This window comes from Aphelocoma coerulescens, chromosome 4A, assembly GCF_041296385.1.
Source record: "Aphelocoma coerulescens isolate FSJ_1873_10779 chromosome 4A, UR_Acoe_1.0, whole genome shotgun sequence".
Taxonomy (NCBI): domain Eukaryota; kingdom Metazoa; phylum Chordata; class Aves; order Passeriformes; family Corvidae; genus Aphelocoma; species Aphelocoma coerulescens.
Window position 1 is genome coordinate 3,945,823 of NC_091018.1, and position 72,089 is coordinate 4,017,911.

At 39.5% G+C, this 72,089-nt stretch overlaps 1 protein-coding gene across 1 annotated transcript; it reads right to left on the bottom strand.

Annotated features, from left to right (window-relative positions):
* Positions 1-4,033: 4,033 nt before the first annotated feature.
* Positions 4,034-41,776, bottom strand: KLHL4 (kelch like family member 4). Its single transcript, XM_069015044.1, has 11 exons — positions 41,355-41,776; positions 21,601-21,771; positions 21,026-21,162; positions 19,902-20,098; positions 16,831-17,043; positions 15,596-15,782; positions 12,396-12,620; positions 10,367-10,529; positions 7,504-7,716; positions 6,308-6,479; positions 4,034-5,633 (listed from the first exon to the last, which is right to left on the bottom strand). The coding sequence occupies exons 1-11, from the start codon at positions 41,774-41,776 to the stop codon at positions 5,574-5,576; spliced, it is 2,160 nt and encodes a 719-aa protein (XP_068871145.1). The 3' UTR covers positions 4,034-5,573.
* Positions 41,777-72,089: the final 30,313 nt, after the last annotated feature.

Genomic DNA, 72,089 nt, shown 5'->3' on the forward strand with positions numbered 1-72,089 from the left:
TTTGTTTTTAAGGAGGCTGTGAGAACAGAAGGTAGGTAAGGCATAGAGGAGTCTCTAGGGAAATGATGTTTCCAAGCTTTTTGGAAGAAAGCTCCTGTTTAGTGAGGAGAGAGAGGCAGGGAAAGAGCCACTGAGACTTGTTATGTAAACAGTTGCATCCAAATATTAGCTCTGACTTTTTAAAGGGACCAGCTGGACACTGAGGAGGTTGGAAAGCTGAGGCAATGAATCCATTTGGGGTTTTGTCTCTCTTTTCATCTCTGCTGCTTGTACCACAGAAATAAAGAGGTTTTCTCTTGGGGTTTCTTTTTGCCCCACAGTTGTAATTATTGAGGAAGTGCCTTTGGTGAGGGGGTAGGTGTCCTGAAAAAACAAAAGCAAACTTTGCCATGTAATAATGGTGGCTCATAACAGATTATTAACATACTTGTGGCATTTTAACTTCTCTACAGAGCATAGTCAAAAGTCTCTGAGCTCAGACTTTCCTTGAGCAGACAGAAGTCAGTGAAGAAAAACCCCTTTGATTAAAGTATAGCAGAGGAAAGGTTCAGTGTCAAGTGCTCTAACACTTCACTGTCCCCAACGTTTTTTAAATTATTGTTTTTATTTAGAGCTGTCTTATAAATAGCATAAAGCTCCTTGTAAATTGGTCTCTATTTTCTGCAAGAAATAATTCATAATCTGTATTTTTTTTCTTCAGTGTTGTTCTTAAGAACCTCTTTCTGAATTCTGGAAGTAGTGTCATTGAATTGTTTATTAATTTGAGGTGACAGGGAGAAATACATGTAAAAGCAAGTTGCAGCTCAGTGTTTACAGAGAGGTGAGACTGCTGAACCCTGGAAAAGTTGCATCCAATATCTGGGAGCAGTCCCTGTTCACTGCTGCAGAGGAAGGGTGATGCCCTGCTTTATCCCCTATAGCGAGAAATGTTAGGACTGCATAGAAGGAAAGAAGTTTCCTTATCTTTCATGTAAAGCACATTGTATTCACCTCTGGCTCTGTTTCATGACTATCCCAGTATGGAAAATGGGCAAGCAGAGCAAAAACCATTTTATATTTTATTTATTTATTCAACAGCTTTGGACATGTCGTGTGCATTTTCCAGAAGGCAGAGCTGTACAGTTTTACCCCACATCAGGAACTGCAGCTTGGATTTGTCTGCATGAAGTCAGGGGAGGGTGCTGTGGGCTTCCTGGCTGCTTGATGGGCACAGGCTTCTCTTCATCCATCTGCCCACGTCATTGGCTTTTCACCACAAGCCTTTGCAGCCAAAAAATGGGTTCCATGATTCATGCTCAGAGAAATCAAACACGACCAACTTCTGATTTCCATGTGCCAAAACCCAAGATAAGCACAGGGGCAGTGCTACCAGCTGTTACTTTGGGAATATTTACAAAAGGCACTTTGCTGTAACTCAGTAGCTTTGATTCCAAAATTGCCTTAGGAGCTCAGCAGGGTCTGTGTTTTTGTGTGTGGGGAGCATTTCCCTAAGGCAGTTCCACTAACAAATGGAGGAGGCTCTTGAGAGTATTAAAGAGTGCATTTATATTTCAAGGGTAAATATTACTGCGAGGTAGCCTCGTGTTCTCTTAGAGCCAGGATTCTCCAAAAATTGTCCCATAGCACCATCTTCTGAGCAGAGTCTGAATGGCTAACCGAGCCTGAGCTGAGCTCTAGTCTCACTCAAACGCCTAGTGCTCAAAGCCTGACTTTTCAAGGACTAGGGGTTGAGAAAACTTCCATCCAATTTTCTGAGGAAGACGACTCATTATTAATAAATGCGTCTGTGTTCAAGAGTCTTGTGTCTGCCCTGAGTGAAAAATTCATGGGCAAACCTCAAGCAACTGTAAGGAAATTCACACTGAGGTATCCTATGTGGAAAATATAGGATGGGTGACCCCGTCAGGGAAAAAAACCTCATGTTACTGCCTGGATTGAATAAATCCTTACCAAGTTCTTATAAGCTTTGAATGCAGGCTGTTCACTCCTTGGTTTGTACAATTTGAAGACACCCAGCACTGATCAGCTGAGACTGGGGGTCGGTGTTTAACTGTGTTATGCAAGAAATTAAAAACTATACTCTCTCAGGAAAATCATTTATTTTTGTTGTGACAGCTGTAAATAGCTCCAATACTGCTTTCCTGCAAGTGTCACTGCTAAGGTTATAGGAGGGACTTTCTGGGCTTGTGCTCTCGGCCTAAATATCTCCTACAAGATAGAGACATGATAGTGGTTAAGCTGCATCTTCAGCCTTTCCCAGAACTGATGTTGTGGGTAAGTGGTATCCCTGATTCCCATACATTATATTTACATAAAATATCATTGCTTGTGCAGTTCATGTAGAGATTATCACCCAAATCTTCAAATTCTCCCCAGTTTTCTTTCCTTCCACCTTCCTGTTAAGAGCCCAATTTCCTTTTGTGGAGTGCTGGTTTCCTTTCACATGGTTTCTTGCTGCTGTACAAATAATATGGAAAAAACAAAACCCTTAAAGTTCAGCACTAAAACCACCACACCCTTCCCATCCTTTCCCTTTTCCCCATACCTGTATTTATCTTGGTGTTGTTTCTATAACAAGGTGCAGCCTTAACCTTAAAATGTAAAAAGTGCACTTGTCACTGCAGCCTTGCCACAGAAGTTAGAGCATCTCCTCTCATAACACACACACACAAATATTCACATACTCTGCCTTAGAGGTTGTAGTGGTTTCTAGGAAGAGCTACTGAATTTATTAAACTGATAAATGGAGCTGCTTTCTGCAAGCTAAAAGCATGATATATTTTTTCTGCCTCATGTTATTTTTTGCATAAGCAAACCTCATGACACGATTCCTTTAGAGAGCTGTAAAGAAGTACAGGAAGTCTTCTAATACTCCTTCTGAGCCTTTATTAAATTACAGAAATGGCAGTGTGTATTTCAAGAGCTATTTAAGGGGATTGTTTATATCTAAGTGTTTTCCCTAAGTGTTTCATGTCTCCTTTACTGATAGAGCATTTAATAAAATTTGCAAGCTGAGGAGGGGACAAAGGCAGGGGAATTCTGTGTTATCTCTGCAGTGAGAAGATTTGGAAGCCATGAGGCTGTCAAAGGCTGGTCCTGTGTGTTTGGATTAAGGTAGAATAGAATAGGTTTTTAGAGATGGGTTTATATTTATAAACCTCTCTGTTGGCTCAGGAGCCATGGCTGCTTTCTCTCCCTTGAGGCTGTCTGCCTTCTTTTTCCCAAGAAAATTTCAAATTCCCTGCAAAGGCTCTGTGGGTCAGGCCCATTAGCACTCTCAGCCTGTCCTGGTGTGCCTCTTGTACATGATGGCATCAGCTGTACATTGTCTATGACATTTTTATTTTGGAATTTTAAAAATGGGAATTCAATATCAGTGTTTCCAAACAGGAGCAAAACCTAAGAGGTTGTGCTGGTTACTGGGAGCAGTGGTGTGCTGTTTTAGGAGAAAAGCATGATTTGGAGCCTGAGTGAAAAGCAGCAGTGACCCTCTCCCTGCATCCACATAAATCCCTACTTCTGTAAGAGTGCACATGGCTGTTGCAGGACCAAAGCAGGATGGCAAAGAATAGGGGGGAAATGTTAGAACTTTTATTATTAGTGTTTAAAAGTTGGTATTTGCTGCAAGAAGATGTTCTGGGTAGCTGGTCAGACAGCTTCCCTATGGGACAGGGGAGAGAGAAACCTCCACCTCCCACTCCCCTGTGTGTCACTGGGCAGATTCTCTGGGCTTGGCCCCTTGTGTTTGCTTCAGGTTCTTGATCTGCTGGGAAGTTAAAATAGCTCCTTCTTCTGATGTGAATTCTGGAACCCACGAGCTGGTTTAGGGTTCATCCCCCATTTGTTTGGCTCTTCGTGTTGGCTCAGATTTTAGGGGTTTTTTGTGCATCTTTTGTTCTTTTAGAGTACAAAAATGAGATTGATGCTTCTGTATCTTCTAGTTTTGAAAGGATGCAAAATAAAAACCACAAAGTTGTTAAAATATAGTCTAAATTTTCTTAGCAGAGAAAGTAAAGTTTATTTGAATGTAGCATGCCATATATAAACATAATTGATTTTTAAAGTTAAAAATGTCCTTTTTTTTATAAATATGCTTATGAGATTTTTTTTCCTTAGAGGCATTCAATAGGCTTAATACTATAAATTTTTTTAAAATAACATATTGCTAAAATCTGAAACCACAGTATTCTATCAGGGAAGTTGGCCTACACATTCAGAGATTTTTGTCTCTGTCCTGAATTTTCTGATACTGACAAAACAACAACATAACAAACACTGAGGTGGATACTGACCAAATATTGTGCTTTACAGCATAGAATATTTTACATACATTCTTTTTTCTAGAATACACTTTCAGCATTTGAAATTATAAAAACAAAATTAAAGCAAAATGGTAGAAATTGGCACGCAAAAAGAAAATATCATGCATGTGGAACACTATGTGCTGTTTTCAGGTGATTATTTTCTTGTTTGTTCTTGATTCTTAGCATTCCCCTAATTCCAGATAGAACATAAATGTTCACACAATGGTATCTAATGTTACACAGTGGATGTGGTTTATTCCTTATCATATTTCTACTGTACATGAGAGAAAGCTGGTAATCTTCAGCTGAGGTCAAAGATTGTCATATCAATATGATATAAAAATTTCATTTTGTAAGTTATATTCGAGGAATGTAATTATATGATTGTTTTAAAATTTAATGTGTGGTTATCATCCCAAGAAGAGTCGGATTAGTTTAACTCATACTGACAGATGGTTAGTGGGCAAAGAGAAATCCATGAATAACCTGACACACAGAGCAGCGTTAAAATATCACATATCTATGCACTGAAAATGATTGCAAATTATATTTGCATTATGTTTTGACAAAAGAGATTTCTTTCTGCTGGCACACAATGGCACAAAGTTACCTTAGCCCTACTATGACTTAACTTGCATTACTCAATTCAATATACTGCTAAAAATGGATATTCTGACACACTTCTAGCAGTGCTGGATGGAAAATAACAGCCAAATTATCTGCTTCTCTGAGTTGATTTTAAAGTTAATTTAGGAGTTTAATTTCTGAATATGGGAATTAAATCACTTCTGCAGAGAATATTCTGCTGTCAGTAATATCTAAGAGCTAATATTTTTTTTTGTTCAGTTCTCTTTTGGAGGTGCTTCATAGTCATTTTCATTTACTTAAAATGTAAAAGCTTGTGTTACAAACTTTAACATTCCTGACAACATAGAAAGAAAAAGAAGTTTTTGAAACCTTATACCATCTCTCATTGTTGCATTTTATAAATAATAGATACACTTTTGTAGCAAACCTGAACCATTTAAACATTTAACCTGTTTTACTGGATTTTATGAATTAGGCATAACAAAGGAATTCACTTCTCCAAAGTTTTCTGATTTTTGTGATGCAGGAAGACGCTTTTGTGCTCTAATAGTGTGAGGGTTCAGAGATAAATATTGTCTGTAAGGGAGGGCTGCTGAGGTGAGTGCAGTCTGTCCTGCTCCTGGAAATGTTTGTTGTCTGCTGAGACTCCACTCAGTTCAGTTTCACAATAATTTACAGTCCTCAAGGCAACTTTACGACAACAACACACGCTCCAGCCCGTCCAATGTTGACAGGGACTTCCTAGAAAGTAAAAGAAAAAAGGGAAAGAAAAAGGAGGAAACATATTTAGTAGCCTCCTATGATAGGACTAGAGGAAATTACTTTCAGATGAATAGGAAAGCAATTTGTTTATTCAAACTGATGTAATGCTAAAACAATTAGGTTTAACTAAGGTATGAAAACAGAGTTTGGGCTGTTTGGCAAAATTCAGCAGCCCCTGAGTTACAAGGGTGCAGCCTGGGGTTGTTCCCTTAACACACTCTGAAGGCCTTCACATCCTGTGTTCCAAAACCAGGGACTGTGTGGCTGCAAAGGATCTTGGCAGCTCAGGTGTTTCCTCTTGGTCTCAGCCGTGAGGGCCATAAATGCAAAAGTCTGAAGGCGCCTCCAGAAGAAGGCATTGCTGACAAACACACCAGATTACAACGGTGAAATTAAGCACTTAAGGCCCAAAATTAATTGTGCAACCTGGTTTGCTTGCCCATGCATTGCCTCCACCCCTCAGCCTGAGAGGCTTCACGTGGTTATTTTACAGGAGACACAACGAATATTTTATCCAAGCCCACCTACAGTATTGCTGCACCCTGATGTGCCGTTTTTCACCAAACCAGCGGTAATGTTTCAGTTATTTGGACAGAATTATTCCTAGCTGCAGGAAGAGCCCCTATCATTTATGAGGCAGCTGATGCCATTACCTCTGTCCACTCGTTGTTCTGGGCATCGTAGGACTCCACGGTGTCCAGGTAGGTGTGGCCATCGTAGCCCCCCACGGCGTAGAGCCTGTCCCCCAGGGGACAGATCCCAACCGCGTCCCGAGGCACGCTCAGAGGGGCCACCGTTGTCCAAGCATCTGTTTTGGGGTCGTACCTAGGAAGTGTGATGGTCAAACTCAGAAAAATGACTTGTGGAGGCACATTTCAAATTTAAGTTGCTGATATTCGCTTGTTTTCTCCTGCGTTGCTGTTTGGTTTACACCAGGAACGAGAATTGTGATGTGATTCAGTTTTTGATTTAGCCACTAGAGGGGCCTTCAAGCCCACAGAAAAGGCCCCTGTTTTCACTTTTTGATTACAGTCTCTCCATTTCAATTACATTAAGCCATCAATACATTTTAAACACAAGTGGAACCTGAGGGAATGATAGCATGGCCACCAGTTGACTCAGCAAAGTTAATTTCAATACATTCTTATTTTCTTTCTTCATAAAGCTTTTGGTTTTATCTTTCTCGTCAAAGTTTTCAGAAAATTTCACTGTAAAAGAAGTTAAATATCTTGTGTAGTAACTCTAAGTTTATCTCATGAAAGGCCTGGCACCATCTTACATTGATATTGATTTTACTTCTGATCTACTCCAATATAAATTGCAGTAAATTCCAGGGTAGTTCCTGCTTTACCCCATCTAACTGAGAACAGAATTGGTCCATTGTTGTTCACAGCAGGGGTTGAACACCCTCTCAGTTTTCCTTTCTTGTCCCCAAATGACAAGACTTTGTGATATTTCTTCTATTTTCACAACTTTTATCAGTATCAGTCAAATTATTCGCCGAACAACTGAAAAGTATTTAATTCCTACAATATATGGCACAAGCAGCCTGAACCTGAGTTTTGGCAGTTAAGAAGTAGAAAGGCCACAGGTTGAATTTGTCTCACTTCAGTTGCTTTTACCTGGTTCTTGGGTACCTCAAGCAGAGGGGAGGAATTTGCTGCTGAGGTTTAATTCTTTAGTCATCACAAAAGTATTGGGAATCAGTTATTCCTGCTCAAAACATTATTTTTAAAAGGCGGAATACGTTTTACAAACATAACGTTCCAACTGTGAAGAGAATTTATTCTATAATTCCTTCTTGGAATGTAAACAACAACAACAACAACAAAGCAAAATAAGTCCTTACCTCTCCACGCAGTCGGAAAGGCGGGAGCAGTGGTTGGAAGCAGGAGCATCGTGGCCTCCCACAGCGTACAGAAACCCATTGTAGGTCGCCACCCCGACGCCACCTCTCCTCTTGGACATGGAAGCACACAAGCTCCACTTGTTTGTGTGCGGGTCAAAACACTCCATGGATTTCAGGCAGGAGCTCCCGTCTCGCCCACCAACTGCATACAGCCTGGGATAACAACCCAGAAGCAGGCAAACAATTTCAGTCTTTATTCTCCCACTAATAAGAATTTTATTTGGCTAACCTCCTCCAAACCACCTTAAAATTGTCATTATGCCCATTATTTGCTGCGCTCTGGAACTTTCTTTGCTCAAAGGCTTTCCTGTGTTATATGAGGTCATGTTCTTCACTTGCAGTGTAAATGTCCAAGCAGCCACATATGAAAATTAAGCTGAAAAATTCATGCCAGGTTCTCTAAATATGAGCAATAGAAAGAATTGAATTGAAGGATGCTGCATATGTTTGAAATATATGGTAGCATTCCCTGGGATAGGGTTATAGAATATTGACATCACATTAAGAGATTTTCTGTGCTGATAAAGGACTCTAATAACATGAATAGACATCAAAAACATACTTAAAACATATAGTAAATATATTTTCCTCCAGCCTGCTTTTAAGAAAATCTGCTGGACAGAAGGTACCATCTTGTGTCATCTTGTCTGTTTACCCCAAAGCACCTAGCAAACAACTAAAGATTTAAACAGCTGATGTTAGGACAACTAGTAGGAATAAATTGTGTAATCCATGTTAAAAAACATTAGGGCAACTTTTAGGAATAAATTGTGGTAATGCATGTTTAAAAACATTGGGGGTTCTGGCTTTTTGTCAATGAGTTTTACAAAGCCTGAATTTCTTTCTGGTCTCAAGCAAACTTGGATGCTGCTGAACTATGATGGAATGTAATAGAAGATGGGATCAGATGTTGTATGCTGTTCTTTCTACTTCCTTTCAAACCCTGGTTGTTATTTTCTGCCATGAAATTGAATTTACTTAGTGCACCTAATTAGAGACCTAGGGAACACGTGGACTTGCCCAGAGTAAATCACCTGAACCAGATCAGCTGAATTTTCTTTTAGAAGTCTCTGTTTATTCCAGTGACTTAAAAAAGCTTTCAGAGAGCTCTGATACATATTTTAACTGGAAGATTCTTAACCATTGTTAGAATAATAAAAAATCCCCAGCTCTCTCTCTCCTAATGTTTGTTCCCTCGATAAAATTGAGTTTGCTTGTGCAGTTTGTTGTCTGATCCATACAAAACTCGAGGCTTTGATTTATTTTCTTTTTACAACATGCCACTGGACACAGACTGCTTGTTTACCCAGCTTTCACAGGGAAAGGAAATCTCTGTATATACAAAGTGATTGGTTGGGATCCTTTGTTTGCCATAACATATCTACAAACACAGTGGTGTTTCCCATCCTCTAAGGAAAAGACCAAATATAGCATTATTGACTGATGTTTTCAATGGACCATTTATTGGTCTGAAAGTGTTGCTCCACAGATATGTAAAGTCTTTTCTCGTGGGGTTGAACAGGAAAAAATATGGTGTGATTTAGGGAAACAGGAAAAGGAGAAGCATTCTGCTTGGTTGGACTGCAGCAGTAGCACTGAGTGATGGACATTTGATCTCCTGGTATGCCAGAAATTACATCACCAGACGTGATTTAAGCCCTGCTGGAGACAGCTTATATCAGCAATGATTGAGAACAGAGTCAGGATCGGGCTGATTTCCTCTTTGACAAAGTGGTTTCCTGCATGTCGTTGCTGTAGAAGGCACCAACAGGAGTTTCTGGTGGAGTTTTTGCTGAGAACATTTCCTCTGAGGTACAGCAGGGACCTTGAGAGGCATTTCTGCCTCTCTTGAACTTCTGAGCTATGATTTGAATCCTGCCCTTGTACGAATGCAAAACCCCAACCTGCATTTACAAATATCCCTTTGCTGACATCTTTGTTGCTTTTTTGTCCTTCTCTTTCTCTGGAGTTTACAGATTGATCAGGGAAGCCAGTGGCAAAGGTTCCAGGTAAATGCAATTGTCTGCCTGTAACTGAGTGTTCCCAGTCCCCATAAACTGGCTCTGCTAAGAGCTTCCCACAGCTTTAAATAAGAAGGAAGGTTGGTTCAAGCCATATTTTCCATAAACTGAGGCCTTTTGCAAGGCTGTTGTAAGATCCACATGGGTGTCTGCTCCCATGTAAAAGGGCTTGAGTGGCTTTAGCATCCTAGCAAAATGTTTAAGTACATTAACACTTGATTTTGGTGTATTCAAGAAATAAATGGAGGGCAGAACAAATCTGGAAAGGATACGATTTACAGGAGGCTATTTATTCCATTCCTAATTAATAAACTTTTCTTCTTTCCATTAAACACATCATACACCTTCGACATTTTAAAAATTGGCTGTGAATTTGTATGACAGAGGAAAGACTTTGTTTTCATACATGTTCTTTTAAGTCTGTTCAGACACAATGATTTTAAAGTGTGAGCACAGACTTGGAATATTTTCTTAAGTAGCTGATTTTATATCCCCATATATTATATTCCAGGTAAAATTCTGATGTGCACGTAATAACATTTTCACATTGCTATAGCTTAAAAGGGCTGAAATGTGTTTAAAACCTGACTGCAAGTTTGAAATCAATTTACCACGCAGCAGAGGAAAAGCTTTCCTTTCCTATGTCTGCGCATTATATTTTCTCTTTGTTTCCTTGAGGCCATTAATTACCATAAGCCTGAAAAGAAAATTTAAGAAGCTGTATTTCCAAGGAAGGAAGGAAGCAAATGCAAACCCAAAGAGAGGTTTTCCTGTTGCCATACTTGCTGTTGAGTGCCGCCACCCCGACGGTGCTGCGGGGGGTGGACATGCTGGCCACGTAATTCCACTGCCGCGCCTGCGGGTCCCAGCGCTCCACGGTGTTGAGGTAACTCCACCCATCGTGGCCACCAACTGCATACATTGGTCCTTCAAGCATTGCTACTCCTTGAGAGATGGAATTAGGGACAAATTATCCCTTGGTTTCAGTGACCAGCAGCGTATTCATTTCATACGTTAATTCCCTGTATGCAGATAAGCAACTTCAGCTGGTATTAAACGATCTGAAAGCTGCCTTTTCATTTGGCAGAATAAATAAAGATAAACAAGCACTTCACATACAGTGTTCTTCTAAATAACCATTATCTTTTGCCAAAAGATTAGAGGAAATCTGCTTTAGCTCTAATGTTCTCTTCTTGGACTTTTATCTCGCTTCTGGTGACCTTGCTCTGAAACAAATTTGTGCCCCAAAAGGGGAAACGATGTTATTCTCCTACAGAAAGGCAAAACTTGAGTCAGGCAACAAAAAATGTGCCCAAGCCAACAACTTCTCTTAATTCTGAGCCAGCTGAAGCTCTGTAGTGCTGCCAGCACAAAGCCTGGGTGGGTGGGTAGCTGGCTGTCCTTAGCAGCTAAAGCACCACAACATTTTAATGCCTTTTGGATAAGAGCTGGCTCCTATCTGCTGTCCTTGAGGCATGGGAGAGCCAACTTGGCTGTCACTGCAAAGCTCTGTGTGGACAAATCCTGTGCCATTGTGCTTCTCCAGAGAAGGGCTTTGGTGCCTCCCCTTTGAGAGCTGCTGCTGCTCTTTGCTCACTTTTTTAGGTGAGGCAAAATGTTTCAATCCAGCTGCTTAAAAGTCTTCTAAATCTGTCTTTCAGGCCTAAATATACATGGCCTGATTTCTTCAAAAGGCCAGCTCTCCACAGAATCTCCCTGAAGGTAATAGGGGCTGGAAGTGTGAGGCAGCTTTGCAAACCAGGCACAGATTGAAGCCAAACTTCGGGCACCCAAATCTATGGCTGTGACCTATTTGCTGGGGAGAATTATGCCCCTGTAGTCAGGAGTTATAAAGACTTCAATGAAAATTATTTCATCTGTTTGGTCTTCTTCCCCTTTGCTACCTACTAGTATTTGGTTTCATAAATGTTGTGCTCTAGCTGGTAGAACCCTACACTACCCTTTCTCCACCAAGCAGTGGAGAACATGACATAGGCCACAATGGTTTGTCAAATAATTCTGGATCAATCTTCCTCTTTTATCCATAAAAATAAAAATATTCCATGTTGTTTGAACTTGCCAATGATTTCAAGCAATACCTGTTTCTGTAACTCAAGAGAAGCCAGCTTTTTCATAAGACCTTTTTCATAAGACAATTTTCATAAATTGTTCAGAAATCATCATATTCCTTCTGTTACAGTCTACTCAGCTGCAAACTTAGCCTTATTTTTTATAGTTCCAGAAATAAACTCTAGAGTTCATATTCATATTATTCCTTCAGTGTGAATAATATTAAGGATTACTTTGCAGTAAAAAACCCATAGACACTAAGCCATGGCAGAGCTCTGTAAAACTTCTTGTAATTACAACATCAGAACTGGTGAAGTTGCACTTATTTCCATACACCCTTTTCTTCAGTGTGGGTAATGTCCTGATCTGAATTACAGAGGTGATTGATACCTCTGGGCTTAATTCATAATTTATTAAAAAAAAATAAAGTAAGGTTGTTCTTGTATTGTAAATGTATCTCTTGACCATTAAATCCTGTGAAACATTGATTATTTTCACTGTACCTTATATTTTGGAATTTCCTACAAGCAGAATTAACTCTGGAAGACCAGCGCTAATTAGATGAATACAAATAAAATCATAAAATTACGGAAACAGGCAAATCTGTCTTTGAAAAACATCTTCTACAAGTATTGCTGCGTGTTACTAAACGCTGTTAAAGGTTTTCTCAGCAGCATTTGTGTCAATCAAAGCCCGTCTGTGTGTGCTGTGAGGCGTTTGCAGAGGCAGAGCCCCTCTTACCCAGGCCATGCCTGTGTGTTGACATCGGGGGCATCACAGTCCAAGCCTTGGTGATGGGGTTGAAGCACTCGACAATGTTGGAAGTTTTGAGCCCATCCCTTCCACCCACAATGTAGAGCTTGTTGTCAATCACTGCAACTCCAAACTGCAGCCGCCGCCCGTTCATGGTCCCAATTTGGATCCAGCTGTTGGTTCTGAGGTCGTACTTCTCAATGGTAGTGGTGCCTGTGGAAAAGAGAGACAGCCATGGAGGGAGCAGTACCCAGCAGTCAGTAATCAGGTCAAAACACGATTAAATTATGAAATGCTGAAATTCTCTGTGTGAGATTTTGCTGTGAACTTCAGTTCTCATGTGAACGTAGTGAGAAAGCTGTGCTAATTGCATACATGATTGGCAAATCTATGAGAATATACTGGGAACAAGAAATGGAGAATTAAATTGAGGTAATATTTGTGTGCAAATATTGGAGAGAAGTTAAATCTATTACTTAAATACCATGAGGGTAGGGGTTTTGTGGGTTTGTTTTGGGGTTTCTTTATATTCCCTATGAATACGGTGCCTCACAACAATCTACTCTTTAACCATGTTTGTGCCCAAAGCATTAATGATATCAAAACCAGATTCCATGTATCTGTCTGAGGAACTGGACGAGCATCTCCAGCAATCCTGTGGATATTTTCCATTTTAGGATGGAGTCAGGCAGAAGACTGGGCTGTGTGTGAATGCACATCTGGTTCCCACAGGTGTCTTCCCCAACGCTCACCAGTGCAGCAGCCCTGCAGTAGCTGCTTGGCTGCTGTAACATATAAAGCCACATTTTCCATTATTTTCAGGTCACTGGACCTCCAGTAACATTTTTACTGAAACTCTTCAGAAGGCACGAGCTCTCTGCCATTCAGCACTGACACTTTTCCACGCACTGGCTCCCATCATCACTCAGGAGCCATAATTGCTCCTCTGAGAGCTGCTAAGCACAGCAAGGGCATGGCTCAGTAAGATCCAAGGCAGAATTGCCAGTTCCAGCTCCAGTGCACCCTGGAGCTCAAATTCTGCTCAGTCAAAGGCAACCAGATGAGGAAAACAGAGCCGATTTCTTGTTCCTTGACTGGGATTTGAGAGCAGACAAGTAGTGTTTTGAAGATAACAACAAGCAGTTTGTGGCTAAGAAATTCTTTTTACAACAGGAAAACAACCATGCAATAAAGCAGAAAAGAAAGGTAGGATTTGGTTTAGAGAACTGTTAGAGATCACATGCTGTACTCCAGAAATTCAGTGAAATAAGAGTTTATCTCATGCTATCTTTTCTCTTATCTATCTGTTTTTCCACATTCATAGGCTGGGAAAGGAACTACCAGCTCCACCTGCGATAAAACAGAGAAATTCTGCTTTCTGCCCTGTATTCAGAGCAGCTGGGTTTCTTTGCCTGTTCTTTCCATCTTGTTAGTCTGTTTGCTCCTCTTCACTTTGATTCTTTCTCATTTACTCTGTGCTAATACGTGAGTGCCCCAAAGTTCCCCACTTCAAAGGAAATCTCTCACACTAACTGAAACACAGGGAAAATGCAGTCAGGTTTCAGTGTGTTCAGATGTACCCTGTGGGCTGTAATTCTTACAGAGGCTGGAAGATTTGAAAGTCGTAAAATTAACGGGGTTTAGGCACATTCACATTTTTCAAAATTCTGGCCCAAAAGTACCTCTTTGATCTTCTTTTGATCATTGGAATTTGAGATTTGACTTCCTATTCCACCTGAGATAAGCACAAAGCCAAACCTGGCGTTGCCTGAGACACCAAACCTGGTGTCTGCCTTTATCACAGGCAGTGTGTTATTGCCAGCGGTGGGAGTTACTCCCTTCTCAGAGCTGTTCCTCCAGTGCATCCTGGTCTCTTACTGCTGTTTCCTTTATCTCACAATCCAGCCCAGGCTCCAAGGTTGAGTCAGAGCCGTGGAGGACAGCAGGGAGGAGCGGAAGTGCTGTTCTTCTTACCCATCAAAAGGCAAAAGTTCAAACAATTGGCTTCATTCCAAGGGAAGAAGCAGGAGAGGCACCACCAGGAAGTGCAGATGTTGACTGAAACAGCCCTTTCTTTGCATAACCTTTACTAGGCAAAATATATTGGAAAACTGTATTCTTATTTTAGGGGAAGAGAGTTTAAAAATTACCTTGAATACGTGGTTGTCTGATACAATTCATAAATACTCAGTATCGCTAATGAATCTACTTAATTGCAACAGTTTAACTCCAATTTGCTAAATTGTCCTACGAATGAGTGTTTTCATGTTGTGCTGGCAATGAATGTGTATTCTGCACTTGATTTGATTGCACAGAGATAGGGAGGTAGCTCTGCAAGGTGTCTCATATGGGCAAAAATCAGTTGTCAGCAGCTTTTTGTAAACCATGAAATGGATTATCTTCTTTGTGATTCTATTAAAAGTGAACTCACACGGCTAAAAGTAATTCTGTGCAGCAAGTCGCTAGACTTTAAACTAATTAGAGTTCTCTGGCTCCAAGCTGTGGGTTTGAAGTTGAGATTCCTGGAGAAAATGATTTAATATTCTGCCTCCTAAATAGAATAGTGCAATGTTTAAAGCTGTAACCTGATTGCAGTTGTGAAAATCAAATAATAGAAACAGAAAATTTAAAATAATTAATTTTCGACTACAAATCTGAAAAAAAACCTGTGTATGGAGTCCTGAAAAGAAGTTGCATTCATGAAAAATATGAATCTTTCCACCTGAAATTTTATAATAACGATTTATGAGCTCTCTGGAGTTCGATGATGCATTTTGGGTTTTTTTCTCTTCTTCAAAAGTTTTTTTAACTTTCTTGCTTTGTCAGAGTATAGACCATAAGGTACAATATTAAACAAATCTTGAAACATTTCAAACAGGTACATTTTCTTCTGATTTGTAAATTCAACTATTTTTTGCAAAAATTCATACTAAGTTTAATTTTAAAATCACCATCTCCATCAGACTTCTTTAGTCTGCACTTGAATATAAGTGTATTGTTTACAAATATGATCCTTGCAAGAAGAAAGAACTTCTGACACATAGGATTCTGTTCTTTTATTTGCTTTTCCTTCTTTTTCACCCCTAAACTGATATTTTCCTACAGGAAATATTTAAATAATTGTCATATATTCCCTGGGTGTCTGCAATACAATTAATTAATACACTCATATTAACTTGTGGGCTTACCTTTAGTGGCATCCATACCTCCCACAGCATAAAGGGCACCCACTGTGGATTTTCTGGGTTTAGTTCGAGGGCTCTGCATCATGGAGCGTCTCTCTGGCAGGAGGTGGTACTTCATGGCCTCCATGAGAAGTTTCTGACACTCCAGGTCATCTGCAAACATTGGGCTGTTTTCTAGATCAGCCAGGAGCTAAGAAATGGAAAAAAAAAAAAAAAAAAGAGGATCTTGATATATCATCTAAATCATTAAAATTGCATGTACTTTAATAATTAAAGTATTTGTAGCTACACCCATTTTAAGCTCACCACTCAATTGAGCTTTGCTGGGAACTCTGCTTTAATGCAAGCAAAACTGTATAAAGGTAGGGGGGAAAATTCTGTGAGTTTGAGGGCTTTGCCTAATTTTTTCTTACCTCTTTCTTTAAACTTTTAAAAAAGGTTAAAAACAAAAATGTAGTACTTCACCCTCTGAATGCAAAACTCATTCTGATGTAAATAAATCTAATATAGAGTACCAGACATCTCTGTGAGTATTAGAAGATATTAAATGTATTTAAAATTGTGTGTATAGTACTTTTATACTTTATCCAAGGTAGAATATTTGCAGCATTGATCACTTAGATCCATAAAGTGTCCTCACTGACAGTTTCAATATTCTGTATGCATTTCTGATGGGATATAAAGATTCTTCTATGACACAGGCACAGCAGTGTCACCTTTCCATGAAACAGAATGTCCAGCTCTGGAACTTGGTGGATGAATTGTCTCTTTCATAATTAAGGGACACGTAATGTCAGCGCTCAGAATTGGTAGCAATAATTTAGGCCCTTTTGTGTCTGTTTATTTTTTATGGCAATAAAGAAAGAAACTTTGTGGGTTAACTGTCCTGCAGTTTGGCAAATCCAAATACCTTTGCATGTGATCTAAAGTGCTGTGCTATTAGGGGAGCACTCTTACAACCCAACAAAGAAACACTTGGCTTTTGGAATACACTGACATTTTATAGAGGTAATTCTGAGCCTAGTAATTACACTGGCACTGGGGGATTTCTTTTTATCTGTTTAAAAACAGTGAAGAGGTATACTATATAGGTAAAAATATTAAAAAGTATAAAAATATACAAAAAAATCCCCAGTCCAAATCAGAACCTTTCCACGGAACTCTTCTCTCTGCCTACAGAATGCTCGAGACAAGCATTTCAGCTGGCAGAGCTCCCTGTTAGCCCTTCCCATTGATACCTGGGGTGGCAGCAGGGGCAGTCTGATGTAGGAGAGAAGCATTCCCAGGTCCCGCTGGCGGTTTTGCAGATCGTGCCTCACCCACATCATCAGGGCCTGGAAAATGGCTTCTTCATCTGGCACGTTGATGTCATCGCTAGACAAGAGCTTGGCAATTTCATTAGCTGGGAGCAAAAGAAATTCCTGGTTTTTTATTACTTCTATGAAGTGTTCCTAAAAATAGAAGAAGATTTCAATGCACTGATGATTTTCACACGTAGGAACAGCTTTTTCTTAGATAATGTAGGCTATGTGTATATTTCATTCTCGTTCTGTTCCACAATATAGGGAAATGCTGTGGGTATTCTAAAGATCACTGAACGTCCTTCTACCATTTAAGCAAGATTTTGGTTGCATTTTGCTGCCTCACTCTTGCAGAACTGAGGAATAATTCTCATTTTCACACCACCATACCACAGTTGTCTTTGCCAGGCTTCTTGTCAGCCTGCCCTGGCTTAGGGATTTGCCACTGGCACTTTTGTTCATCAGTGTGATCTTAGCACTGGGGCTTGATAGAAATACTGTTTGAAGATATAACATGCATTTTGAAAATGCCAGGTGAGCATTCAAATAAACTGTGTCACTTCTGCTGCAGATTCAAAGGCTTTGAGCCAATTGCACTGAAACCTCCAAATCCTTTTGCAACAAGCTATGCCAGCTGTTGGCTGTAGAACTCTGCTCTTAGGGCAAGAAAATACAGCAAAGGAAATTCAGCTCACTTTTCTAACAACACTATTTGGGCAATACAAAGTTGGAGAAGTCCCAGCAAAGGGATCTCAGTCTTTTAGCTACTGCTGTGATAAAACTCCCCAACTCCAGAAGTGACCACATGTACTAAATCCCTAGAGTCTTTCATAGAATCATTCTTCATTAAGAAAATATATTGTACAGTTGGGTTACAACAATATCGGAGCTGATATCAATATACATGAAAGCAATATACATGTAGTCTGTTTCTTTATCAAATTCCAAAGGGCAAAAGAAATTTGGTGAAGAGAGAGAGGGGGTTATGTTACTTGCAAAGAGATGTGTGTAGGAATTCACATCTGCATTTGAAACAGAATTTCTATTTCTGTACCTAGAATTAATATATCTTCTTTAGGAACCAGATTGAAATAGGGCAGGTGAAGAAATTCTAGTAACTGATATTTTATTGTTTGTTTTCAGCAGTTTCTTCACTTTCTGTTACTCATTTCAAATGTAGCCAGGATGCAAATACAAAAGTATCAGTGATTAAAGGAGATGTCAGCTTTGGTCTGTTATGCATATCCTGCTTTAATATTTGTGACATTCAGAGAACAGGGACAGGAAGGCCAGTCCACTTCTAGTTACAAATATAGCACAAGTTGTTTATCAGAACGAGTTCTATCTGCACAAAAAGATACCAGGCAGGAAACTGTTAATACTCTGCCTCAGTGACCAAAATATTGAAGGGGAAGGTTTCTATTGTGTCTGGTTTTATTGAATGGATCTGGTGTTTACAGTACATCTTCTGCAAATGTAATGGTCTCTATATTTACAGGACAACTTTCTGGTCTTTCCCCTAAGCTACACATTTTCACCAACATGAAACAAACCTGAATGTTTTACTTATTCCCTCCCACAATTTTTATGTGTTTGTGCATTTTTATGATCTCCTATTCTCCAAAGGTTTTTTCAATATCACTTCAAGGGTTTGAAACAAAATTTTCTGTAAATTTATTTCAGAGGTGCAGGTTTCCTCTTCTCTCTCTAAGCTGTCAGTAGACACGTGGTGGGTGAGTTTATGGCGTGCCAGCTCCTCTTTCATGGCAGCATTCTCAGTCTGTTCCATGCAAGAACAGGAGGTGAGAGGTGGTAGAAGTTGTTTGCAAATAAAATAGTGTAAAACTTATGCCCAGTGCTGCTGAGTGTCACAGAGTCCTCATGATCCTTCATATTAGACAGTTCTGAATGACTCAATTCTCAATTCTGTGACACATGGTTTCAAAAATTAATAAAGGTTTAACTCCTGGGAAAAACTGGAGGATTCAAATGGTTAAAAAAACTATAAAGAAAAAAGAGCTCTCTTACTGTCATAAAATCATAAATCCAACTGTATGATTTTATTTCAGTTTCGAAGAAATCTAAACCATAATTTTAAATGCCTGAAGCTGCCCCCATATTCTCAGGCTGGCAGGAGGGAAGAGGCAACAGTAGAGGGGGATTTCCTGATTTTGAATGAGTATAAAAAGGTGTGGAGCAGCAAGGACAACACTATTTTATGCAGGAGAGAACCTTTATCTTAAATGCCCCATTCCAAACTTTGGAATGTAAAGGGGATGTAAATCACTGCTAAACAAACCACTCATTACTGTGACAGGGAGGAGCACAAGCAGTGCCCTCAATCTGCACATGCCACTCTCACTTTTCTCAGCAGGTGGACATGCACAATCCCTTGCTGGAGTGTTCTCAGAATTATGAAGCCTCTAAACTGGTTCTGACATCCTCCACTAATATTTCAAACATAAATCTGCCATGTGTCTCCTAACAAGTAGTTCTTTTTATATCTATTTAGTTGTAGCAGTTGCCATTCTTTTTGTGTTTTAAGCTGTGATAGCACATCTTGTTGCCCTGAATATTTATCCCTCAATTTGGTTTCACAGCAAGTTATCTCGCTTCTCTGTTTCCCACACTCTGAATATTCATTTCTTGTTTAGAGCCAGAGGAGGATTATGTTCCAGTCAGGGACATGCTTCTTTTTAGCATTCCAAATCTTTCCAATACATTCTTTATTTTGACTCTTTTTATGCATGTCTCACCTTTAAATCAGCTTTAGAATTTTCCTTATGTGGAATCACAGGCACAAGCATGGCCCATTGCTGTTTGTCTCTAGACATGAGCCATGGTAAGGCCCTGTTACTCTTTTTGGCAGGAACAGGTACCACTCGTACTGCACATTCCAGTTCACTAAGGATGCCTTTCCACAAGGCAAAACTCTAAAATGAGGAGCAACACAAGTGACTATTTCTTTCTGTAATTATGAGTGCAGAGCTGTCAGCTGTTCACCTTACCATGGTGTAGGTGTGTGCCACCTTCAGCAGCTCCGTGCAGCCCTGGGCATCCCCGAAGGAGCGGATCCCCAGGCAGTTGGAAGGGTGGAGCTGCTTCATGAGGAAGTTGCAGCACACCTCAATAACCTGGGAGAGCTGCAGGAGGCACGCAGCAGCCAGCAAACTCTCGATGGTGTCTTCCTTTAACTCGAGGATACCTGGGCAGTTTTCATTTAGGAAAAAGAAAAATGAAGGTTTTAAGTCGTTTTCCTTGTGTTGTCATTATTTAATTTGTTGCTCTTTGATTTTTCTCTGAGATGTCCTCTGGCTAAAAAATTCATTTTCCTTTCTTCATACAGATGTTTTAACAGACTTACAGGGTTTGGTGGATTTTGAATACAATGACTGGCACATTTTTATTGGAACTTTAACAGCTTTAGATCTGATATGGATGGAAAAAAAATAAAAAGAAAATTTCTATTAGGGAAAAACCTTTCCCAAAATGCAACTCTGGGTAACCTGGTCTTGTGGAAGGTGCCAGGGCTGGAGAAAGATGTTTTTTTAAGCTCACTTCTAGCCCAAAGTAGGAAAATTCGTATATTACTGAATAAAAATATATATATAATGTTGGGGAATAGAATTATTGGGATCAATAAAAGAACTGTGCAAGCAATAGGGCTGGAGGTTTTTGGGCTTGTGTGTGAGAGACACTTTCCATGGGAAAGTCCCTGTGTGAAGGTAAACAATCAGCCTGAGAAAAGACAGGGAGTGAAGAACTTGCAGGTGTGATATCCGGGAGTGAAACAAGGGAGGTGAGCACAAAATTCTTTTGCTCATAACAAGACTGTGGAAAACTGCCAATGTAGGTCCAATTATGGAGAAATAGAAATGTGTCTTGATAAGCTTTAAGCCACTTAGGAGCTAACAAGCTGGTATACTATATAAGTGCCTTTGGACTGCTAATAAAGGGAGTTCATTTATCAACCATATTGGTTTGGATTCTCTTTCTCGCTCCCCCCGCCGGGGATCCGGGCTCCTCGTCCCGCGTGGCTTCCAACATATAATGTTTCCATAAGAAGAAGTTTAGTGTGAGAAGCTGGGAAGCAGCAGCACTGGGGGCACTAATTAATTAATTAATTAATTACCTGTGTAGGCGTAGCGCACCAGAGCCTTCAGCGCCTCGGGATCCACTCCCTCCATCTTGATCTCCTCCTGCTTTGCTTCCCGCACGTCGTTGGTGAACATGGCAGCGAAGTAATCAGACACTGCACTGAGAACCAGCCTGGAGGGGAGGCAGTGTGAGCAGGACAGAAAATTACCTCATAACCTCAACAGCAGGCAGAAAATCCAGTGTTATCGTGCTATAAATTGTGTGTACAATGGAAACAATTAGCTTAGGATTCAAATCTTGTAGCAGTGAAGTTAAAGGAGTAATTAGTAATCTAATTTTCTCCCAGAGTGCTTATTTGGGCAGATTTTCTTCGCTGATCTTGCTATAGTTTGACAGCAATGAGAGGAGAGGATGGACAATGCTGGTGGTTTGTATTTGAATTTCATTCTGTTTGAAATAATCAATGTGAAAGGTTGATCACATAATTTTATAATTTTATTCCACATTAGCTGAAGTCCTAATTAACTGTTCATTCATAACTAACCAGGGTATTCATAAATTGAGGCAGCTTTTGGAAATTTCAGGCCCAAAGGATCCTGGGAACTGTACCTGTGAGCTGGAATCTTTTGGTCCCCAGCGATCAGGAGCACATCACAGAGCTGCTTCTGCTGCAGATAATTCTCCATTTTGCGGAAGGTTTGCTCCGCGTGGTTTGTGGACTGGAAATACTCATCAGAGCCATTGGAGCTCATCCCAAGAGAGCTGCTGGTCGTGGACAGCCTGCCAGGGACAGAGGCAGTGATGAACACAGCGTTAGAAATGCATTAGAAGTGCTGGTTAGGGTGGGCTTTGTTCAAAAGACAGCAGCACAGAAATTTTGAAAGTTAAAAGGTCCCACAATCCTGGTCTTACCATGGCTTCTTCCAGCTTTTTCTCTTTGGTATCTGGAAGTTTCCATTCGTAAACCTGCCCCTAAACTGTACTTTACTAGACTTGTCTGGAGTAGGTGGTGCTACTGACTTGTCTGCTTCCCTCAGTTTTGAGTGGATGTGCTGTTTGCACAGCACTGACGTGATAAATGCAGCCTCACAAAGAGAATCCTCGAAAAAACCCCTATTTTCCTGTGATACTGGTAGCTAAAATACCTCTTGGTATGAAATGTGGACTATTCCATCTTTAGGTGAAATTTCTGATCTCTTCTTCCTTTGTCCATTAAATTACATGTCTCAGTAGGAATGGGTCTGAAGAAAACTTAATGAGCACCACATAATTCTAGAGAAATTGCCAAATTAAAAACCCACAGAACCTGTACATTACATGGCCTTTAGAATCTGAATGCAAATAATGGAGACAAATTAATTTCTCTGCCTTTCATGGAAATGTACAATATAAATATATTCCTCCCACTCCAGAATTCTGTTAGCTGTCCTACTTATAGAAAACCCATATTGTTTTTTCAAAACATCAATTCCTTTCAGCCTTTTAATATGGATTAATTTGCATATTGAAACACCTTTCTGACACTTCCTTAGGAAAATCTTTATTTTTCTATCCATCTGTTTTTAGTGAAATAATAATGCATTTGTTGATATAAATGTTTATCACAGACCTTGAAAGTGCTGCAATATTTAACATTACTTTAGCTAAAGATTATTTAGAAAATCATTTTTGAAAAAGCTAAATATTTTGTTAGAATGTAAAACACCTGGGTTTTTTTTAAATTTCCAAGCCCAACTAGGAAATAGTGACAGCTGGTTGACTAAATTTCCTGGCTGTCTTTGATACTGTTAATACAAATTCATAAATGACTAGGAGAGATAAGATCTCTTCATGAAATTAGCATATTAAATTTAGCAGAATATTGGATTACATCCAGAATTTAACATCTAGTTCAGAAAACAGGGAAATAAAAATGGGTAAGTCAGGTTGAATTGGTAGTATCAGAAAATAGAGATGTTAGATCATACATTTTCAAGGATCATACCTCATTCTATAGCTAATAGAATTCAAGGGAAATAATTAAAAATCAAATTATAATGTAATATTGAATTGAGACACAGCAGTTTTCCATCCCCTCTGCAAAACATTTCTGTCTTTATTACAATTTCAAATCCATTTTAGTTTAGCTTAGTTTAGTTTTAAAGGAAAAGGGGAAAACCAAGTTGACCTCTAATGTGTTTCCTTTGTCATTTAAGACTTACAAAAATGAATTTGTCTCAGTGTGTTTAATGACTCCACTTTCTTATTTGTTTTATTTCAATGCTTCATAGAAAATGACAAAGCTGCAAAATTGGATTATATGCTCATTAGTTTTGTATCAGCTACTGGATGCCAAATTCATACTCTAATGTTTTGCTATTTACCTCTTGAGTGTCCTTTAATGTTTTTCAGAAAATTGGTTTTTGAAAAAATCTTTTTTTCAGATTCATTATATCCACTCTAAGTGTTGTAGCTCAGTACATTGCACTTAGCCTTGGTGTTTGCAGAAAAAACTCAAATAATACTCAACCATCCCTACTGTAAATAGACAGTACCAGTTGTGAGAAATAAATAATTCCCCACAGTGTGTATTTAATTGTGGTTAGAGAATCATTGCCAAGGGAGTGAAAGTCTAATTATTTCATTTAGTGCTGAGTACTTTTTTCACAAGTTTAGTGGAGTCACATTTAACTACAGTAGCAATACCACTAATATAATTAATTATTTCAAAGGCAAAGGTCTTTAGAGACTGAAAAATACTGGAATCAAAAGCAAGTTTCCATTAATATTAATATTATAATTTCTGGTTTATCTGCAGCAGCTGATTCAAAATGGTAGATATATTATGGAGGGGAAAAATTAAATTCAAAGTTAAATATTTATATATTTTCCTTAGTGTATGACTGTCAGACTCAAATATTGACCTTCAGAGTGTAACACTGGGTAATGGTGAACTGAAGAAGTCAAAGCTCAAAATATCTTAAAGGAAGGAGTCAGGAAAAGGCCCCTGGAGTCTTTGTGGGATTCTGGCAGAGGATGCAGCATAGGTAAAGATTTATTCCTGTAAAATCTGCACAAGTCTGGACAAACAAAAGCTGAATATTCAGGAATAAAAGTTTCCAAAAGTGCATCAGTCAGGAAGGAAATTATCAATGAATTGTTCTGAAGAATCAGGAGCTCAAACTGTTTAATGTCATCTTTGAGTTGGTGTTCACTGGGACAAGGAGCTGTAACACCATTGGCATTGGTAATAATGGCTTAAAACGTGGATTAGCTTGGAGAGATAAATCTATATTTAAATTATTCCAAAGTCACTGAGATGTATGAATTTCTTTTTAGGTAGATAGTCAAGTGAAATGATTCCAGAGTTTTCCTGCAAGGATTTGTGAAGGATAGTCAAAATATGGTCCCATTTTTTAAAAGAAACATGGAATTTTGAAACAGGCAATACTGAAAACTTGAAGAAATAATCAAAAAGCATTAAGTGTGTTGATGACAAGGACATAAATACCAGCCAGCATGGCTGGTCAGAATGAATCATGTCAGAACATTGTATTTTATTCTTTTTTTCCAGCATATCAAAGTTTACTGGGAGAAAAACATGAGTTGTCAGAAGTCATCTCGCCTTTTGGATGGCTTCTGACACTATTTCACACGACATTTTCAAAATCGAGCTGGGATGGCAGGTTTTAAGTGTAATAAATATAAGAGATATGAATAACTTGTTTAACCATGCTTGAAACTTATCAGGGATTCAGTTCCAAAGGCAGACAAGGTGCTGAGAGCATGCCAGGCAAATCCTGCTTCTGATGCTACTCCATGTCTATTACAGAAAATCATGTGATGGAAGCAGGGTTTAATCATTACATGGACTTATCATAGCAAGGCACAAAGTTTTTGGGAACAGGATTTAAATTCAGAGATGCATCTTTGCCTTTGTCATCGCTGAACTTTAGGGAAATTTGTACTTTTCAAAGAGCTGCTTACACCTCTGTTCAAATAATTACCTGAATGAAACACAGGGGAGGAAATGACAGGTAACAGTGAGATTGCACGGGATCCTAAGCAAGCTGGAAGTCAAAAATGGTGTTTGAAGGTAAAATTTCATCTTTTCTGTAATCAGAATTGATGTAATGAGTTTTGTGATTCAATGCAGGCCTACAGTTCTTTAAAATTGCGAATTATGTTAGATTTATTTTCTGTCATAATGACGTACTCTTCACATTAGTCAGCAGAGCACTCTTCATTAATCAGTCTATAAATTCAGATTTCCTCATTATTTAATTAGAATGTGATAACACATAAATGCCATTTATCTGCCATATCCTTTTTAAAATCCAGTGGTTTATTAAACCTCATTCAGTGTGCCTGTGGCCAAAACCAGGAAGCAAACCTGATGATAAGAAAGCTTAGAAGTGTAATATTGCATGAAAACAAGGTGATTTATTGGAGTCTTTTCATTTTGTTGATGTTATTATTTACATTTTTATGGTGACCTCTCTTCTTCTTGGGTATTTGTTGAATGTGCCTATTTAAGCTGCTATGATATTGGTGAAATTCAGTTTAATCAGGTAACAGTTCAGTTATCAGTGTCACTATCACAGCTGGGAGTTCAGAGGGGCTTCAGCTCTGTGGGGCACTGGACGTGCTGGAGCTGTGGCAAGGCAAAACTGCAACTCCATCAGTTCAGTTTGTTTGTGCAGCACTATTTACAGTGCAGCTCATCATTTTTCTTTCCTCTCATTTATTGTTGCTTATATAAGAGAAATGCAGCTCAGCCCCTTTCCTGCAGACAGCTCTGTCCTGTGCAGCTGGGTGAGCTCTGCCCCTCGGGCTGCTGGGCACTGGTGTGGGGCTGGAGTGAGAGAAACCCTTTTCCCACAAAAATCACAGCATCTGTCACAGCTAAACCCCAGCAGCTGGCTGAGAACTAAAAATATTTCAGTTAGGAAGTGACTTCTGAGCACAGATAAAATAATGCTAAAGTTGATGCACTTGTATTAATTGATGCTGATAAAATTACAGCACATCAGTAACTGTCCCAGCCTCTGCCTTGAAATTTCTACTGCAGTTATCTCTTTATTTTTTACTCTTTAGTGTGAAGTTTTTAGGGTATGGGTGAAAACTTTTGACCTAAAAGAGTATGGAAAATTGTTGGTGACTGCTGAGGTTGTAACATTAACCTGAGGTTGTAATAATGATAGAAAACGATGTAGTAAGTGAAGAAATAAGTCATTAAAATTTATAATTTATTTCAGTTAATGGAGAAACTCCTGATTTCCCAACTAAACTGAAAGCTCTGACAATTCCTTTAGAACCTGGAGCTCTTGAAACTGCCTGGTTTTAAGAATTTTTTTATTGCTGGAGTTAACATAAACCTGCCTCTTCTCTCAGTCGGTGTCAGTTAAAATAGCTTTTCCCTTCTGGGATTACAAGTGTAAATGTGCATGTCATTAACTGCAGGAGCTTCAGCAAAACACTGAAACCACTGGAGCCGGTTTGAGTTTTGTTCCTCCCCCAGACATGACAATATACAGACAGATGTCATCATGATTCATACCAGGATGAATTTGGGTTATGATATTTTGAATGCTCCTAGGAATAGAAATCATGTATTTGTTGGGGTAATTCCACTGGAAAATGGAAGCTGCACCCAAACTGCAGAGCCCCTGAGCACTCTGTGCTTTCACACATCGTGATTCGTGGTACAAAGATGAGTCAATCCAAACACTCTCCTCAGTAAGATATTTTCCTCTGGAAATCGTATTTTTTATTCTTTTTTTAACAGAAAAGGCTAATTACAAAATTATTTTCCAGACTCTGCAGATCAGCATGTGAACTCCCTTGGTTGTTGATCTTTTTCTACTTTTTCTACTGTTGAGAGCTTAATGCATTCCTCTGTTGGCATCTTGTGTCTACAGAAGGGTTTTATGCTCATTGTTTGTTTTATGTGGATAATTAAGAAATTGAATAATCCTATGTACATAGAAAGGAGTTTCTAATGATTCTCTTCGTGGTACAGACTCATCTGAACATGAAACTTTGCTATAAACACTCTAATGCATGACTTAGGAACACTTATTTCTGTAGCAGTATCTAATCAACCTGGAGAGAACACTGCCTGTGTTCCCTGTTTAATTTAAGAGATATATGTCCATATTCAGAGATGAAGTGAGTGTCTCAGACAAATCATTTCAATTAAAGCCAGTTTGAATCACCATTCAAGAACATTATCCTCTAGGAGGATTAACACTGTATTCATTTGCATTATGCAATAGCAACTGAGTGAAACCTTTCAGGTAAAATGATAGGAGTATCTATATTATCATCTTAAAATTATCCTTTGTTCTAACAATGCCATGTGGTCGCTGCAATGCCTGATTTCCAAACTCACGTTTGTATTGCATGATTGTGTTGGAGGGAAATTAAAAGTCATGAAGGAGAAACTCCGGGAGGCTGAGTACTTGCTCAGCTTCCTGGTAGCAAGTGTAAATCTTTCCAAAGAACAGAAAATGGTGTGTCCAGAAGGCATGATATAGCACGATTTCAAGCTGTCAGAATGTACAAAATGAAAAGTAATGGCTTAATGCTGGATCTGGGCCTGTGGCATTTTTCCTTAGAGAACATAGAAAAGAAAATACAGGCCAATGGCAAAAAAAACTGGTTTTCACTCCAAGGAAAACTCTTGCCAGATGAAACTAATTAACTGCATGTTTCTTCCTTCATTAAGCACTTTTCAGAAAGACTCCTGATGGGAGAGGTTGAGTGGAAGAAGACCTGCTTTGTGCTATCCCTTCTGACTATTGTTGGGAAAAGTGGAGTAAAGAGGCGCAAAGGGAGATACAAGTATAAGAAAATTCCAAATGTGAAGTGGTTGTGCCTCCAGTGACAGAGCTTTGAAAAGGCAGAGAGTAACAGTCTCAGTGGCAATTAGGCCTGCCCCTACCAACCTGAGCCTTGCAGCTAATCAGATATGGATCCTGCTGGGAGATTTCTTATCTTGATTTGTTAAACCTCAAATGACTACCATAATACCTTGATACATGCTTCTCACTTCCTTTTTGGTTTTCATCAAAGGCAAAGGGACACTCTTCTTGGCTTCTCACAACCACTTCATTTTTTACATCTTTTTCTTTTCTACTTTTGTCTGTTTAAATCCCAAATAACAAATAACAAGACTTAACATATTTTCCCATTCAAGTGAGACATGACCCCCTATTTGAAGGCACCTCTTCAAATTTCATTTTGCTGTGTTGTGAGACACCCCCAGTCTTGTAAAAATCTCCAGGCTTGTTCCAAAATATCTCCTGACCTGATTCAGCTGATCTGCTGGATACCTCATTCAAGGCTAAACTCTACTGTAATGGGGGGAAAAAAGTGTGATTTTTAACCTATTTGGCCAGAGTGCCCTATCAGAATTACAGATTTGTTAGAAATGAGAGAGAGAGAGGATGTGTATAAAGATCTGGGCAGCCTCACAGGTAGAAGGCACAGATGAGAGGTAGACTGAAGCTTTCTATTCTGTTTGAAGGTTTTGTGAGCCATATAAGTTTTTCTGTGATCAATTCTCTCCTCCTCTTAATTGTGCAATTACACCCTGAGAGAGTTTCCCTGTTTGCCAAATATTTCTATGTGTTCATGGGTACAGATATCCTGATACCAAAGTGCTCTCCAGCCAGTTGTTATCTTCTGAGCTTCTGTGACAGAAAACATAACTCAAACCTAGGTCTGGAAAAGAATTCAAATAACTTAACCTGCTGTATTCATTTCTGGCTCAATTGAGGACATTTTCTTTCGAGTCAGTACAATCAAACCAGCATGCAGTGAATGCCCCTCCATATTTACTGGAAGGGATTTTTATTGTTATAAATTATGTAGACTTTTGTGCTTTAGCTCCTGTTCTTACCTTTGGTCACTGACTTTCACTTTTTAATACCTGAGAAATATTTTAGCATTTATCATGATGTACATCGTTGCTAATGTCAGAAATTAACACCCACTGAACCTCTCCTGTGCTTGCTCAGAAAAGAAGGGGGTTGAGACAGCACCTTACAGGAACTGCTTATTGAGGAAACCTCTATTTGTGAGTCCACAGCACCTTTGTGAGACAGAGAACTGCCTTTACAACCTTTACAGGCAGAACATTAGGTCTGCTTTTATTTGACAGTATCAAGTGTATTTAACACCATTTCTGACAACATGGCTTAATAAACCTGTTCTCTTGATGCCATTAGTGACTTGGCATTCATCTGGACAGGTAATAGTGATAACTTGCTCCAACAAGCCAAGGTCACTGGAATTGAATCGGAATAAAAACGTGAAATCTAAACAAATGTAGCACATTAAATCAAAAGAAAAAAAAAAAGGCTAAAAGTGTGTAACTGATAGGAATTGTGGAAAATATTGCTTGTATTATTATTATTATGACAGGTTTTTTTCCTGGAGTGCCAGTAGTAATCACCAGGCTGGAGAGAGGCAAATCTGCATTGTAATATGATTATACAAAAAAGAACACAGCAATTTTATTGCATTTATTCAATAAAATATATATTACAACTACGGTGAGGTTGTTATATAACCATAACTAAATGAAGCATGTGATAATATGCTATCATATCTAATCTTGAGAGAAGAAACCAGTCTTTCCTTGGATGGGTTTTCTGCCTTGTGGAGAAGGAATTGATTATTTAGGCTCCTTGCAATCTGTGTTGTTTCAGTGAAAATGCTCTACAAGATCAGCCTGAGACTCTTCACCAGGTTTTGAAATCTCCATCCTGAGAGATTTCCAGGACCTGACTGGGTAAAGCCCAGAGCAACCTGGGCTGATCTCACAGCTGATGCTGCTTTGAGCAGAAACTGGGCTGGAGACCTCCTGAGATCCTTTGCAACCCAAACTTTCCTGTGATCTTACAGTCCTGTGACTCCCAGTAATTCAAAAACTAGAAAGAGGTAATAATATATTTAATAAGGATTTCAAATAAAAGGTGAAAAGTCTTTAATTAGATTAACATAAACACTAATCTGTACCCATCTCAATGTTTTAAGGGTGGCCTTAAAGCATTGATGCACTTCTTTCTGGAAATTTTTATGTTTTAATTTCTCTTTTGGGAATTTTCTGACAGTTTTGCCCTGCGGCTGTAGAAAACTGCTGATAGTTGTTTAATCTTTGTGCAATATCATAATATTTCTTTTACTGTGTTCCCATTGACCATGTTTCCCCCAGCAAAATCAAATCAGAGCAAATCAAATGTTTTAGGGCCAGTTCAGCCTTTCCTGCCACCTTTTGCTAGACACTGTCTGCTGAGCACCTCTTTATTGAATAAAATTGATGTTCCCTCCAAATTCAATGTGAGATTCAATATTAAATTTAGCAGGCAAAGCTGTGACCATATTTATGTTACTTTGGGTCAGGCCCCTTTTTTGCTGGGGTTTTACCTTTCTAACTTGCCAGGAGTCTGCAAACAAGCTTTATGTATTGCAAATCTTCCCAAATAATCTACATTAGAGATTGGTCTTCCATTTGAGAGAGTATTTGTGGTACAGGAAAACTGGAATGATCTCACCAACAGCTTACAGAATAAAAAAATTAACAGATAAGAAAGTTACAAGCCTAGAAATTAGAAATTTCACATTTCAACTATGTTATTCTCCAAAATTATTTTAAAATAAGCTTAACATTGAAAGCTATTTATTGGAAAAGGTAATAGATTAACAAACTGCCACATAGCAGGAGCCAGTAAAAGTGAAATAAAAGCCTTTTAATTAATGGCTTGACACAAGGGGAAGAACAAAGGGTGTTTTAGGAACTGTAGAGACTCAAAACAACTTGTAAAAAATTGAAAGATAGTATATCAATCTGATGCATTGCTTAAAAGTATAAGGAAACTATTTCAGATTCCAGATACAGAATGTAAGCTCAGCATTGTGCAGGTAAACCCAGCACAGCTCTCCTGCTCCACTGAACAGACCAAATTGTCCTTCCAGCCCTGACTTTGTTAATTTATTAATTGTATTAAGGCCAGGTTTGGATTCACTGTAACACCAAGTGAAAAAGCATAAGGAAACTTTAAACAGCTGAGGAGTAACTGAGCTCCACTTGAATGAGGAAGTGAGAGGCACATTTGAGCTCTCCTGCTTTGTGGCATCCCATGGCACCATCCTCCCAGCAAGTTTATCAGCATTTTGTACCACCAAGCCACTCTACATCTCTTTTGTAGGAGAAATTGGGATCCCTTAAGTGAATGAAACAAATTAAGACAAAAGAAATTAGCCCTGACTTAGAGCCTTGTCCTTTCTGTGCTTATCTCACCAGTTCATTGTGTTCTGGTTGAACAGCCTGGCTCCTGCAGCATCACCAGGCTGGAACTTCCCAGGAAGTTGTCTTGCTCTGCTCCTAAATCCAGTGTGACAGGCTGCACCAGGAGGCTGCACTGCTGGGGGATTTTACTAGGTCAGGCAACTCAGACAGAAAGATCAAGAGTCTGTCCTGAGCCTCTGCACCAGCACACGGAACAGGGTGAGGGTAAGGAATGGCACAGGAAGGAATTTCTGCCTTTAGGTGTAATTTTTCATAAACTGAATGATGAGCTGGAGAGAATCTTCTGTGAGAGACCTTTGTGAGACAGTAATGAGAGTCATGACCCAGAACCAGCATTTTCATCTCTAAATGATCAATATATATCAGTTAGAAACATAACAGAGGCCCCCAGCTTCTGTTCAGGGTGTATATTTATTCACTGCCCTGCTCCAAAGGGTGGCCAGAAAGGGTGGTGTCAGGGCTGGCCTCTCTCCTTTGCCTTTTCACTGAGTACATGACAAAGGCAAAGCTCCTGCTCTACAAAGATGAATGTCTAAAACATGAACCCAAATGGATCAAAACTGGAGGCAGTGTTTAAGCAAATATTCTCAGTCTGGAATCCGAGCTTTTGATCTGCTGGTCACGGCAGAGTGGGAAAGAACGAGCTCCCACCGAAGACATGGAACATGACTAAGATAAAATTACTGAGGTATTTTTGTCTGCATGTGTGTATGTGCATCTCTATTCCTTCACATTCTGCAGCATTCTGAAACGGTCTGACATGGAGACAGAGCTTTCCTGAGCATCTGTGCTAAACGAGCACTGTAAAAGAGGTTTCCCTAGCAACACAAACCATATGTAATAGCTTAAAATAGCTTTTCTCCAACTCCTAGGACTTCTTAGTGGTTTGCTCACAATTTCCATTTAAATCAAGGTATATTTGCCCAGTTCAAAAAGGTTCTTCATTTTCTCAACTTCTGTTAAAATGAACAGGGTTTGAAAATGCTCACTTCTTGCCAGAGTGCCTCCCTTCCTCTTGACTTGTAACTTATCAGGTAAACTGAAGCATGGCAAAGGGTGACAGTGGCTGTCCACTTTCTCAAAAGTATTGCCTTTTTTTGCTGCTCAGAACATTTTATTGGAAGTATACTGGTCTCTACTTATTTTAACAGGAAAGTTCTAGCAGACTTTGATTTCTGTGATGTCAGGATAACGAGATTAACTGTGCTATAAAACTATATAAACTATATAAAACTATAAAATATAACGAATCAATCATAGTGTACATGAATTCTGCTCTGCATTGGAGTAGCTGTTTGCAGGCAAATCTGGATATTTGAAAACCCTGCTCCGTTCCTGTTGTGTCCCCAGGAAAATGCTCTTTTGCATGAGTGAACAGTGATACCAAAAGGCTGAGTGATAGCTCTGAGGTAATTATTAGAAGCAGGCAACAAATCTGAGACATAACCCATATATTGGTTTTCAGATCCTAGTCATATAGGTAAAAATCTGATTAAACCCAGTGTTAATATCCAGGTAAGAAATCTAGATTCTTTTCCCAAGGTTTTCAAAATATATACAGCAAAACTGAAGGAAGGACCATGTATCAGCCATTGCTTTCTTTTCCACTATTTATGTCTGTTGGGCCTAAATGGGTTGTAGTTGAGAAGGTGATGAGGCAAACTTTTTATCCTCTAAAACAGCATGAGACCACAGTGCCTATTTCCAGACAAAACATTTTTAAACTGTAGTAATTTAGATGCTATAGCATATATTTAAACCTCAAATGAAGGCAGGATGTTCCTTTAAAAACTTTTAGTTATCCTCTTGTTCCCTGTGAGCAGCAGGCAGGTTTTAGTGAAATATCCTCACTTGTCACATAGGATGGAAACGATTACTACAATGAAATCAAAGATGTTTTAAGCTACGAATTATTGGATGGGCGGAATTTTTTTAAGGAGCCAGGCTCTCTGGTCTTGTTCTATCTATTTTAATTTGCTTTGGATTGAGTTTTGACTATTAAGCATTTGCTTGAAAAAGGAGGGAAGGAGGTGGCCTGGGAGCAGATTTGCTGTCACAGCAGGCAGGGAAGTTCCAGTGCTGGTGGATCTGCTGACAGAGTCACTGAGGTGGAGTTTGATGTCACAGAGGAAAATATTTGCTCATAACTCTGTTTTAGAGATTATTTTCTTTAAGTTTATATCCTATACTTATCTTCAGCTCTTTCTGTGAATCCCAACAGTATTTCAGCTTCATTTTTTAATTCTTTTATGCTGCACACCACCAGGTGCACCACAAGTAAGCCACAGTCTTATTTATTTGCCTGATATAGTCATTCTCTAAGTACATTAGAGAATTATTCTATTCTAGCAGAATGAAAGGAGCTAAACCAAACTGGCCTGGTTTAGTTGGGCTAATTTAGCTGTTTGATTATAGCAAAAAAAAAATCCCTTTATTTTTTAAATGTGAAGGATTTTAGTAATGTTCCTCATTACAGTATTCCAAAGTAAACAATTCAGCCACAAACCATGGGTGAAAATAAATAGTTTCTTAATTTCAGGACGCTGTCTGGCTATAACTTTCAAGCCAAGCAAAACCTTCTGCCCCTTTTCCCAGAATGTTTCCCCAACCATCCGATTCCTTGTTGCTCTTTCAGTTGCATATGCCCAGTGTGTCTGCAAAAACTGCTCTGCATCGGACACCTGTGTTTAATCATCTCCTTAACTTTTTCTGGAGACATTGAGAAGTGATTTTAAGAACTGCAATAACTCTTTAAAAAGTCATTTAACAGCTGTCTTTGCTGAGAGCAAGCCCTATGGAGTGAAAATGAGAAGATAATTGAATCATAAAAAAATTGTTTTGAAATGACTGGAATTGTCTTAGATTCTTAAATTACTATTAAATGGTATTTTTTTTCCCTTGCCTGTAATAATTCATCTTTGAAAACTAAGCATGTTAAATGTAGGCCTGTAAAATATTGTGTGTTTTCTAGTAAGTCAGATTATTTCTCATTATAGACTTCTTGGTGGGTAGACAGGGTTAGACATGATGACATCCAGAGGCCATTTTCAGCTTAAATTTTCCTATGATTCTATTTATCTAGCTATGAAAAAAAATGTTTTAAATAAATATCCAGTCCTTCCACAGGGTGAATATAAAATTAATTTCAAAATACAATTCTACTCATTCCTTTCATCTTTAATAACTTTTTCAACCCACTTTAATACCCCATTTTTTTGCTTTTTCAAGTTCCTCAGAAGATGTCATAATAGAAGGTGGGAGTAGGAATACATCCCAAGGATGCCTTTGAGACATTTTGATTCTAATTTCTGTACCAAGACCTCTTGTATGAGGTCACAGCATTTGTTTAGTCAGAATTAATTCATTGGTCACTGTTCAGTGCATTTGCACTTGGCCTCGAAAGGCCTGTTCCTCTTGGTGAATTATCAACTGCTGGGAAAAAGGTGATTTTCCTCTTAGATTTCAATCCTGCATCAGATACCATTTATGATAACTTTGTAGATTTTCCACGCTTAGCAAACAGTAGATATCAGATTTCCTTGGTTGCCCCCACCTACCATATTTCAACCAGTTGTGAGTGAATTCCTGTAAAATGCTGTCAAAATTCATCTTTGTATCACTCAGACGTGCCCCACGTGCCTTTGTTCAGCTCCTGAGCACAACCAGGGGAATCCCTGGTGCTTGCAGGGGCAGCACCCAGTGATGTTCACCCACCCCGAGTGCCTGGGATGTCACCCTCACCCTGTTCCAAATGGTGCTTCCACCTCATCAAAGAGGCTGCTCCAGCTGCACTTCTGAGTCCTTTCAGATCAGCTGCAGCATCTTAACCAATCCAGGTTCAAATTCATATTTTCACCTTTAGCTAAAGATCATTGTTAGAAGACAATCAGTTTTTGCTTGTCCCTGAGGTGACAATGAAGCATTTTGGTTGTCCATTGCAGGTTTGCAGTAAATCATCTTTTTAAAACATTCTGCTGGAATTGATATGAAATTGTTCTGAATACTAAAGAAACTGCAAAATTCTCCACAGGACACAAACATAATTTCTTTTCCTTGTTGTTCCTTCTTGCCAAATTATACAGTTTAAAATTCATATAATTATTATTTCTAAGCACTTAGAAATAAAACTTAACAGTCAGCAAGAGTTTGCCAGAATAACATGTCAAAGTAAACTGAAGTGCCTCATTAATAGGTTTTACCAGACATTATGGAGAACAGAAAAAAAGTAGTTGTCATTTATATCTTGAACATGAGAATATTAATTTTCAGCATCTCTTATCAGATAGTGCTAAGTTCAACCTCAAGGTCTGTCTGGAGTAACCCATTTTGGAACAAGTGTGAAGCTGGTTTGAAATCATGCTGTTAAAGTGATTATCAATGGTTCACTGACAAATAAGAAAGTAAATCAAACTGGGTTCCTAAGGAAGTTCCTCTATAACTTCTCAAATTTTCTAAATCACTTGAAGGGAGGAAGAAATAAAGAGAAATCTTTGATATTATATATTAAAATTGGAGGTCGTGCCAAGCTGAGAAGAGCTGCAAGTATGGTGGGGTATTGGATCAGAACTGAATATTAAATCAGTAAATCAGGGCTATCAAATAACATCAGAACTGAATATTAACTCAGCCAATTGGAGACAGTATCTGATAAACACAAGATGGAATTTATTTGTGCAAAGTACTGGTTTTAGGAACAAATAACTGCAAAAATGTACAGATGGCTTGGGAACAGGTCTCTGGTACAGAGGCAGGAGTTTCACATGAATCACAAGCCAGGCATGAGCAACAGCACCATGCTGTTGATAAAAGAAAAACAACCACTGAGATTATTCAAAGAGATTTGAGCCAGGATGACACAGAAGTAATCCAGCTCTCCACTAGAGCTGCCAGACCCCAACAGGAACACATCCAGGTCTGCCCACAGAGCTGCAAGTCCAGACAGACCTGCTGGAGACAGGCAGGACAGCAATGAAATATCAAAGCTGTCAGAAATGGGAATTCTGAGATACGACTTCAAGAATTGCAGCTCTTTAGACTTACAGTAATTTTCTAACATAAACAAAGGGTGTAAAGAAGAAAAGTGGGGCAGTAAGAAGAATAAGGGGAGCCATATCCTACCTGTACCCAAGGGGGAAAGACCAAGGCATTCATGAGCCTAAATTGTACTGTAGACAAGCAAGGAAGCACCAAAATGTAGCTGGTCCAACTTTGTCACAGAAGGATTGAAATGCTGCCTGGCTACATGCTTCTAAAATACTTATTTTCTAAAGTTAAGATTTTTTTTAACTTTTTTCAAAATGCTGGAAGTTCGGCGAAAATAAAATTGGAGTAGTTCTGTTTTAAAAATACAGGCTGCTGTGATGTGAGATTAGGAATCATCATTTCTAAACTTTTACCTTGGGCATCAGAGATGGTTCATGGAACTGAATTCTTACCCACAACAGGGAAAGAGTGTAGTGATGTACCCCGTGAATGCAGCCCTTTATCACCTTCTCTGCACAGGGCACATCACAGACCTCCCATTTACTGCTGCCTTGGGGTCCATTATCAGTCATTCCTGTGATTCACTGTTTATTTGGATACCCAGAATTTCACTCTCAGTGCCAAAAGCCCTCTCAGTCTGGTTTGACCAGTGGTTTCACAGAATAAGTCTTATGTTCCATTTTCACCAGGAAAATTATCAGCTATTTTCTTCTCCTTTATTTCACACTGGAATGTGAGCCAAGACTGTCATCTGCTACTGGAGTTACAAGCAGAACTCGAGGGAAAACCCTCACATAGGAGACAACATCTGAAATAGTCATGTACACGTGCGTGTGTTTATATGTATGTCAGAGACAGTGAAGAAAATAGTCTGATAGTTATTTCCATATGTCTGACAAAACCAAAAAAAATACAAGTTTTCAGGTCTTAAGATGAACTATCAAAATAGCTCTACATCAAAAATAGCCACCCTAGAAAAGGACTGCCTTTGGGAGGATACTCCTCCCAAGTAACTCTTTCCATGTGCATCAGTACTGACTGCTTGGATTACGACATCAAAAGATTCTATTAAAATTAATTAGAAATATATTTTGTCTCATGTGGGAAATTAGAAAACATTTGTCATTAGCAAGACTAGAGTTTGTCACAAACTAGAGTTTGTCAGCAATTTTTTGCAGCCACATAATTAGAAAAAAAAAATGCTTAAGGGAAAAGTGATGAATGGATGCTACATTTACTATTGAAAACTAACTGCCTTTGGGCAACTAGGAAACACTTCAGCAGCTCTCATGGTCTGGAATAGCACACTTGTGGAATCAGAAACCTGGCAGGCATGCAGGGATGGATGTGGTAATGTGGCATAATGTTAATAAATGCTGGGCATGGTGCTCTTGTGGAGAAGTCAATGTCTGTGAGTCCAGAACTTATTAAGGGAAGTAATTGAAGTAATTTAATATCACAACTCTTCTTTTTAGGAGTCTTCAGTGCTTTGTGAGTCTGTGTGCACACCTGTGTTGATGCACACAAGAGCAAAGTTTCTGTTAAAACCTAGCAATCAAATCCTGCCAGTGTGTGCTGGTGGCTCTGCACCACTGCCAGATCACTTTCTTTGAAAGAAAAGGAAATGCTTCCTGGTCCCCCTGGCAGAGGAGCCAGAACCTCCCAAGATTCCAGACAGGGTAGATCAGAGATGTCCTGAACAGCTCAAGTGCTCAGCTCCCCCAGCCCTGCCTGCTGCCCCAGCAGCAATCCACAGGTCATTTCCCATGGGTTCTTGCAGAGCTCACTTCAGCTCCCTCTCTAAGCCAAACCTGAAATCTCTGGAGGTGTTTGCTCTGCCTTGGCATGGCCAAATTCCAAAAGTTTAGCTCCCTGATCACCCCAATAATACCAAAAAATGTGATATTGGGAAATACACTCTACAAACAAAAGAACTTGGTGGCTATTCAGACTTTATCTGGTTTCTCTGTTTTTCACCTGTGAGGAGGTCCCAACCCTCATTCAAGGAGCAGATTGGTGAGAGCCAGATGAGGTCACTAAATATATATTGTCCACTGTTCACCTTTTTTCCAAACTATAGATGTAACTTCCATAAGGATCTTATAGCAGCAGGTCAAGCATCCATCATTTTAGGTGCTTCTAGAAGGCTGTTTGACAGCTGAGCAGTTTTCCTGAGCAACTCTGGACCAGACAGTCCCCAGCTTGCTGAGAGACTTTCCTTACCCTTGTGCCAATAAACCACTTATTTATGGCCCAGAATGATTTGTTGACCACACATTAACTGGTAATGATTAGGACAAAACTAATGAGTTCTAGTCCCTTGAGCCTCATTTACTTTGTCACTTGTCATGAGATATAATTCAGGGGCAAGCCCATGGACCAGAAGGGTTTCTTCAAATCTTGCAGTATTTAATTTGGGGACAGGAATACCAAAATGGATAGAAGAAAGCAGAAATAAGCATACTGATGATCGTGTATTCCAAATGGAACTGTTGTTTGGAACTTTATTGTTTACATTTCCTCCTCAATAACCAGCCCTTATTTCATCAAACCCCAGGGTTCTCTCTGTCCATCACTGACAGCATTGGCTCCTGACGTTTCTAGAGAAAGACAGCTCAAGTTTTTCTGAAGAAATTCAGAGTATTGGTTTTGTTTCTGAAGTTTAACATGGGAAGCATTAAACTCTAAGTAGAAACTGCTTTCACATTCTGCTCAGGGTTGAGGTATTGGCCAGATTCTCTCCCCTTTTCTACTATTTTGGATGTCCACGTGACACTCAGCAGAGTACTGCTTTAGATCCACCCAAAAATGGGACTGTTCCAGGCAGAGATAAATCCACTGGTTTAGAGACAGCTGCTTTGAAGGTACGGAGCTTTTATGGTATAAAAAAGCAAATTTGTCTTTGGTGTCCCTCAGGTGTGGATGTGAAATTTGGCTGCAGTACCTGTACAGCTCCTTCTGTGGTGATTTAGCAGAGTGAGGACATGGGCTCAGGGGATCCTGGAAACACCTGATTTTTATGTGTTAATTACCCACAGATTGCAATTGATTGGGACTATCTGGAACTTCTAAAGGAAAAGGAGATCTGGAATGATTTAAACAGATGATTTCAAAAGTATAAGATGAGACATTGTTGTGAAGAAATGAAAATATATCCAGATACAGATACCTACATCCTAGATGTAGGTAGATGTAGATATAGGGCTGCTTCTCCTTATTCTCAGTATTTTATTTCTACCCAGCCAATTAATGTATTAATTCATCTGTGGCCTGTGCTGGATGCTGTGGGGGAAGGGAACAGTGTTTTACTTAATGATTTCTGTTGGTACATGTTTAAGAAATTGGAGCTACGTTGTCTTTTGTGGTCAGTTTTATTTTCTTGAAGTAAATTTTAATTATAGAGAAACTCATAGTCATTAATCACTTTCTAAACAATTTCTTACCAGTTCAGCTTTTTAAGATGAATGTTAAGATAGATTTTAACCTACAACATGCAACAAAGGCTTTTACTGAAATCCTAAAAACCTCACTTATTTATATAACAACCCATGTTATATACATTCCCAAAACTATCCTAAAAGCTGCAACTTTAAACAGCTCAAGAGCAGAACTTAAATTTGAACGGATATGAGGGTACAAAACTTCAGGAGGTCTTAGCAGAAACTTTATATATAGCTGGAGAAAATGTCACATCTTATTTTAGAAGGCAGTGGTTTATTACCTCCCAAACTGAACTGATTAGGCTTTTTTTTACCTCCCTCTTCCCATGGTGCAGAATCTTATTTTGTTGAATAGCTGTTCTTATTTCTCTTCAAATTAAATTGATTTTCCTTCTCAGGTGTGTCTAAAATCACTTTTTTTACAGGAAATTTGTACTACCATTTGAAATGTTGTACTAAGAGTATGCTGCTTCCCCATTCCAAACCAGTGCCCTTGGAAACACACAGAACTCCTACAGTCCTTCCTCAGTGCTTTTATTCTGTAATGATTTTATCTGGTACCTACTGACTACTGGGACTGTTTTCCAAGTGACATTTTGGGATGCAGTTTTTGCTGTTCAGTCTGCAGATGTTCCCCACAGCAGATGCACAACTTGAAAAATAATAACTGCTAAAAATATGCAAGCTGTCAGCTTGATTTTTACTGAGAGAACTATAACTTCTAGTAAGATAAATTTGTATTTAAATGCAATGTAATACATTTAAATTATTCCCAAAGACTGATGGCAATCTCATCAAATAGTGCAAATAATCACATTGTAAATGTTTGATTTGAGTCCAGGGTGGGGTAAAGGTGGGGTAAAAATGCTGTATAAGCTGTTGCTGTATGAGCTAAAAATATTGACATGAGTTTTGAAAAAGAAAACATAAAAAGGCTTTATCAAATAAGGGGTATTAATATTGTATTCTCTGTTATTCCCAACTTAAAAACAGCTCTTCCTTTGTGCTTATACCTTTAAGGGCTCATAGCTGTAATGTTTTTTCACCTGACCTTGCAGAAAATATTTGTCTTAGCATAATAAATAAGCTGTGAAAGTATTGGGATTTCAAAGAAACCTTTGAAAAAGCAAAGAATGATGCTTCCTTTCCACTTAGTTCAAGGTTAATTTTACTTGCCAGGAAGACAATAAAAGAAAATCAGTGAGAAATTTGAGAGATCAATGGCTACAACAGAGCCCATGCACCTCCAGCAGCTCCCATTTGTCAAAGTTGCACCCATTGATAAAGTCAGAATGAGGACAGGATTTCAGGAGGCTCCTTTTTTCATTGCTCTCACACATAATAAATCAAGAGAAAAAATAGATATGCTGTGAATGTTGATAGAGAAAATTTGACAAACTGGCAGATTGTATGCATATGGAAGAGTTATGGAATTATGTACCTTGAGCAAAGATCAAAATTTCATGACAGTGTTTCTGTTCATTTTTCTGATGTGAGAGTGTTCCTTCTCATTTGAGTGTGGGTGTGCACATATATAAAGTGAGATTAATGCAGTGAGGAACTCTGGCTAAAAACAAAGGCAGATTTAGGGAATAACTTGGAAACAAGTCTGGCTTTCCAAGTGCAGACTTTAAAACTCCTACCTCTCTGCAGATTCATCTGCATTTTCTTCCGTGATCATCTGCAGCTCCTGTGTGGTTTTACTTGAATCTTCTTTGACAGAGTTTTCCTCAGTGCTTGTTTTGGGAATATCCTCATTTGATCGCAGCTGCTCTATGAGGTTCTGCTGCTGCCAGGTTTGGATGGATCGGTGGTGCACCGGCGTTGGCCCTGGCACGGGGGCCAGGATGTTGTGGTGGACAGGACTGCTGTTTTTCTTCAGCCCATTTCTGTCCCGAGAGTGGCTCTTTAACCTGTTCTGCACCGGAGTCCCTCTGTGCTCATATCCTTCCTGCTGATGGCAGCCCCCGGAGCCGGCGGAGCCCTGCGAGGGGTGACTGAACCACCTCCAGCGGAGCCTCAGGATCTGCTTCACATCAAACTCTTTCTTTCCAGATACTGACATTTTTTATAGAGGAAAAAAAAAAAAAAAATACAAAAGCCTATTCTTTTAGGAAGGAAACGGATTCTTTGTTATCTCTTCTGTTTCAACTCCTCTTCTTAAGGAAAGCCAACAAAAGAACCAATAGCAGTAGCTCTCTCCCTCTCTCTTCTGATTAATACACCGCGAGCTCTCGCAGCCGATGCTAAGCTGCTGCTAACTGTATAGGTGGGAATCCATACTGACAGGATGATGAGGTCAGACCTTAAACAAGTAAATCAGCTTAGCACAGGAAAGCAGCAACCATAACACTCCCCAGCTGCCAGGCTTACACACTCCCAGCACCATAGCGCGGCTCCCAATATATAACCCAGCCTCACATGATCCTCAGGGAGCCGGAGCTGCAACTTAAGATGCAGGGAAGCACGCACAAATAAAGTGACAAGACTTTCTATCTATCTCGCAGCGTTTTCCATCAAGCCTGCTAATTAGCAATGCCGCATTTCACAGGAGATTTAGAGAGGATTCTTTCAGGAGGATTTTTGGTAGCGATTCTCTGCAAAACTCTCCTGCAGCTCACGCGTTTCCTTAAGGGTCTGCATTTGTTTATCTTGCTGTGTAAAATCCTACAAATGGCCTCGGTGTGGTAGCACTTACCTAAAGGAGAGGAAGCGTTTGAATGCATGGTGCAGGACTGGCTGTCTTTTCTCACCTACAGATAGATTTCTCAATATAATTGCAGGGCTGGGAGAAGAGAGGGAGGGAGCTCAGGAAAATCGGAGATGGGCTCCCTGAATGACTGGATCTGTGGAAAACACAGTTTCCTGGCTAAGTGCCTGAGTAAACACCCCTTCCCATCCTGCTCTTAATTTCTCACGGACAGTGAAACGCTCTTGGGGTTTTTTGAAAACACCTTTCTTTTCTTTCTTTTGATAGTGTGCACTGTAATGTGTTTTCAGCAAATTTAATAGAGATGTATTCATTCCCATCCCTTGGTTACCAAGCAGGGCTGTGAGAATTGTTCCCTGTGTGGTTTGAAATAATGTACACAGAATGTTTTCAAGTGCAAATTGAAAAGAAATGAATGGACAAGATTTTTTTTTATGCTTTATTCTCCCAGGTTGGCTATTGATGGTCTATCCAGCTGTAAGCACTGTGCAGAAGCAGAAGAAGCTGTAACAGAGTCAGTAGAACAGGATTCAGACCTAAAGGACATTACCCCTCTCCAACACACCTTCTTACCTCTCCTCTCAGACCTTCTGATATTAATTTCCTTTTTCTCTGTATTTGTTGTGAATTTTTCTTCTTTTTTTACCTAAATTCTATGATGGGACATTGAACCTTCAAATAAAATCTGCTTTTTATTCTTTTAGGACTGCATATTAAGACAAGCAAGGAAATGTCAAGTAGAGTTAAAAAAAAAAAAAAAAAAAAAGAAGAAGAAGAAGAAGAAGAAGAAGAAGAAGCAAAATGAGAGGCTAGGACTAAGAAATCATCAGGTTTCTTGCTGGGCTCCCCTGCTCCTGTCCTACTCATGATATTTGAGCAAAGGATATGCAGCATCATGGACTGGATGCATGGGAGAGAAATTACAGGATGAGTGAAGAACAGTAAAATAATTGAAAGATATTTTACTATCTAGATACGTAGAGGGAAAGCCTTTGTACCAAAGACAACCTGTGTGAAAGGCTTGGCCATAAAAGGCAGAAAGGAAGAAGCTGAGGGAAGGTTTGACAGACGTAGCCAATGCATATTTGTTGCTATAGAGAACATTGAGGCTGAGCTGTTGCAATCAAATGTACTTTAACAAGACTTCTTTTAGGTGTTCTAGGAATAGAGAGAAGCTGGAAAACTGAGCTTCTAACAAGTCACATTAAGAAGAAGGTATATAAAGACCTGTTGGTGCATTTAATAAGGGGGGTTCAATTCAAGCTTGTTGAGAATATGAGCTAATAAGGAAGCTGCTGCCAAAATTCAGGAATATTCAAGGATTTATAAGGAGTGTGTGGATCAGTGAAAAGGCTGGGCATTAAGCAAGAGAGATTATTGTATATCCAAAAGTCAGTGTAAAAAATTTTCACACTTTAATGATGATCTTTTACAACAATCTAAAACTTTCTGGAGACCCAAGTGTTTCAGGGTTTTTTTCTTGCATTACAGGTATATAATATTCAATATAATATTTCTTGACTTCTCAGTTTCAGCCTGCACACCTAAGGATGTTTTTCTTTTCAATTTCACACAAGTAATGAGACCTAGTGGTATCTCAGTATATTCTTCAGGATTGCCTACGTGGCAATCTGACATCTATTTTAGGGAGGGAGTCTCTATATACCAAGCTAATGAAATAATTTATGATGAAATCTTGTCGAGGTGGACAGAGAACACGGTTTCTCGCTACTCTTTAATCAGGTCATTGAGCTATCTCAGCAGCTCTGTCAGCTCCTCTTAGCAACAGCTCTGATACATTTAATCCATATTTTTTCATCATGTCACAAAGCTTCTGTCGGTTTTCTTCCCTTAAATCCCTTTTGCAGAAGTCATCCTTTGCTCTGAGATATCATCAAGAGCAAATTCCTTGCATTGTACTGGGGAATGTACAAACAGCATCTCTGCTCGTGAATTACTCCTGTTCCTGCTAACTCAGTACATGCTTCAGCAGATGTAGTGAATCTAACTAAAATTAAAATAGTCAAACTGGACTTTTGCTGAAGAGACCATCTTGCTCAGAAAGTCAGCTTGAGTCAGCACAGAATATGTTTCAGGTAGGGCATAAGGAGATTATTTTTTTACAGAGCTTGTTAGTGTTCTGGCTAAAATTTCAATGAGCAGTACTAGGTCACCATAAGTGATTTGATAACCCAAAACTTCAGGCCTGAAATTGTTGGAAGTGGATATGTGGAATATATATGTATAACCCAGGAGTAGCTTTATGCCATGTACCTTCTTTTCATCATTTAAATCTATCTTCTGGTGAGAAAATTAGTTCCCTTGAACCTGAATGCAATGAGTGTTTGCTTCCTGGCAATTTCTTTCTGAATCTCTCATATATTTTTAGATGTATCTCTGATTGGGCTCAAACTTCTAAATGAGAAAATAGATAAGATATAAGATTTTTCTGCTATTACTATCCCTAATTTAAGGCCTTTGGTCTCATTTAGATGAATAACCACATAACAGCACTATCTTTTCCCCTCATGGCTGGAAATCTCCTAAGAATGGGATTTTCTAGGACTACAGCAAGTCCAGCCAGGGCCACCAAGAGGGTCAGGCAGCTGGAGCATATGATGGATGAGGGGAGGCAGCTACAGCAGGATTTGTTCAACCTTACGAAGAAAAGGCTCAGGGGCATTTTCTTGCTGCCTGCAGGTGCCTGATGGGAGAGGAGAGAGGCGACAGAATCAGCCTGTTCCAGAGGAACCTCTGACAGGACTGGGGAAAGCAGGCACGTGTTGGGCAGGGGAAAAATCTGAGTAGTTGTACAAAAACCTTTCTACCTGTGAGGGTGATCAGGGAAGTGAGAGGAGGCTGCCAAGAGAGGCTGTGGCATTTCCTTCCTCAGGGAAAGTGAGATCCACTGAGGGTGGGGAGGCCCTGGCACAGGGTGCCCAGAGCAGCTGTGGCTGCCCCTGGATCCCTGGAAGTGTCCAAGGCCAGGTTGGACGGGGCTTGGAGCACCCTGGGATAGTGGAAGGTGTCCCTGCCCATGGCAGGGGTGGCATTGGATGGGCTTTAAGGTCCCTTCCAATCCAAACCAGTCTGGGATTCTGTGATCCTAAGTGGACTCGGTCCTGTGTCACTGCTCTAACTGGGCTTGCTTTTGAGTAGGAGCTCAGACTGGATGAGCTACAGAGGTCCCTCCCAACCTGTTCTTCTGTGACTCTGTGACATGCCAGGGCCTCTCTGATATCTTTATCTCATGGCTATGCTAGAGCCAAGTAAAATTCATGTGGTTGTCAGCTGGAAAGAACAAATCCATCTCCAGAAATCTCTCCTTCAGTCCGGCAGCAAAGCAGCACTGCCTGCAGGGGTGGAGGGTGGCCAGCTGCTCATCCCAAGAAGGCTTGCCAGGACTTTGAGGAAAAGAAGTCTTTATCCACAAGAAACCCTCCTTTCATTCAATGGATACAAGATTTTGGGAAAGGTCTTTTCTCCCATTAGGAGAACACATTAAATTTGAAGGTAGACTGGCACCCAGCAGGAAACTGGGAATGATTTGAAAAGCTTTATATAAACATGTGGAGCTTGCAGATAATTTGAATGATATGTATTAAAAGTAAGAATCTAAACAGGTTTTTGTAATAATTTTAAGATTACATGTGCGAATACCTAATGCACCATTTGATTTAGAAAATTATAAAAGTACTTTCATCTGGAACTACCTAGAAAAAGAAATTGAGAATTTTGCCACAAATCATGTTTTAAATAGGCTTCAAAAATGACTTTTAGCTACAGCTGCCTCCCAAGTCCATCTGCCACCAAAACACCTAACAGAAAGGAGTTTTGTAATGCATTTCAAAATGTCTGGATTTTCTAATTAATAACTCAGTAATTTCTTTCTTTGAGAATTCAACTGAGTGGAATATATCCATGCAGTTATGTAATGTTTATTCTCTTCTCAACAGTAATACAGTAAATTATTCTTTTTCTCTTTGCCCTGAACCTGGTAGTACAGTGTACCTACAGAAAACCTGTTAGAAAAATATCTGTTTCTACAGGACTAGCAAAGAATAATAAAGGAATCATCCACATTTCTTGTAGAATAAGTCCAGAAAGGTACCACTTGTGGATTCCAGAGCCAGGACTATTGCAAGGTCTAGGTTAGTAGAAAGAGCTGATAAAACAGTTCTTTACTGGATATGAGGCAGGCCATAAAAAAAATTTTGAGTTTTTTATTAAAGTCAAGGATAGGTTTGGACCAGAGTCCTTCGATGCCAGGTAAGTGACTCAACTAGGAAAGATCTGCATAGGCAAGACAAGTACAGAAAGTGAAGAATGTGTTCTCATATTTTTGAAGACATTTGGTGTCTGTTATGACACTACATTTTTTAGAAAGTCAAGTTAATGACTTGTATCAGTATTGTGTACAGTGTTTGCAGTGGGGGGAAACAGAGTAATAAGATTTACATGTGCACAGACTGTTGATAACTAAACCAGCCCTATGTCAAAAACTGTTCCCTTTCTGCCCACACCGTGTTCCACAGGGTCTGCACACTCTGTGTACTCAGCCACTTCCACTGCAGGCCAGGCCAGACACAGACAACAAGAAGTTGAATATTTTTATTACCCTGTTTTGAAAATAGTGCTAAAAAGAACTCCCACTAGTCCATCCTTTGGGAAAGAGGCCAGGAAACATCTGCATAGCTCAGCAGCAGCATTGCAGGAGTCAGAGTTAAGTGGAAAGGAACAGGACAAAACCCAGAACAAACAACTATATTTAAAATCTGCAGGAAAGCTCCACTTTCTCTTCAAAGAAAACTTTGAATGCCACAGACACAAAGCAGTTTAAGACAATCAGTGACTTCCCATACTCCCCACTAAAGGAGGCAGGAGAGATGATCCACTTAAGGGAAGGTGTTGACACGTTTAGACGCAATTGCTTCCTCAAATAACTGGGAACTATCCTACAGATTGCAACCCACCTACAAAGCTCTGTGCCAAAATTGGAAAAAAATCACAGCATTCCCACAGATCCAAAGAAAAAGAATGTGAGACATGAGCCTGGTATAAGTCAGTCTGATTAAGATCTTGATAAACAGTGACAAAGTTGCCACCCTCAAAATGGAACCGGAACACTGGAGTGAAATTTGAAATAGCAATTATCCACTGGGAAGGGTCTCCCATGGACAAGGGCTTGAAAGTGATGCCACTAATGCAGCAAAAATAAGCTCAAACTCATGACTTGAAACACCTGTCACAAGTCAAGAACAAGATATAAAAAATGGAAAAAATGTGGATTGATGCAATGATGTATAAAAATTATTCGTACTGGATTTTACTATATTTAGTAAAATTTGAGATGTTCTTGTCAAACAGCTGTGCTCAAGAAAAGCCAACTGTTACATTAGTTATTTAATTGCCTACTGGACCCTTCCAACCTCCTCCCTCCTGTGATTCCAGGCCTGTCCAGCAGGAGCACGGAAAAGCAGCGGTGACCCTGCTGGCATTCTGCAGCCTCCACCCTTCCCACCTGCAGGGACAGGGAGAGCTGGGACAGCCCTCGCGCTGCAGCGGGGGCTGCTCCCCATCCCTGCCATCAGGCTCGGAACCAGCTCTGCTGGTGTGGTTTTCCTCAGAGCCTTCTCTGGATACTTAGGAAGGTTTTCTTGGTATATCACATGGATGAAGGCATGGAATTTTTGTCACAAGAAGTGATGGGGAACTACTGTTCTTATAGAAAATCTGCCCCTTGTGAGTAGTAACACTCCCAACTCTCAAGAAGGATTAGCAGAGCTAGAAAAAGGCAATCTGTAATTTTGCAGGTATTATATGGAGAGTAGAAAACTAATAGGTGCATCCTGACTTTCTGAAAGCCCATTTCTAAGGAAGCATTTTTCCAAGTGGGTTACTTAAAATAACTTTAAATATATTCAACTGTAAGAAAAAATTCTTACAAACTTTTCAATGCAAAATTTCAAACTTAATTTTGGTTATGTTTCGAGGCATGAAATGACACCCTTTTCCCCTGTTAACGCTGAGTAGCACAAAAATGTCGTCCCCCCCCCCCTCGTGCAGAGTTCAATCCTAATGTATCTACTGGCGAGTCAGAAAGGGTCTGCTGTGTTTTGGTTCATTGAGATTGTTTTGAGGCTTTTTTGTTTGCTTATTCTTGGAGTATTCTACCAGTTCAAGTACTCCAGAACAAGTTATTTTCATTCTTCTCTCTCTGGCCCTTTATTGTCTTCTGGGAGAGTATTTTCCATAGAGTTTGAAGCAAAGTAAGCCTTTCTACTTGAAGAAAACTCATCTGAGCAGGCCATTGATGGGCAGCAGGCATGAATGCACTTGTTAGTCCCTCACTGCAATAGCCTCCAACCCCAGGTAGGCAGCTGTGATATAAGTAGAGTTTGTCTTCATTACTGCTCATGTAAAATGCCATTTCTCAGTAAAAAACCCAAAATATACCAACCAAGCAGTCAGAAATGGAGCTGTATACAGTGAAATACCAGGTGTTGTATGGTTTCATTTTGCTGCCATCCTCCTTCCTCATAGCAGGTGTGAGGTCAGAGCAGGCCACTCAAGGTTTTATTCCATTTTCTCTTGTAAATCTCTAGGACAGAGACATCACAACACCTCTGGGAAACTTGATCCAATGCTCCACTGTCCCAACAGTAAAATCATTTTTCTTAGAAGTTGTCTGGACCTCGCTTGTTTTGATTCCTGCCCACAGTCTGATATCTTTCCTCCTCCTCCCATGCTCCATGAACAGCATAGCTCCATCTTCTTGATATCCTTCCTGTGGGAACTGGGAATTCTCCTTTCTCCAGGCTGAACAAGCCCTGTTCCCTCAGACTTTACTCTTTGGGCAAATATTTCAGCCCTTATCAACCTCAGGGACTCTCTGTGAACTCTCTTCAGTTTATCAACATCTGTCTTGTGCTGCTGCAGCAGGGCTGTGCAAACCTGGCAGTATTTATGTGTGTTGAGTTAAAGGTGACTGCTGCTTGCCTAGTAACTACTAGTAAATTACTTGTAACTGCTAGCAAGTAGTAGAGTGGTAGCTGCAGCTTGCATTTATTACATCAAACAGCTGTATCAAAGGAGCATCTGATGGCTTACATTCCACAAATGTAAAAGGATCATGGCTGTCAGGTTCTTGCAGAAAATACTTGAATTTTCTGCACACTAAGTGATAAAAACAACCCCTATTTAACCCCCAGTTATTCCTGTTGGATATGAAAGAGTATGAAAAGGATCTGGCATACCCTCAACAAAGCCCAGTATTTAGATTTGACACTTGTCAGTACAGCTCTGTATCATTTGCCATCTGAAAGCCTTGGCAGAACAAGGACTTATGCCCAAGGTCAGCCTTCTCTGGGAAGTTTTTTAATGTGACTCTTGTTTGTTGTCTCTTAAAAAGTAATAAATGGCACCTTTAATTGTAGGAGATGGGAATCCTGGAGGCAGCTGGATTTCTGTGCACTGTAGAATGTAATAGTTCTCAGAAGTGTTTATGTTTTAATCCCACAAATGTGTTCTGAGGCTCATGAAAGGCTCTGTATGTCAATAAAGCCCCTTAAAATATGTAGTCCTGCATCTCCCCTGAATCCCTGGCTTCAGGGGCTGGAGAGCTCTTCGATTATTCCTGGGAAAATGAGCAGCCTGCAGCAGGTGTTGGAGAGGTTTGAGACAATTGTTTCGTGTCTTTCTCCTTAATGACTTCTCTGACTCCCAGCACACATTGATGGGAACACAGGCACACATCTGAGTTGCCACAAGCTGGTCTGTGGTCCCTGCAAGGGTGCAAAGAACAATTCTGGAACAGCACCTGCTTTACTTTGATATCACCAAGGGAACAGAGCCATTTTTTACAAGTTGAGGCTTTCACAGTTGGGGTTTGGTAACATAATAATCCATCAACTTTTTCTCTGGCTTCAGTTTCCCTCCCAATTGTTACCATTCCTACCAATTTTCCCAGAGGTTTTTCTCTCCTCTGTGATTCCCTAAGAATGCAGAGGACAGAATACTTTTTAAAATCATATGTTCAAAAGCATCATAGTCAAAGCTCATCTGAAAAAGTGTTGTGAACCAATATCCTTGTCAGCAGCCTGTCTGCCAGCACCCTAACGCCATCCCTTTGCTCATGTCACCTGTAAAAGCACACAATAACTCAATTTTCACTTTGACAAAAAGCCATACAGATCCACATCACAATATTATTGTTGTTCAGCCTGGCTCTTGCTGCTGTCAGCTGCCAAAACACCTTGAGGCTGCATTTTCATTCTGTGATACTGGCCCAGAATACAAAAACACAAAACCACATTTAAAACACTCAAGTCCCATCCTTCTCATGCAAAAAAACTTTGATTCTTTCATGTTTGCAATTTTTAGAGTCAAGAGACTCAGCATTTCTATTTTGGTGTGTAAGGAATTTTTAGTAAGTGTTTTCGTATTTTCTGGGAAAAAAAAATAGATGTACATGTGAGTCCTGCACCATAAGATGAAAACTGGGCACTGATAGGAAAATAGAATATGTTTTATCTTCATATCTATTTCTTAATAATAAAAAAGGTACTGAACAACATTGTGATTACATTTGCAAGTGATGGCAAATTTCAGGCAGAGAGGGATGACATGAAACCTTCAGAAAACACAGATTACTGAAAATAACATATTCTGAGGCAAAGCCTATTAATGACAGATTCCCAAAGGACCAGAGACTCAGAGCCTGCTAAAGAGAAACAGAGGAACAGAACCCAACACATTAACTCTGACTATTTAGCATAAAATGGCTGAAAAATCCAGTTATGGCCTAGGACAGGGGTGTGATCAATAAGATCACCTCTTTTTTAGTGTAGATTATGCTGTTTTAGTTGTTTTTCAGAGCTTCACCAGCAGTCTTATTTGATAGAGTTCCTTATCTCTTAATCTTGAACCTGAGTTTTGCTGTGATTTGTGCCACCCCAAACACGAATGACGTGAGAGGAATTCCTGCAGGTGTGACAGAGTTTCTGTGTTAAAAGCTGTAGACAAAAACTTTAAATCCCTTATCAGTTTCCCAGCTCAGCTGGGGGTGTTTGAGTGAGATGCAGGTGGTCGATCCTGCATGGCTGGAAGGTGGGAACTCCCCAGCCCCGAGCTGGTCAGCAGGAATTTCTGGTGCTTGGCTGGTGATGTCAAGCAGCCCCACTTCCTGAAGGCTCCTCTGGGGAGCAGGACAGAAATACCCATCACTGCTGGGTGCCTGTGCTCTGATGAGATTTGGCAATGGAAAGTGGCCCTCTTCTCTTTGATTAAGGAAAATACTTGCAGCTGCATACATTAACTATAGAAATTCTATAGCAAAGACAACTGTGCTGTAATAAATTAAACCATGGTGCAAATACACTACAGGAAGCTGTTTCAGGAGAAATTAAGGCTAGCAACCCTCCTGAAATTAAGCTTCTGCTGAAATAAATTGGTAATATCTAACTAATATGGTTCAGCATATGTCACAAAGAGAGATGTATTAATTTTGTCTGTTTCTGTTTTTCGAGTTCTTTTACTCAGAGTTTGAATTCAGATGCAGGAGATCAAGAATTCATGTTTGGACTTGGTTGTTTATTATATCTTATCTATAATACAGCTGCACAGTGTGCCTCCAAGGTTACAAGGTGGAAAATGGACGTGAGTTTTTACTTTCAAGGCTTTGTAAAGTCTAAATTAACCAATTATGAAATAGCAAGTAATGCTTTTACTTACAACCCAATTACTAACTTTTCACATCCTGCAGTGTGGGACTTTTGACCCAATGACAGAGCACTGTTTTTTGAAGAGGAAGGAGAAAAGATTTAAAAAAATCCACACCCCAAATCCTCCATATTGTAACCTATTATTACCCATATCCCCTAAACCTAATTTTCTACATTTCTACATATTCCACCCAGTGATATAAGTTTTAATTACACAGCAATAACCTCAGTGTTATCACACAATTTAGGAAGCTTTTCCCAGGGTTTCAGGTCAAATACAGTGTATTTCTGAGGATCACTGCCTCTCAGCACGGAAAGGCTGAAATTCTCAGAACCCAGGGTTCCAACAGAGATGCTCTTGGCTGATTGTGCCAATTTAAAAGGCTTTTTGCATAAAATCATTTTGAGGTCTCAATTTACTCATCAGAGGTTATAAAGAACTTTACTTTAGAGCACATATTGAGGTGTTTGGCACAATTGGAGTGACAGTGTATGGCATTAATTTCCTAAATTAAGTTACTGCTAATACTCTTGTTAGTGAGTGCTTGGTGGCTTTACACTTTCTTGGACATTTAGGAATATTGGATGCTATCACCATTTTCATGTAAAATACAATTGACTTTAAAGGACTAAGTCTCTAAATGTGGTGGTGCTAATGTGGAATTAGTGATTACAGGGAAAATATAACTCCCAAATTCCACTGCTCTAAAATACAGGATTCAGCTAACCACAGAAACATGCAGAAAAGCCTTGGACATGTGATTGCTTTTTAATCACTTCTAGCAGTTGATTATTTTACTGTTTTATTTAATAATTTTACATGTCATGTTAACGAAAATGTTACGGGAGAAAGCAGTGGGGAAAGAAAAGCTATTTGCCTCTCCTTACTTAATAACTGCTTCTTGCTGCTCCATTGAGGTGGTTTTTCCCTCTGAAATTGCTTTCTGTGTGCTGGAACACAGCTCATTGTTCTTCTGGCTGACAATCTAATCATTCTGCCTTTCAGAGCTCTCACTTACATACAGCAAGTACACGCCACAGCAAAGGCACTGCTGGGTTACCAGCACATACAGTCCTCTGGAAAACAACACACATTTTACTCTCAAAAGGAAACAATGCTGAAATACTGAAAATCTGTGGTGGGATTCAAATCATTTATGTATCAGGATCTTTAATAACCTTCTTTTCACTTGGTAAAGTCCAAGAAGCTTTAATAAGAGAAGATTATTCTGTCTGGCTTTTTTAATACCAGTACAGGAATTATTTTCTTTCTGACACCACTTGCAAAATTCCAGTTGTCTTTTCACCTAGTTCAAAAGCAGAGACCTCTTTAACTTAAATATCTTATTTTGGCCAATATTTTGATTAACACTGCACAAAACTTTCTGTAGCACTGCCAGCACGTAGGTGACTCATTAATCTGGCTGCACTAATCAGCTTTGCAGGACTGAGGCCTGAACCACAAAAAGCTGCATCTTTAGCTACACGTGTTAGCAGAGACTCCAGGAGGGTTTAATGTCAGAGCTGTCCTGAAAGCCAAGTGCAGCCCTTGCCTGGCTGTGTTTGAGGAGGACAAAGTGCATATTTAGGACAAATACAGTGTTTGAATTCTCAGCATGTAGGAACTAATAGTTTTACTCCGTGCTGCTGTGATTTAAAGAGAGGTTTTGCTTTGTGTTCCCCTTCTTCAAGCTGTTTGGAGACATTTTTCACCTGTGATGCTGATATATGTCAGCAGTATAGAAAAGTAAAGGGGGAATGAAGCAAAGTAAAAGGTTTTCACTAGTCTTTACAAATTTTAATTAGTGTTCCTCAACTGCTGCTGGTCCTCAGCCCAGCTCAGGTTTTGCGAATTAGCCCACAACACCCACAGAGAGTTTTGCAGTGCTGAGCCTCTCAGAGGAGGGGTGTGGGTTTGAAAGGCACAATAAAGACTTTTCAAACCACAACATGGTTTGTGTGGCACCTGAAACTGTCACCAGGCAAACAGGCTGTGCCTGGTGGGAATGAAATGCCTGAAATGCTGCCAGGGGGGCTGCAAGGCACAAGTTTGGAACCCTTTCAGCCCAAGGATTAAAGAAACACGCTTTGAAATAAGAGAAATGAAAAAGAACGTTAAAATTTTTTTTGTTGTTGTTGGAGCCCGTTTAAAATACTGTCAGCAGTGTAAAATGATATAAAATGGATCAGAGCTGCCATCTCAATTTTTAATGAGAATCTGAAACGGGAAGATCTCGGGCACCTAGTCCAGGTCAGTGCAAAATTGTCCTTATGTGGTGTTCTCTTTAGTAGCTTTAAAGTACTCGAAATAGATCATCCATTTCCCCGCAAAAGAGACAGCTTTTGTATGAACAACCCACTTTCTTTAACTCCAAACTAAAATTTCTTTTTTTCTCCTGTGCTTGGTTGTGGTGTCATTCCTATGAAGAATTCAGTGCTGTATTCCATAGCATGACTAAAGCCTTTCCTTGATTTATTTTGTTTTAGCTTGAGGCTTTAATATTATGATTAATATTTTATTCTTTATTTTCTCTCTCTTCCTGATTTTCCTCAAAGCCAGTTTTACTAATTATTTACCCCCTAGGCTGAAGGCACCTTTCCCACTTCTTTAATTTAGCAGTGGGATGTGAACACAGCCAGGTGGAAATTCCTGTGTTGTATTATGTAATCCATAAAGTTCCATCAATAGCCTTTCTAATATAAACAATGCCATTTTGAATTTGGAACTCCCTGAATTGCTTGTTTTTAAAGCAAATAAACATAATCTAAAAACTTTTAAAAAACCAAAACCTTAGTCAGGAAATTATATGATCTTCCAGTAGAGTCATTGAGTTTGTCCAATTCTTCAGTCCTGTCAAAAACCTGTTAGGTTCCAGAGGGTTCCCCCAGCACATAAATCTTACCAGGCATCTATTTCTTAATTACATGGCACAGGCTGTTAGCTTGCAGATGTTGTATAGTAAATTAGATTGTACAAAGACACAGTTTCAAGTGATTATTTGTGCTGCAGAACTGCAAGGGCTTTCTTGGCTACTTTTGGGTACAACTTTCATTACTTACAGTCAGAAAAATGATTTTGGGTGGAGAGAAATAAGCTTGTATTCAGCAGCTACAGACTACAATGTGCTCTGTTTGATCAGCCATAAAAGTCAAGGTAATGGGATATTAATTCCTGATATTTTTAAATACTTGGGATAGATTTCAATGTCTCACTTGTCTCCTTGCACCAAATCAGGTCTGTGAGTGTGTGCAGCTACAGATAAGAAATAGTTCAATTCCTAGTAAGCAAAAGCAATCTGTTGAAAAATTGGGATTTTTCTGATGAACATGTCACAGTATTGGTCTAGAAGTTATAATGAGAATATGTACTGGGTATTTTTTCATTATCTCTGATCCAAAGCTCTAAGAGCCTCTTCACAAATCTTTAAATGATTTTGTAGAAAAGCCATATTCCCCTGCCTTTGCTTTGCCATATATAAATTAACTTTATGCTCTCTGTGACCCTTCTCTCTTTAAAGCAGAGACCAGAGGGCTGATTACCTCGATAATTAATTTGGCCTGAGCATTGTCCATGTCCTTCTGTGAGTCACCCAGAAGGAAGTACACTGGGACAGAAAATATATTGACTATTCCAAGAAGTGTCCATGCTCCCAACCCAGAATCACATGCCAAAGCCAGTTCTCCATTCCCTGGGTAACCAATACCCAGTGAGGATATGCCCCTGGGCAGAATAATTCCTCAAAAGAAAGCACTGCAATATTTCTGTTTCATCAGGGTACTCTGGTCATGGGGAGGGTTTTAGGGCAGGATATTTGATTTACTGGAAAATAATGCCATGGACCAGAATAGTTGAGTGCAACTGTTCAGCAACTTATATTTTATTTTTAAAATGAGGTCCTCAAGGAATTGTGCATCACTTTTCTTTGCCTAATGGACTTCTGTATTTCAGAAAATCTTGTTGCTAATTAATTTATCTGGGTAAATATCTCCCCTTATAAAAAACAGACATTCAGATTTTTTTTAGTGAGATGGCAGAATGTTGTGCAGCTTGTCAGGCTGTGGGGGTGCTTTCAGAAATGCCTGATGCCAATGGAAAACACAATTCTGTAAACACCCTGATTTAAAGTCAGTCTGAGCTGGGAGACAGAAGAAACTCAAAGATTTTCTGTGTTTTAATCAACTGCTGACCTGGTTCAGGTAGATAATAACTACATTAAGAATAGATACGTGGTTCTGTGATGCGTTTTCATTGTCTTAAGATCAGGATCATGAAAATAAAGTGGGCATTATTTTGTGTTTGTACTAAATAAAATACAAAATCTGCTTTCTTGTTAAACTTGTACCATAGAATCTCCAAAGTTGGAAGATACTCATTTCCTTTTGGAAATATCCCACTCTACAGCACCTACACTGTGTATAATTTATGTGTATTTAAAAAAAAAAAAAATATATATATATATATACACACACATATATATAAATATATATATAAGTATATATACACACACACACACACACACACACACACACACATATATATATATATATATATATATATATGATTGCTATACCTTATCAGTGAGACATTGGCAGCTGATTGCATCAGTCATGGGGGAATTCTCCAAACTGCCACAGTTTTAGTTCTGTTTTGGGATAGGATGGGGAGTTTTTGGATCCTAAATCTGAGAATGAAAGTGGCAAAATTTCTACTGATCTCTTTTCTGGAATTAATTTCTTAAATTTCACTGCAGGCACTTTTTTCTTGAGCTCTAGATTATTTTCTAGGAGTTTTTCATAGAATCATTATCCTAAGTTGGAAGGGACCCACAAGGATCATCCAGTCCTACTCCTGGCCCTGCACAGACACCCCAACAATCCCCCCCTGTTCCCTGTTATCCAAATGCTTCTGGAGCTCTGGCAGTTTGGGGCCACACCCATTCACTGGGAAGCCTGGTCAGTGCCCCAGCACCCTCTGGGGAAAGAACCTTTCCCTGATATGCAACCTAAACCTCCACAGAGATCAAAAAAAGAGCCAGTTACCCAATTTCCTAAAACACTCTAGCCTCAATCCCACTATCTCTGGAAAATTTGGCATAACTTCACCAGTTTTGCTGAATATTTCCATTCTGCTAAACCAGGACAGACTCCACTTGCACTTGGGATTCTTGTTTTAATGTGGTGTTTTTCGATATAAAACTTTGTCAAGAGGAGTTAAGAGATGCTGTGACAGGAGAGGTCAGAATATTTTACTTTGCCCTGTTAATCTGCTCTTAAAACTTCACTGGTTCTGAGCATCCCAGGACAAAACCAGACACAAACTCTTCCCTCAAGGTCCTGAAAACCCACCACAGATGGGAGAAGGAGGAGGGATGGAGAAGGGAAGCCATGGGTGGCAGAGCCAAATGTCCCAAAGACAAATTTCCTCCCTGCTCTAAATCCACAAAGTTCTTACACGCCCAAAGTCTTCCAGTAACCATTGAAACCTGTGAGCACTGGGAGTTAGGAGGGCCTAAAGTTTTTACAGAGGATTTAAAGACAGGTTCATTTCTTTAAATCACTGCAAACAATGTGTCTTTAAGTGCCCTCTGTTGTGTTGCTTGTGGTGAGGAGCATTACCCTTGAACTTTGCCCCAGGGATCCCGGTGTGTTGCTATAATCTGCTCACAATAAGCACGTTTGCAGATGTGCAGACATAGAATTATAGGAAGTACAAACAAGACCCCTGTGTAAAGCCAAGCACAACTTGGAACCAGGGAGGTTTATGATTCAAGTAGTTTAAAAGACTTTTTAATAGCCAGTGAAGGAGGTTGTTTGCTTTGGAAGAGTACATACAATAATAATGCACGCACTTAATGCAGAAAGAGATGAAACAAAGCAATTATTCTGCCCTTAGTTGATGTTATTTGTATAATGAACTACCTAGAATGAGGTATTTTGCCAAGATACTTGTTTAAAATACTTTGTCAGGCAATCTGAATTCTAATTTATGCATGAATCAGCCAGACCTGATGTGCTTGATGGGGTTTTTGTCCCATTACTTCGCTTTTGCAGCAGACAGATCTCAGTGCTCTAAAACATTTGGGGAAAGCTTTATATACTCTAACATGAAATTGCTAAAGGCAATCTCCTCCTAGTCCTTGGGATTTCACCATCCATGTAGTGACTAAATTGAATTTATAACAACAAGGGCATGGTGCTGGCCTGTGTTGGAGGATTTGCTGAGTGCTGGGCAGTGCAAAGGTGAGACACGGGCACTTCACTGAGGCGTGGAAAAGTGAGATGTGCGAGGCAGAGTCAGTGCAGAGAAGTTCTGCTCTGCTGCTGCCTTGCCAGCTGACATAGGGATTATTGCATTTGCTTGACAGTGAACACTGTGAAAGATCCATGGAAATGTCCATCACTGAGAGGCTTTTGAAGATGCTGAGGATATTTCTTATCTGAAGTGTCAGTGATTCTTAAGCTGCATCTCTCATTTTTAGCTGGTTCTAAGTGTGGATGTTTTTTGAAGACTGAGTGGAAAGAGTTTGACATTCCTTGGAAAAACCCCTTTATATACTGTATTTCCTGGCATTCTCTCCCTGTGTGATAGGATGCTTGAGTTGATGCAGATTGTTAAGGGTTTTTTCATTGTAATGTAGTTTAAATATATTGAGAACTTAGAGCTGGGAATTGGAAACCCAAATTCAAAAGCTCTAAGAATTGGAATATAATGATAAAATTGTGCCATCACTGCAGTTTGTGAATGACATCCAAGCTCCATTATAAATTTAACTCCTTTCTGCATTACCTTCTGTATTAATAAAACCTGTTTGATAAGTCTAGAGCTTTTTGAGAGTGCCCTAAATTTCATAAAATTAGGGCAACTATTTTCTCCTGCTTTTTCAGAACTTCCAGGGGAAAAAAACTAGTTATTGGGAAACTTCTGGTTTGAGTTCTGCTGAGGTTCACAGGGGCACAGGGCAATGCCCAAAGGTGCTTTTGAAAACCTACAGCAACAGAACTCCCTTTTAAACTCTGCTGCTTGCCTCAGAAATGGCATTCTTATCTTCCACATGCTTGAGTAGAAGTATATAAATATTGCATGCTTGATTTTTAAGCCAGGCAAATTCATAGTGGAAATGTAGCATTTTAGTATAAGAGAAGCCAATATCAAGGTCAGAAGAGCTGGGGTAACAGCTCTGGGAGTAAATGCCAGAGCAAGGACTGCCTCCTTTCATGTGGGAGGGATTTTTTTTCTTTTTTTTTTAGAGGAATATGGTGGTGTGTTTGCTTCTTTTAATAAGAGCTTAGAGATTTTTTGGAAAAGGACCTTGGTTTGAGATCAGCTTTTAAACTTGAGCTCCAGAATTTGGCAGCAGGCAGGAATGTTGCCACGGCAACCCATTATCTAAGGCTGTGTTACTGAACCTCCTGCCAGTTCATCCACAGTTGAATGCTGAAGGCAACCTTAGAGGCTATTATATGTTCTGTCCTGGAACAGTCCAGCAGGCCCTGCCAAAAATAGCTGGGACTTGAGGACACCAGCAGCTATCTGGGAAAAAGAGTGAGGGGAGAAGTTTTCCTTTTAGAGGTAAATGAACACACTCAATCTTGATAGTGAATTTCCATCCTCCTGGTTAAACCATTGGATGTTTTCTGGTGAGATGAGGTGGCTCACAGGAGTTTTCAGTCTGAAGGATGGTTATTGCATTTTGTTGTGCAGTAGCCTTGGAGTTTAGGATGCTGTCATCTTCCTTTCTCCTGCACGGAGTAGTGATCTGGGTGGGGCTGGGAAGGGCTGTCCTTAAGCAAGAGCACCAAGGGGCATCTCGTGGGGTGCCAAGAAAGTCTGGAAGATGTTCTGAGTCACATGTGCCATCCCTTTACTGCTTCTGCTGAGTTCTCTTTGTAAAATCTGCCAGCTGGTTGCAGTGAAGCATCCTCAATCCAGCCAATTTTTAATATCTACAGTCCTCAGTATCATCTGTTCATTCTTCCTTTTTAATTCACAAACAAGCACAGTGCTGCTAAAAAAAAAAAAAAAACTCTAGAAACATAGAATGAATTACATTACTTGTGCTCATATCCTCACAGTGCAAAACTTGAGGAGAGCTTTTTGTATGTTTGTTATTGCCTGGGAAATATTTACCTCAGTTTTGGCATTCTGCTTTTCAGACTTATGAGAAGTGAAAACACCTCTCTGCTCTGCAGCACTCTGACTGCCTCCTAAACCCCTTCATTGTGTTTAGGAATACTTGTACTGTGATACACTTGTCAAAATGTTCTCAGAAAATAAGCCCCAACTAGAAGTGCCTGTCAAATAATGCAAAACTGACAGTTTTAGTCAAATTAATGGTGACTGATACCATTTGCCACAAGCATCGACGCTTCCAATAACATTTTCTTCCTGGCAACAAGCAAAAAATCCTACTTTTAGTTGAATTATTTCTTTTCCATTTGGTAGTATGAAATGAACAAGGCTGGCTTCATATTTACACAAATTCTTGTAATTTATCTCCTAATTTAGTTAACAGTGGTGCTGTTTAGCAAAATACCACACCCCTCATGATACAAAATTTTCGATTCTACTCCTAAAAAGCTGAAATATGTATAATGTACATTATATAACGTGTGTGTTAATGCATTATACATAACATGTATCGTTTTGTATGTGTTTAGATATATAAATTTCCATATTTTAAAGTAACTTGGTGGGTGATCTGTAGGTGGAGGAGTAGTATTGGGAATTTATCTTTCAAGCCTACTATGAGCTTACAGCTTAAGGCTGAGGGAGTGCTGTGTTGTGTAGCTGAGACTGGGGCAGAGGAGACACCAAACAGGAATTACTGGCAGAATTCCTGCTGGATTACAGGTGCTGTTTAACAGAAATTCTAACAAAACATTCACTTTTGATATGAAGGTATTACAGTAGTGCAAGAGAGAGGAAATTTCATTGGATTTCACATTTTTAAACACTTTTAAACAAATGAAATGTGAATTCCACCTGAAGTTCATTCTTAATTTACTTCTACTACATGGAGACTACAAACCTTAGTGATGAGCACTCCTTTCAAAAATTGCAATATTTCCTCTGAGTTATTGAAGAGCAGATATGTTTAACGTCGTTAAATTAGTTTTAGATCCTTCTGCAGGAAAAATAAAAACTGGTGGGAAAATGTTTTGTTGTTTTTGGTGTTTTCTTCAATTGTGTTCTGGAAGATACCATGAAAATAGAACTTGATATAGCCCCAAGGTACAGAGCTACACCTCAGCTCTGCTCAGAGCTGAGGAGAGGAGCCAAATCCCCTCTGTAGCTGCAGGATTTGAGCCTGCTGAAAGCTCCAGTCCCCTGCGAGGTGCTCTGGATTTGGCCAGGCACCACCACGGGGAGCCAGAGCTCCCAGGGACAGCACTTCCATCCTGCAGCATTCCCGGGAGTGAGGGGCTCAGCAGCACAGCCAGAGCTGCTTCCCAACATCAAGGGCACCTCCTGCTCACCGAGGAAAGCTCCTCGCACTAAAGAAAGCAGCCAAAACAGAAGCCAAGGGCTGGCATGTTATAAATCACACTGCTCAGACCAGCCATTTCTTGGTTATTTTTTCCTCCCCTTTTAAACATAATTTTTCCAATGGGTTGTTTGCTGCATAGCTGGGGTGGCTCACCCTCCAGCTACGAGCCATTCCATAGGAATTTTTTGTTTGTGCTTGTTAGGGGACTGGATTTATGGATCCTCCCTGCTCCATTGGGCAGCTGGGGATCTAAGGGAGAGCGACAATCAGTGGTAAGCTTGTCATCCTTTAGCCTCTCTTAGGAGAGAGGTCTTTTGTCTCTGTCCCGTGCTGTCCCATGGGGGCCAATACAAGCCTGCCAAATTCACAGGAAGTTTAATGCATGTGTGGTAAAGAACAGTATAAACCCCACCCGCTGCTTTATCCTTTCAAATTCACCATTTCAGATCCTGTGGCAGTTTCAGTAGCTCTGGATCCATACCCAGGGCACAGCGTGGGATGTTTGGGCTGGGAGAGTCACAGCTGGACAGAAGGAAAGGAAAGGGGAAAGGAAAAGAAAAAATCCTCTCCTCTGGATTCTGTGAACCTTTGAGGCTCTGATGGGTCAAAAGCAGAGATTTGGAGTAATCTGGCAGTACAGACATGGTTCTTGACTTGCCATGAATGGGCACATTTTAATCACATCTGTCTGGTTGTGTCCATAGCAAGAAATTGCACAAGACCTGGATTGGAAAGGGGGAAAGGAAAGGGGAAAGGACATCTCAGTGATTGCCAAGGAGGAAAGAGCTTTCCCTCTGCTTTGGGAGTGAGCAAAATCCTGTCCTCCACAAGCCACCCCCCTTTCTGTGGGGTCAGGAACACAGAGCTGAGTCCTGTGGTCATGGACAGTTTGACACATCCCACTGTGTCAAACCCTGGCAGCTCCTGGCTCCTCATTTTGGAGCAACAAAATGGAGCTTTGCTGTTTCCCTGCTGAGGGTCTGACACAGGGAGGTTTTTCAGGGGCAGTAACAGCTTTTAGAGGAGAGAGTCTGAGGAAAACTTTCCCCTTGCACACTGAGGCAGGTGGATTGTGTCTTAGTGTAACATTTGCATGCCATTATTTGAATAAATTAATGTTTTAAAGCAAATGCCCAAGGATATTGCAATTATTTGGGCAATTCATACATTTATTCAATACCTATCAGAAAAGTTCCTGTTAAAGACAGGAGGTAATCTGGGGTAAATGTCAATTACTGCTGGGTTATGTTAGGTCTATAGTTGATGCATTTGGAAACCATTTTAATCTTTAAGGTTTGAAAACTTAGACTGCCAGATTTTTAATGATGCTGCTCCTGGTTCAGCTGTTTTCCTGTCTTCAAAAATTAAAAACATTTCAATATTTAAAATAACTGTACTGCTCATTTCAAGGCATATGTTACTGCATATGTTTGTAGCTCTGTTTTTCTGAATGTGTAACATTTTTTGGCATCTCTTGGTGTTTCATTCTGAACCTGGGGGAATTAATGTTTAGAGTCGCTGTTTGAATTCATTTTGGGTTTTGATTGTTAAGAGCTCCTCTGGGAGTAAGGGAAGGAATCCCAAGGAGGTATAAATGGAAACAAAGGTAGGACAAGAAAGAAAGGCAGATGGTGACAACAATGGCTTATCTTTTTTTAGATCATTGATTTAGTACAAAGGAGACTGTCTTATAAATCCTTTATATACTCCATATTCATTCCCACTGATAGAAATAACATATTTTCATATACACAAAACACATTTGAGTCAGGAAATTCAACTAATAAAAGCCCTGAATTAACTAGTGCAACTAAAACCCTCTTTCATGGTCTTATAAAGGATTGACCATCTCAAACTCCCATGAATCTGCAAATTAAGTTGAAAGTTTTTCTGCACCAGCAGAAAACTGGTGGTGTCTTTGAGAGATTTTAGATTATTTTTATTTATTTATTTATTTTCCATGACTTGCTATGCAATTTATTCTGTTTCTGTGTTTGAAATATGTGGGGTTTTTCTTTCCCAAAGGAGCAATAGTTAACAAGCTCAGAAAGGAATAAGCTAAGAGTGCCTAATGGTGAAGTAGTAAGCGCTGAATAACCAGGTTTGTTTTTCCCCTGGCTGCAGTATTCTGTCACCTGTTAAATTTTGGTCAGCAGTACTAAATCAAATGTTAACCGTGTCATATTTGACAAAAATCAAATTATCAGTACACTTTACAATTTGCACAATAAAAGTTTCCACCCTATTTTCCACGTAACCTGTCATGGAATCACTGCTCTGAAGAGAAAGTGCCCTGTGTTTATCTCAGTAGGGATTTTTTTCTTCTCAAGTCTCTCCAGAGCAGAATTAAAATTTAGCACATGCACATTTAGCAAAAATATTTTCATGTCAATGTGTCACTCAACATTCCCTTCCTGTTAACCATGAAATATTTTTTCCAAGTCACATCTCTAGATAAAAGGAAAAATCTGCCATAGCCTTTAGCATTCAGAAAACAGATTTCAGTTTTATTTTTGCAAGCCACATAAAATGAATTAATTCCATTTTCAACAACTGCATCTCTATTCTGGCAGGCAGAAAACTGTAGGTTTGTGGGTTACTTTTTTTCCCCAGGTTCTGCCTGTTTGATCAAAGGAACTCATTCCTGAAGTTGATATAGAGTGGGAATTAATACAGAACGTGTCCATTTCTTATTAAATGTGTTATTCTGGCAGAAGAATATTTTCATCTCCAAATCACAGCAGAAATAATTAAAATTCAAGGCATTAATTATACTTTAATTAAACCAAACCATATTTCATAGGATTGTTTTGGCAGTATGAGGAAGAGTCTGTCTCCTCAACAGCTCGTGAGGTGGTTATGACAAATTATAAAGTCACTGAAGCCAAGTAGAATTGTTCCAGTCAATTAAGTGTGTCTGTGAAGGGATAGCTACAGTATGTAAAGAGGGAAAAATACAGTGGTATTTTAAAGTTTCCCAGACATACCCATTAAATTGGTTTTTTTTTCCTCTCCATGCACTTTTCAGAAGTCCATTTGTTTTGGTTTGGCCAGTAATTCTATTAACCTGTTAGACAGTAATGATACATCCATTGATCTGTTAATTTAATGGCTCAAAATGCTGCTTCTCTGTATGAGAAAGTGAGCTAAAAATCAGAGAATGTGCTAAAACTTATGGCACACAATGTTTTGAAACTTACTGGACTTCTATTTTATTCTTCTTTGTCTTCATTGTTTTCTCCCTAAATATTTTTGCACCCAAATGTAGATGTGATCTCTAAATGTGTGTGTGATTTTGTGATTAGAATTGAAATTATAAGTTTCTCTATATCCTCAAAAATATTAGTTAGTGGGGTTTATTGGAGGGTGAGGAGGGGGTTTTGGTTATTTGGGTTTTGGGGAGGAATTTTTTTTTTTTTTTACAGAATGTAGGCAGTTGTTAACTGCAAATCTTTCTTGTTACTGTGGGCCACAGTACACAGCTGCAAGGAGGTCACAGGTACAGCAGCTTCCACACTCCTTCTCACCTCCACATCTTAAACTCTACGTTTTGGTGAGAAAAAGACATGAATGTATTAACTGTTGGGATTTGTACTGTCTTTGATTGGTTTTGATCTTTGTTTTTAAAAGCCTCCTGGACTCTTTGCTGTACAAATGGCAGTGGGCACAGTGATCACACCTGGATGTGGCTGCTGAGAACCTTTAGCCAGTGCAGCATTTAACATCTTTTCCACAGGTTTAATTAATTGTAGGCAAGACCTGGGATCTGGCAGTTATTTAACTTCTCTCTCTACTGAAATTAGTGAGGTGAGTAATTAATACTCATGGGACTACTCAAGGGAATGGCTTTCTCTTGCACAGCAAAGAAATTCGATGTTAGCAAGGCAAACATGAAAATGGACAGCTGATACAAAAATGTGTGAAGTGTGCAAAGTATCGACAAGGTATTGATCAGTTCCTGCTTGAAAATCTCAGTTGGAAGAATGTATTTAACTTTGGAAAATAGGAATAAGTCTCTGTTTGAGTCAGCATGGAGCTGTTGGAGCATGTCCAGCATATTTCAGCTCTCCTCCCCTGTGGTGACAGGGAAGTTACTGAGCTCAGTTTGTTGTAGGTGACTCTGTTAGTCCTGTGAATGATGCTTCCTGTAAATGAGCTCTTCATGGCAAACAGAACTGGGCACTGCCAAAGGTGTTTCTTATCAGATTGGCATGGATATTTTGTAACTCTATATAACATGTTTTTAAGGCATGTCAGCCACATTTACAGCCTGATATCAGTGTGTGTACCTGTTCAAGTTACAGCTGAACTTAGCCTTTAGTGCATGAGCAGGTCCAGACTGGATCCACATCAGGGACCCTCCTGTAGCTGCACCAGAATAAATCCTGGAAGTCATGCTACAAAAAGGACACGTGCCTTAGCAGAGCATTTGTCACAGCTCACTAAACCCTTCCTGTTCTTAAACTTCCAAGAAATTTCTAATTAACGTTTGTATACAAGTTCATTATAAACCTTGCGTGGCGTGTGACAATGACAGCAGGAGGATTTGAGCAGTGATGCTCAGTAATGTGAATTGTCCCACATTATTTCATTGTAATCTTTCATAAGAGTCTCAGTTATTTCCCAAGTTTCTCATACCTGACAGTACTTAATGAGTAAATCTTGGCTCTGTTCAATGGAACGGAGCTTTTTAAGTGGAAATTGCACAAAAGATGCAAATTGAAGTAGAGCTTTGGGTTCTGAGATGCTTTTTTTTCTGTGCCATTTGCCTAAACCTGCCATGTTGTTGAATTTTGGTTCAGTCCTTTTGCTAACTTTAAACTTCTTAGTTTAAAAAAAGATCTATTTTTATTTTTAGAAGGAATTGATTAGCTGAGAAAGGTTAACATATGCTTTTCAAATTGATAAATGATTTAACCTGTTATAAATTTTCTGCAATTATACAGCATGGAAATATCATTATATTACATCATGTAAACACCTCCTAAGTGTCGTTCCATCCTGCTTTGCTAATTTAAGTACAGTGAGTGAACATTTAGAATCACAGCAATCATAAGGTTGGAAAAGACCTCCAAGATTGGGTCCAACCTTTCAATACCCACTAAACCATATTGTGAAGGGCCACATTATTCATTTTTTAACACCTCCAGAGTGGCGACTCCACCACTGTCCTGGTCAGCCTGTTCAATGTTTAAGCACTCTTTTAGTGAAGAAATTTTTCCTAAAACCTGGAAGATATGGAGAAGGTCCTTCTGTAAGCCTTGCTGCCACCTTTGCCACTGGGGGCCCTGAGATGGCCTCAGTTGGTCAGAACTGGTGCTGAGAACACCAAGGTTGTGGGGCTGATCCCTGTATGGGCCACTTGCTAGCGAGTTGGACTCGATGATCCTTGTGGGTCCCTTCCAACTCAGAATATTCTGGGATTCAATGCACTTGACTGGTCACTGCCTGAGCTACAGGAGGGTTAGTGACACCCCCGAGCAGTTTGGATCTGATGATGGTAACACCCAGCCCTTCCCTGGGAGGATGGCTCTCCATCAGGCTAAGAACAGCACAAAGTAGCTCCTCACACCTGGGGGAATGCTCTGACCACTCTGTTTTGTAAGCAAAGCAGGCACAAATACTGCTTTTCCCATTCCTGTCTCATCTTTAATGAGACTGGTTTTGGGCACTGTAGCAACCAACAGCAGTGTGTTCTGAGCACCAGATTCTTCCTTCCTGCAGGTCAGGTTAAAAACCACCCAGTTTGAAAGTCCTGGTTATGGAAAATTCTCAGACTCTGAAATATTACTAGAGAGAAAATCAAAACACACAGCCTGATTAAATAGGTGTTAAGAGTTCTGAGCAAAGATTTTGATTCATGGAGGGTGATTGCAGGGATGAACATTTAAGTCTCATATTTTGTGGCTTAATATACTATTGCTTTCTGAAATTCCTTCACAGAGTTCTCAGAACTGCTTCTCTCCTGGAGAGAGCTCCATGTTTATCCCTGACTTTCAATACCTTTTTCTTTCATTGTGTTTCCTGTACAGTGGAAACAGACTTTATGGATTAATTTAGTTCCAGGCTACTTTTCCCGCTTAAGTCCTGTTCTGTTTTTCCTTCAAACTCTTAAATCTCCTGTTTAAGTCATGTACTGAACACAAAACTTCCCCTGAAAGAAAATTTTCGAGGTTGCTCTTTGAGGCAATGTGAAATATTGAAGGGTTAAAGGGGAATCCTCTAAAAGGAAATGCAGACAGGGGTGTGAGTGGTTTGGCCACGTGCAAATGGATAAAAGCTGTTTTAGAGTGAAAGCCTTTCCAACACGTGTGAGAGTGTGTTAGCAGGACTGCAGTGGCTCCCTGGATATGACTCAGAGAGCTTTTTCTTTTTAATTAGACAGGAAAATTGTGACCCAGCCATGGCATGTGCCTTAGAATAACAGGACTTTGGAGCAAATGGCAGTGAATATTAGAGCTGTTGCAGAAGGGAAAGCAAAGCATAAATTTAAAATTACTTATTTTTTGAATTAGAAAATAGCTTTTTTCCCTTTCTTCTTATGGTGTATGAATCATTACTCTTTCTTATTTCATTATTTCAGCCCTTTCCTCCCTTCTGGAACTGGCTGTCCCTGGTTGCTTTGCTTCATGGCCAAGGATAAAACTGCCTGTGAAGTCAGCAAAGGCTGTTAAATAAGCTGTCAAAACACGAACTGTTTCATACCTTGGAGCTCAGTAAGGAATACAATTTTAAACAACTTAAAGTCTTTTGGTGTCATCTTGGTGGAAAGCCTGGAGATAGACTGCACGGAGCTCCTGTTCATTATGATGCACCTGTAGGCTATCCAATTTCTGTAAGGAATGGTGAAGGAAACATCACAGTCACAGCAAAACTGCCATGATGAAAGGCAGGGTTTTTTTTTTTCTTCAGGAACAAGTTTTAAATAAAAATGAAAAGATTGTAAATGGGGTTCATGGTGTTAGAGAAGGATTTGGGTAGATCCGTGTCAGACATCTTTGGATGTGGTAGAGAAGGCTGAGCTTCAGATATGTGAGAAAATAGCACCTTGAGTGAAAACTGGAGCACTTCAGAGCAAGCATTCGACTTGTTATCTTTGCAGTTCTAGCAAGGGCTCTCTTCTGAAGCCTGACTAAAGGCAACTCTTTATTTGATGAGGGTTTCATGTTAATTCCATTACATGTGTAAGCTGCATTTCATTTGCACACATGACGGTGTGGGAACTGACTGAAAGGTACAAGAACTAAATACTGGTTGAAAGTAGAAGCAGCAGGTTTTATATTTCAGTAGGAAGGGTTTCATCTTAAAGCCAAAAGCTCTAACCATCAGTTTTTCCTACAAATTCAGCTATGGGAACCCAACCCTGTTCACATGAAAGTCAAGGGGCAAACTGAGAATATTGTTCTTATTTAGATACTTGATTCGAGCAAGTGTCCTTGAATGCCTCCAAGCCAGAGAACATTAACACAGAAACAGAGAATATCAGCAAAGGAGACTTTTTAAATAATCAAATTCTAGCAAAAGCACTATCACTTCAAAGTGTGATAACAGCACCAGTGTCTTTGCTGAAGCACTAATGAATACTGACATCTTAGAAAAGATCTCATTATAGAGCAGGGATTCCTTGTTGGAGTTTTGACATACAAATATGTTTTAAATACAAATAATATCATTTGGGGTAAAAATGCAGAGGGTAACGATTTCTTCAAAATTAATGTCTGAATGGAAGCTGACATTGAGGTTTAGGAAAGATGTCTAAAAGGAAAGAAACTTGCTGTTGACTGCTCATGGGAATTTCAACAGAGAGTAAGGGCCAAAGAGGAAAAGAAATAACTGTTGTCTCCCTAGGAAGGGAGCAACTCAAATTTCTAGAACACCCCAGGAAAAAAAACAATTCTAGATGGGTTTGACTGTTCTAAGATGCTCCCAAAATCACTTGGTAGTGAATTAATATAGCCTTTAGTCCCATATGTGTCATCACAGCACTGAAAACAACTCTATTTGTAGTCCTAAAAAGTATCTAGATGCCAGTATTAACTGTCATTAAAATATATGCTCAAATATGGCAGTTCTTTCCAGAGCAGTTTTCAAGGAAAGGCCTAGGTAGGCTTTTTTAAAAAAAAATACAAAACAACAGGATCTGATTCAAAATAGGGTTTGCTATGGAAATACATTTATCTGATGTTGCATCTGAGGTGGGAGGAATTATGGTGTGACTGATGAGCAGCATTGAAAGTCTTATCTTTGCTCTTTAACCAGAGGAGCCGAGCTACAACTCTTCATTTCCCTTTTCTTATCTGCTCCCATCTGTCATGCATCACAGTTTCTGATTGATTACCCATTTTATCCTTACATTGAGCACGCACACAAGCACCAATAATTATTGGACCTCTGGGTTTACAGCTCCTGCTGCCTGTTTGCAAGTGTTTCACCAGGATATTTCCTCGTCTGCATATCTTGTGATATGCAACAAGGAAGGTACATAAGAGGAAAAATAATTGGCTAAAGTGCAAAAGGAGGTAGGAGTGCAAGCTCATCTTTAACCTTGAGGGAATTTATTAGTAGTTACATAAGGTTTGGAGGTTGGAACTTTGCTGTCCAGCATATTTATAGCATCTGGGAAAAGGACCTGAATTACAAGTTGTTAACATTTCCTGATGAGACTGAGCAGCAGATTATCACACTCAGGCCCTGGCAGTGAAGAATTGTAGATTTGAACAAAAAGTCAGCAAAGTTCAGCAACTGGGCAATAAAAAGGCCCCCGAGGTTCAGTACAGAGAAATGTCAAATCATGCTCTGGTGGAATGATGGGCTCTGAGTTGTGTGTGTCTGCTCAGGAGAGAGATCCTGGGTTATGATCATAACCTCATAAAAATGTAAAAATTATCCCCCTCCAGTAAATATTAACTCAGGGGATGTTCAGCTGTGTTGGCTCTGCTGTTGCAGGATTTCCTGGTATCTGACTGTGGTCACTGAGAGAAGAAAGCTCTGGTGTCCCCTCAGTGCCCAGCCTGCTGCTCTCCCCATGGCTCACCCTGCTCTGCAGTCACTCACTGCTTTGTAAACTTAAATACAACAAGAACCATGAGCAGGCCAGCATAAAACAGACAAAAAAGAGTTTGAGAACACAGGGAAATGAGCAAGTCTTGCATTTCTATCTAATTTCAGGCTGAATTTATGGAGTGAAAAGAGGAACTCACACCAGATTTCTCTGTGCAGAGCAAAAAAAACCCAACCAAACACATGGTGAATTCTTGTATAAAAAATGGACCTTGTAGTTCTGAAATCGCTGGGTGTGAACCATGTACACCTTATAAATGCACACTCTGGCAAAAAAAAAGATAATTAGATTGAGTATGAGGGTTTATCCACAACCTCAATAATACATATGACTCATTTCTTGCTTTAATATATATATAACTTAAAAAAAACCACGAAACACAGCAAAGGAAATGTCACAGATTTCTTTGGGTTTTTTTAAATCCTTCCCTCCTTGACTCCAGAAACAGCCTTTATACTTCATTTTTTGGTTATAGCATCATTGTTCCAGCCATTGTTCCAGAATGATACAGAAGGATGGCAAATGGAATGACTTGGAGTACAGTAGAATTCCTGTTATTTTTTATGCCTTTCAGCTGAGTTCAAGGATTAGTGCTGTAAGCACAGTTAAAATGTATCAAGTGCTAGAAAATTAATTATGAATGTACTTTAAGTAGAGACTGTTAAACTCCAGCAGTTTTTGATATAGAACAAACAGTAATGAAAATTATTATCATTATAGATGCCAGCCAAAAAAAGACCTTTAAAGGACCCAAAAAGAGTCATGGCTGTGACACATTTCTGTGGGTTTGTCTGAGAAAATGAGAGCCTTTTGTTGCTTTTCAGGAATAGAAACCCATTGGGCCCCCACAGGGCTAAAAGCAGATAGGATTTTAGAGGCAGTGTTTTTACCCTGAGAGTTTTTAAAGTTAAATTTGGTTTTTAGTTTAGGTTCTGAGCATCATCTGTGGTTTATATGCTAGTCAGCCTTGGCCAAACCCCTTAGGGCTGAGATTTTATTGATCTTCCTGATAGATGTCCTGTACTCCAGGGTGAATTGCTGCTGAAGCAATAAATACTTTTAAAAATATATTCTCCATAGTGAGGGAAGAGTGATTAAGACTAAAAAACAAGACTAAAAAACTCGACAGCTATTGTCAGAATTTGCAAGCATTTTTTGCTATGGCTGTAATTAAAATCCTGAATGAAAATCAAGCTTTTAGGCCTACTCATGCCATCTATAAAAGAAACAAATACCAACTTATTCTCAAAAATTGTCTTCGGCACATTTTGTTGTTTATCAAAACAAATAGTCATGTAAATACTGTCTTGATTTTGTTAATTATATTCCCACCAATACACCAGAGACTATTCTTTCAGAATATTAATTTCTTTATGTAAATTAGGAAGGGGGGTTAG

Coding starts and splice junctions, on each gene's coding strand:
- KLHL4 (XM_069015044.1), bottom strand. CDS start 41,776: ATGTCAGTATCTGGAAAGAAAGAGTTTGATGTGAAGCAGATCCTGAGG. Junction 17,044..19,901: donor TGGCACACACCTACACCATG/GTAAGGTGAACA, acceptor TTCTATTTTTAG/GAACACTTCATAGAAGTAAT. Junction 5,634..6,307: donor AGAACAACGAGTGGACAGAG/GTAATGGCATCA, acceptor TTTACTTTCTAG/GAAGTCCCTGTCAACATTGG.